A 72,089-nucleotide genomic window follows, 5' to 3' on the forward strand; every position below is an offset into this window, starting at 1 on the left:
CCTGGGCTACTGAACCAAGTACGATACCTTAATTAGCTGTGAATCAAGACTTCCTATTTAGCTTCTCTTATGCTGTTTCTGATGCTTCAAATGGATGTCTTGCATGCAGTGGCGATGTGTGTGCAAAGCTGTTGCCACACTAAAATCAGTAGGGGAGATTGTACAAACATTCCGCCACACCACAACTTCCCTCCATATAGGAAGCTGGCTAGAAGCTAGTTGCATGATGTATAAATTTTAAATTTTGCACATGCTGCGAGAAGTTGGTGTGGGGGAATCAGAGGGAAACCTGAATTGCTTCCCTGTGCATTTAAGGTGCCATTTGTCCTGTTGAATACGTGAGCCACTGCTTTGGGAGGATCTGGATGGTCTTATATTAAAGGTAAAGGGACCCCTGACCATTAGGTCCAGTCGTGGCCGACTCTGTGGTTGCGGCGCTCATCTCGCTTTATTGGCCGAGGGAGCCGGCGTACAGCTTCCGGGTCATGTGGCCAGCATGACTAAGCCGCTTCTGGCGAACCAGAGCAGCGCACGGAAACGCTGTTTACCTTCCCACCGGAGCGGTACCTATTTATCTACTTACACTTTGACGTGCTTTTGAACTGCTAGGTTGGCAGGAGGAGGGACCGAGCAACGGGAGCTCACCCCGTCGCGGGGATTCAAACTGCCGACCTTCTGATTGGCAAGTCCTAGGCTCTGTGGTTTAACCCACAGCGCCACCCGCGTCCCTCGGTCTTATATTACTGCAGTTCCAACTTTATCCTCTGAAGCTAGTAAGATAGTAAAACTACTGTGCTCACACTACCTCTTTCTTTTATTGCCCCTTGATCAGTCATGTTTCAAACCTTGTATTGCTAGCAGAATCGCAGTGAGTGGTACCCAAAGATGGTTGGTTAGAATATGCTTCTCCAGCCCCAGTAACAACAGTAGCATATTCAGGCAGAAACTTTTAATGGTTGCAAAGAACAGACCAACCAGAATGGGGAAAAATGACTTGAATTCAACTATTTCAGGATTGCAGATTCAGTGATGTACCAACTAAAGGTAACAAACCTAACAAAGACTGATTGCACGCAACCTCGCAAAAGACAACTTGTACATAAATAAATATGAATGTATGAACTGCTTATATAACAATACAAGCATAAAATAGCAAATCACGCACATATTGAAAGACTCTAAGGGTGTCTTTCTATGAAACAGCAGAGCATGGAGGCATAAATATATGAATACCAAGTAACAGATGTAATAGTGGGATTTAATGGATCTTTTCAAAAGGTTTTCATATAGTTTATTTACTCAGATATATCATCTCCTTAGTAATTTGGCATTTCAACTAACTGGACTTTGAGGCTCAGCTAAGCTAGTACTACCTTGATTAATGAAATAGTTTGTCTAAGCAAATAAACTTATGACAGTCATTTTAACTTTAGTGTAGTACCAAAAGGAATGATTTATGATTTTCTTCTCTTGGCAACTTATGAAAAATAAAACAGATGCATAGCGGTACGATAATAAAGCCCTTGCACTTTGCACAACATAGTTTGATGCTAACAAAAAGCAATTTAATTTTTTCCATAAATACTGTACGATATCTTGGCTTTATGGTTTTAAAAATGTTCTCATGAAGCAAAACCTCATGTTGGTTGTCATGTCTGATGCTGTTCCAAATTCTACAAGGCCTAATTTAAATGAGACACCAGGCATTTTAAAGAAAAAAGTTAACATGCAGCATTTCATAAAGACTTCACAATGAAACTGAGACACCAGCTACACCAAGGACAGACCGCCCCCAAACAAAGCTCAACAACTTTGAAGAAGCCTCCGCAAAAAACTCAACAACTCTGGTCAATTCAATGGGTAGATCCCTGCCAATTTATTTATAGTAGGAGTAGATCGCAGTCTCTTGGAAGCTGGACGTGCCTGCTCTAGATGTTGCTGGACTACATCTGCCAAACCACTGCCCATGTCAGCTAGGGCTGATGGAGTGCAAATACATTTGAAGGGCAACTCCCCTGGCTGTCCCTGTGCTACATCAACCTGCCTATTCCATATGCCCAGATGATATTTGGAGGACCTCCTCTTGACCCCGCCCACCTCACACATGTTCAGAGGTTAAGTGTGGGGCAGAGGTAGTTATGGGGTAGCGTGACTGGTGCGGTTGCCATGCCGCAGCGGTCAGCAAAACAATGATGTAGAACGGAGCACAAGAGGTGAGGGGGGTGCCAAAATTCAGCATCACACAGTGCACGGGTGACATTTGAGAGCCCCAAGTCCACAACTGCTTGTGGCTACTGGCGGGGCTGCTTCTAGCTAGTGGGGACTTGTCTTTGGAACGACTGGAGTTGAGTGTCATTGTTTCTCCTGCATGAACTGAAAAGGTCCTTCGTTTTAACCAACCAACCAACTGAGCTTGCCCAAGATTAAAACCTCATTGAAACTGGTTTTGTTTTGCTGGTGCAATTTTATGTTGTTGGCTTTTGTTTTTCTTCTTTTCTGCTATTTGTAGTTCATTACCTGGTTTTATTCCCATGGGGCATGGGTGGTGCCGTGGTCTAAACCACTGAGCCTAGGGCTTGCCAATCAGAAGGTTGGCGGTTCAAATCCCCGTGACGGGATGAGCTCCCGTTGCTCGGTCCCTGCTCCTGCCAACCTAGCAGTTCGAAAGCATGTCAAAGTGCAAGTAGATAAATAGGTACTGATCCGGCAGGAAGGTAAATGGCGTTTCCGTGTGCTGCTCTGGTTCACCAGAAAGTGGCTTAGTCCTGCTGGCCACATGACCCAGAAGCTGTACGCCAGCTCCCTCGGCCAATAAAGCGAGATGAGCGCCGCAACCCCAGAGTCATTTGTGACTGGACCTAATGGTCAGGGGGCGCTTTGCCTTTACCTTTACTTGGTTTGTTTGTTTGTTTGTTTGTTTGTTTATAAATAAATAATATACCTTGTTAACTACATTGGGAGTGGAAATGCCAGAAATAACTATGCATGAAGCATTGACATTCAAGCATGGGGACTGCCTGGGCTCACTTATGTCCCTGCTGTTTCCTGCCCTACCCCCACTTTCTCTCAAGGAAGTGCCCCCTTCCTGTTATGCTGCCTTGCAAATGTGCAAAGATGGTACAGAATATAAATAATGTGCACTTAATGAACCATGGAATGCAGAAGAGTCTTGTGTCTCGATGCTGTTGCATTTGATTTTACTTAGTTGACATTCATTTAATAGATGTACTTTGCTGTACTCTTCCAGTTTTCAAAGCAGGAAATCTATACAATTATACTTAATAGTACATACACACATATAATGGGTCATTGTGCCCTTTCTTCCCAAGAAAACACACTGTCCAGAAACTTAAATAGTCCCCACTTTCTAGGCGCACAAACCCTCTTCATATTGAGTTCAGAAATAAGATGAATGGAGAAATAGTCCAGAATTGGAAAATAGCTCTGCTTATTTCTGTGCATACCCAAATTTTGGGTATCCCCTTCCATTTCACAGAGCCCCTGCCTTGCAACAGCCCCAGCTTCCACCTCACCCATCCCAAAACATCAGTACGCAGATGTCATGCAGCTCTATTTCTCCATAGCATCAGAAAAAGCTATGCAAGCCACAGACCAGTGCCTGAAAACAGGCCCATACAGCTGGGAACCTGAGAAGAGATGGCTTCTGAAGAAAAGAAGTATGAAGATCCATCATCACTGCATCTGCTTCTGCTGTTGGTATCTTCTATGTGTCACAACTGTCACGGCAAAAAAAGAAATATGCAGCAGGTGAGAGAGGGGTTGTTTTCTTTGCTTAATGCTCCTCCATTACCGTAAATGCTGTATACTACATTTTCTACACATGAGTAGGCACAAGTGTCAGCTTATCCATGCTGGCGATTTCCCCCCCTCATTCTTCCTTCTCTGAACGTTCAATGCAGATTCTCAGTCTACAGACATAGCTTTATGCCCTTTACAAAGTACAGCTGCATTCATAAATGCTTCTCACATTTGATGGTAGTTCTAACTGCAAAAGAAAGAAAGAACAAAGTCTGAGCAGGTAAAAGGGAGATCAATTTTCATAAGATAATTAAGAGAGTCAGATTACACAGGGGGTAGTATTTTCTTTCAACAGCTAGAACAGAAACCGGGAATCATTCTCTCTGTTTTAATTAAAATGTAAAATTAAGCATTTCCCCACTGCTAAACAATTCTGAGAATGAAGCAAAGATGACAGACAAATAGAGAGAGCTTGCTAAGTCGAAGCTTGGGCTGTAAACCATGAAGACACCTAACAGACTGAATGTAGTAAAATGTTTTTGAACCTAAATTGGTAGTTTGCAAAGCTCTGATTTCAAGACACATAGAGAGACTGAGTGTAAAAATCACCGTTTTCAACATGAATAAAGCAAAACCTTCATGGTGTTTATTATTTCGAGAGGCTAATTCAATAATTAATTAATAGATGTTCATAGATGACAACATTCCTTCAGCAACAGCCTCTTAAGATCAGTGGTTCTCTTTGAAAAGACTCTGATTACCCAGCATAGTTTCAAGTGAAATATCATTTGACCTAATATTTCAGGCATCATCAAGGCCACTTATAGAATAGTACTATATAGAACAGTATTATAAGTATGAGCCTTGATCATATAGAGCAGTGGCTCCCAATTAGCTAAGTACTGCAGACCCCCTGTTATTGAAAAGCCAAGCCATGCCCCCCTACTTTTGATATATATATATCAAAAGTGGGGTCCACACACCACCAACTTGAAACCACTGATATAGAGTATCTTTCATATTTCCTTTCTTCACAGCCTGGCTTTGGACAGTGGACAGAGGAGTCTTAGTTCATGACCTTTGATGTCTACTGAGTACTCCAACACTGTGGAATTTGTGTCACATATCTTCTACTTGGGTGTCAACTGGAAGAAATAACCTCCCCCCCAAGGAGCACAAGGAGCTGAAAATACAGCTGCTATTCTTCATTAAACCCTTCATTATCTCCCCTGTTTACACAAAAGCTTAAAGCTGTTCTGTTTTTGGTAGGGTACAATGTTTAGTGAGACAACTTCCTGCCATAGGAATCTCTCCCCATCCCAGCACCATTTGAATTGGTACATCCCAGACAGTAGTTGGTTTTTTACTGCCTCATCAGCTTATTGTGACATCTTTTCCAAGACACCCACTAGTCCAGCCTCAGAGATCAAAAGGAATGGTCACCTCATGGTCTCATATTAAAAAACCAAGATAGATTTAGTGATGCCTTTTTAAAATATCTGTCAGGGAATTATTCATCTCTTTTTACAGCATGCAGAGAATAACCTAATTAGTCAACAAACTAAGTTGAATTCTTTGGCAAATATCTCCATTGACTCAGCTAAATAAACAGAATGTGTCTGAATTATGGTACCAGTGGCCATTACTTTATAAACCACTGACACCAATAAAAATAATTCATCTTTTTTGTTTTATTGTTGGCAGGCAGGAATTGAAAATATGTGTGTGTGTACACACACACACACAAACACAAACGCTAGAAAGCCTGAAGATGAAATTCAAGCAAAAAACCAAAATACTGACTCAAAGAATGAGTATAGGGAGTCAGTTGAGAATAAAACACAAGAAAGATAGTTGCCACAATCAATAGGTATCTACACAACCATTAAAATCAGGAAAGAAGCATAGAAATTCTTAAGAAACGTTCTCAGAATGTGGAAGCTAACATTAAAAAAGGTCAGTCTGACACCAGACCATACCAAGAATACTAAGCGCATAGAAACCTGAAATGAATATATGATTCTTCAAGGCCTTAATTAGTTGAGAGAGGCAGAGAGAGAGAGAGAATTGGGCATCGACATTGCTATCTGTGAGGAGGAAGAAAGAGAACTGGCACCTGTGAAAAAGAAATCAGGTGGGTGTGGCAAATCAGGCAGCATCTGACATATTTATATTACATACTTGTAAGCTTCCAACCTGTTTATGAGAAACGAAAAGACCATTTGGAAGAGTCTATCAGGTGCAGCTGACTGATTAAAATACAAATGAGGAGGTAAAAAGATTTTTGTGTGTGTACCTAATCCATCATGCTGACAATACCACAACCTCCAACTCTTATCCAATTAGCACATAAAAGCACAGACGATTCTGACTGATTGAGGCTTACTACAGCTCTGAATTGTGGTGATAGGTGCTCATGTTGAACTCTTCCTTCCTTAATCACAAATGCATTTTTATCATGGTAGACTTCCTGGGTTTAGGGTTTTGAACAAAAGCTATATGGGGGGGGTACGGAAATGATAACAGAGTCCATTGCAAACGTACAAGTTCCATTTAAGTCCTGAACCCTCTAAATTGTCATATAAGTAGAAACTATAATCATCACCATGCACTTCTTAGGATTAAAAGACATCAACCTGTTGTCTTATATTGATACAGTGGTACCTCGGGTTAAGTACTTAATTCGTTCCAGACCTTAATTCGTTCTTAACCTGAAACTGTTCTTAACCTGCAGCACCACTTTAGCTAATGGGGCCTCCTGCTGCCGCCGCACCGCCGGAGCACGATTTCTGTTCTCATCCTGAAGCAAAGTTCTTAACCCGAGGTACTATTTCTGGGTTAGTGGAGTCTGTAACCTGAATTGTATGTAACCCGAGGTACAGTGATATTATTAATTGCCTGCATGGAACAGATACATTTTCAGCAGGATGTTTGAAACAGTTGAAACAGAAGGTACCTGCTGAATCTATACTGGCAGAGTATTCCACAAGACTGGGCTGGTGATACTGAAAGTTTTATTCCATGTTATGATGATAGGAAGGTCTACAGTTACCACTGTAGTTGTTGAGCTTTTTTTTTTCTTTTTCTTTCCCAAATGGACTGCCATCGGGGCGAACGAAGGCGTCGTGACACCCGGGATGGCACATGCACTGTACCTAGTGGTCTGCTGGCGGCGGCGCTCGTGCCAGGATCCTCTGCTCATGGCTGCAGCCATGAACGGAGGATCTTCCGTTTGCAGCTGTAGAGGCAACGGAGGGATCCCACCGCTGTCTGTACGGCACTCAAGCGGCGCCAGCGGCAAACCACTACGTAGAGCTCATGTGCAGCAGTATTACGTACAGTGCATGTGTGCGACACTGCACATGTGCTGTACATAGCGGTTTGCCACCAGCGCTGGGATCCTCTGCTCGCGACTGCAGACGTGAACAGAGGATCCTCCACATGCAGCTGCAGCGGTGCGGTGGCTGCTCACACCACTGTGAGCCCCCGCGGGGTGCCTTCTTGTCACACCCCCCCCCCAGAAATGGCACCCGGGGTGCACCGCCTCTTCCCCCAGTTGCGACGCCACTGACTGGCATATGTCCAGACATTTTAGAGATTTCCACCAGGACACTGTTTTTGATGGCCGATTCCCGGCTATGCCCAGGCAACTGTATCTTACAACAACCCTGTAAGGCCAGCTATTATTAATAAGATAAGGACGACAGTAACCATTTGCTTGAGATAACTCATCAACTCTGAGTTTAATGCGGACCTCCTTAATAATCTATTTAATAGTTTTGTGGAACTGCCTGTGGAACTGGGGAGTGGGCTATTTTTGATTGAAAGCACCTTCATTCCAAACCAGTTGGGAAAAGAGTAGTCTTCAGGCAACCTCCTTTTGATATATATCATGTAAGTAAAATACTAAGGCATCAAGCTTGAGCAAGCATGTTATTCGCAGGGTGAATGCCGCAACACTGCCTATTCCTTATCTAGACATGTTAAATGCATGGCACTATTGAGAAACTGCTACATTCTAATTGGATGACAGGAAGAGACTGCCAAGGTCTAATTGGGGAGGGGAGATAACTGTCAGTAATGACATTTCCAGATGATTACAAAGCTCAGGGACTTAATCCTAAGTGTAGCTGTGCCAGAGTTTGAGTCATGTAATCATATTAACCAGTCAAGAGTCTCTCTCCCCCCCCCCTCTCCTATTATTTAATTTTCCAGTCAAACTCTCTGTGGTAATAAATTCCAAGAACAGTGTCAATACTCTACAAGATGATAGAAGGCCATGTCGATACAGCTGCCCGCGTAATATAGCTGTCAGTTATGAAAATGGCCGAGAGTGTACTCTGCCTGTATTGTTAGTTATGGATCTGCAATTTTAAAACTTTGTGCTGCTCCCTGTGCAAGTCAAATTTGTTGGTTTTGAGAAGCTGTACAGAGCAGCTCTGGGGTGGTTGGGCAGCAGGAAAGCAGCAGCAACAAGATGTTTCCTGTTACTGCAGCCCAGAAAAGAATCCAAAATGGTGGCAGAGTCAACGCTATCATTAGGGAGAAGATGCTGCCTCAGCTGGTAGGTGCTGGGGTGTGTATTGGGGGCAGCAGTGGCAGGACCCCTGAGATTGCTCCTGAACTCCACCCCTGCCCCAAATTCCAGTGCTGTGTGCCCTGCAGCAGCCTGCCCTAAGTTTGTTGCTGCCCTCAGGTGCAATTGTGAATGTTGCTGTACCACTACTGCTGAAGCAAAATTCAACTCTTGTGTGGTGGACTCGTCTGTGTGGAATGACGAGGCAGCATCGATGTGTCAGGATGAAGCTGATTATCAAGACCCTGTGTCACTCTGTTTACGTTTATTGTGAAGGAGAGGGCTTTTACATACCATTGACTATAGTAACCTCCTGGAACGCTCTGTGGATTGGGAGCATTACAGTGTTTCCTTTCTTAACTGCAGAACCTGCTTCTACTCGGTGCCTTGCTGTGGGGTTCCACAGGGTTCCATTTTGTCTCCAGTGCTTTTTACATATATATGAAGCCATTGGGAGCTGTGAAGTGGGGGTGTGGAGTATGGGGTCATCAAAAGTTGTTGGACTACAACTGCTATCATTCCTAGTTACAGGTAGGTAGCCATGTTGGTCTGCCGTGGTTGAAACAAAATAAAAAAAAATTCCTTCCAGTAGCACCTTAGAGACCAACTAAGTTTGTTATTGGTATGAGCTTGCATGCACACGGAAGCTCATACCAATAACAAACTTAGTTGGTCTCTAAGGTGCTACTGGAAGGAATTTTTTTATTTTGCTATCCCTGACCACTAGCTGGCTAGGACAGATAGGAATAAACGCCCCTGATTTAGATCTTTCCCTGATAATAACATGAATAAGCTATTTTTTGAACTAAAGCTTTCAACTACATTTCAGAATACCCTTCTGCCTCACTGTGTCAATCTTTGGCATGTAGACTTCCCTCTGAGGGTGGAAAAAATGGCAGTTTTAAAAAATGATAATATTAGTAATTATAATTAAACAGATTATTGTGAATGTCTGAGATGTTTTCCATTGCAATTGACAGATGGAAAAATGCACTACACTTTGGAATGGATCCAGAATACAGGCCTCGAAACAGCTAGGTTGGCAAAAAGAAGAATTTTGGTGGTGGTTTTTTATATTAAAAAGTCATTATAAGTTTATAAGAGAGAATGTTTTAACAGAGATATTCCTGAGGTCCACTGTAAGCCTCAAACTTCCATTAAAAGGAAAAAGCAGCAACTTTCAATGAAAAACCCAGCCTGAGTGGGGAAAAACCCTGCTAGTTTAAGATCAGAATTAAGGCTATCTCATTTTGGCTCAAACTCCACAAAGCCAGGAAATTGGCAGCTAAGGCCGATGCCTTAACAGAAGTGCCCTGTGACCAGCAATTATATTGTGCAATGTCAGAAACTGAGCTCGCTTACATCTTACCCTCCATGTAGTCACACCTTTTTCTCATTCTCTGGCAATACAGTAAGGCTCAGATGGATCATAAGGCAATAGAGTGCATTTGAAACATATGACATGCCTGTATAAAATTTGCAAAGGCAATATGTATAGATCTTCAGCACTTTAAAAAAAAAAAATGTTGCACATGTGGCAATGTTATTGACATTTATTGCCTTTGTAGACCTCATCAAATAGATCATGTGTGCTGCGTTTCAAGTTATGAGCTCAACAGGGCTTATTTTTAAACAGAAATAGACTTTTGAGGCTTATAATGTTGGTGGAAGCTTTCCCCATCCCCACCATGCACTTGTTTTAACTAAGGGTATGGTTTGAGTATTATAACTCTAGGTGTTACAGCATAATGCTTAGAAAAATGTTACATTCTCTAGTGTGTAGATCTAAACCTGCTAGGATAAAATGCATCATTTGTAGAGTAAAACAAAAGGCCCACTGGCATGGCCTTAAGCTAAGGTGACATGTAATGAGGGTTTACTGAAAAAAGAATACCTCTGAATTAGCTGGGGTGGAATCTACAAACATATTAAAAAATGCTGTGAAAATGCTTTTTAAAAAGTTTTTAAAAATACACCAAATTTGGCATAGCTCACTGTCGCCATCTAGTGTCACATTTGTATATTGCACTTTACAACACATTTAAAACGTTTCATTTGTAGCTGTATAGCTGATTTACTTCCTAGTATGAGTGAATAGTAGGGACGCGGGTGGCGCTGTGGGTTAAACCACAGAGCCTAGGACTTGCCGATCAGAAGGTCGCGGTTCGAATCCCCGCGACGGGGTGAGCTCCCATTGCTTGGTCCCTGCTCCTGCCAACCTAGCAGTTCGAAAGCACATCAAAGTGCAAGTAGATAAATAGGTACTGCTCCGGCAGGAAGGTAAACGGCGTTTCCGTGCGCTGTTCTGGTCCGCCAGAAGTGGCTTAGTCATGCTGGCCACATGACCCGGAAGCTGTACACCGGTTCCCTCAGCCAGTAAAGTTAGATGAGCACCGCAGCCCCAGAGTCATCCACAACTGGACCTAATGGTCAGGGGTGCCTTTACTTTTATGAGTGAATAGTGTATCAGAAGTTATTTTCAAAAAGAGGTAGTTTGCATCTAGGTTTACACAGGCAGTGGAGCAAGGTGGTGGAATAATGAGGGGCTATTAGAGGACCGTGCTACTCTAGATAACAGCCCGGCGGAGGGGGGGGCGCACAATTTTTGAATGCGTTCCCATGCAAATAAGGAACAAGTCCATCAGAGACAAAGGTTCTAGCCCATCCCTGTTGTTGTTTTATTTCCAATAGCTTTTTAACATATAGGACTGTTCTTTAAAAAATGCCCCACTAAACTGCAGGTCCAGCATTTATCCAGTACACCCAGACCTCAGGTTGTCCAGAAATTAAATCTCTTTCCCTAATCAAGAAGCTGCTTACTGTGGAAAGGGGCACTAAGTTCTGGGGGTTGTTTTGTTGACAGAGAAAGGAGTGTGTTATGTGGGAAATGTATGCACTTCATACCTCAGAGTGTTAGGACAAATGTCGGTTTCTGGTGACATTAATTCTGATACTGAGAATGTTTTCTTTGTACTTGAGGCTTCCTCCTCCAGAATACGCTACTCTTCAAATAGAATCATGACTCTGTCAAGGTCTGGTATTTGCTCCCAGTGTGCAGATGTTACTGCAGGCTAGAATGCATAAGTCAGTGCTGAGAGTTAAGGATCAGTCAGAGATATCAGATCTATTTATTTTCAAGAAACCCCAGGATATCACAACACAGGTATCAGGTACAAAAGTGTATTCCCATAAAGCAATATAAATAAACATAAAGCACTGGTCCCCTTATTAAAACAGAATGTACACTTGCTTCTTTCCTCCAGAGAGAGTTCTTCTAATATCCTCCTGAGGGAGATCTCACAGCCAGCATTCAGACAGAATGTACTAAAAGCTGTTCACAATGCACTCTTATATATATTGAACTGGAGACTAGCCCATAGAAATCTCACAACATAAGCAGATTTCATTTGGAATAATGATAACATAGGTAAAGGTAAAGGTACCCCTGCCCGTACGGGCCAGTCTTGACAGACTCTGGGGTTGTGCGCCCATCTCACTTAAGAGGCCAGGGGCCAGCGCTGTCCGGAGACACTTCCGGGTCACGTGGCCAGCGTGACATCGCTGCTCTGGGATTCTTTCTGCCATCACTGTATTTATCCTGTTTTCTGTAATATAGGTAAAGGACCCCTGACCGTTAGGTCCAGTCATGGCCGACTCTGGGGTTGCAGCGCTCATCTCGCTTTATTGGCCGAGGGAGCCAGCGTACAGCTTCCGGGTCATGTGGCCAGCATGACTAAGCCGCTTCTGGCGAACCAGAGCAGGGCACGGAAATGCTGTTTACCTTCCCGCCAGAGCGGTACCTATTTATCTACTTGCACTTTGACGTGCTTTCGAACTGCTAGGTTGGCAGGATCAGGGACCGAGCAACGGGAGCTCACCCCGTCGCGGGGATTCAAACTGGCCACCTTCTGATCATCAAGTCCTAGACTTGCACAAAAGAGCAGGTTCAAAAACAAAAGCAAAAGCTTATGTAGACAAAAGACCAGGTTGTCAAAGTAACAACAAAAAATCCCAGTGCCACTTCTGTAAAGATGATATGAGCACACTAGTTTCCAGTTTCTTCCTATCATCAATAAAAAGGCCCCGCTGGCTAAAATCTATTGTCAATTCTGTTAGAGGAATCCAGTTATAAACTTTCCCCCTTCCTTGATGTCATCTGGGCCACCCATGCGTTTATTCAATGGCTCTGCAAAATAAATAAATGAATGAAAGAGCCTCTCCTCATGAGAAGTGAGTAATTCCACAGCCACTGTACAGAGCAGAAACACACTTCCAACCCCTTGAACCTCTAATTCCCATTCATTAAATGAGTCTGTTACCATATGGATGGTTCTCCCAGCATTCATTACTACAATTTTCTAAGAAGAGAAACCATCTTCCTCTTATTAACTCCATTTTCTCAACCTCTTCTGATGGGGAGAATCTATTTCAGCAATGCTAGACTTGGGCTATTTTTCACTTATAATTGTTTCTAAATGTTAGATTAGCTAAATGTTAGATTAGCTTCCAGCAGCCCTGGAATTAATATATTAAATATATTTAAGTCTTGACATCCCAGTGGAATTATCAGTGAAGGATGGCACTGAAAAGAATGCTAGAGCCATATCTCATTTCAAGCAGGGGCTAATTGAGGCATTAACATAATGGTGCCCTGGACTGGATTCTCAGTCACGAGCCATGTGTTGTGGCTTGTCAGGTCACTATTTGTGGCTCCCTCCTTTCTACATTTGCAAGCAGAAAATAAAATGCTTATCAAGTCCTTGGGATAGGTTCTGCCAGCCTAGCAGTCTGAAAGCATACCAGTGTGAGTAGATAAATAGGTACTGCTGTGGCGGGAAGGTAAACAGCGTTTCTGTGCGCTCTGGCACTCGTCACAGTGTCCTATTGCACCAGAAGCGGTTTAATCATGCTGGCCACATAACCCGGAAAGCTGTCTGTGGACAAACATCAGCTCCCTTGGCCTGAAAAGTGAAATAAGTACCACACTCCATAGTTGACTTTGACTGGACTTAACTGTCCAGGGGTCCTTTACCTTTACCCTTGGAATAGAGGGTGTGACATGTTAAGCTTGATGGGTCACAAGTTGTGCCAGTCCCACTATAGTAGGCATAGGCAAACTCGGCCCTCCAGATGTTTTGGGACTACAACTCCCATCATCCCTAGCTAACAGGACCAGTGGTCAGGGATGATGGGAATTGTAGTCCCCAAACATCTGGAGGGCCAAGTTTGCCTATGCCTACACTATAGCTTAGCTGGTGCTGCATTATGACAATTTAATAGCATAGCAATGCAAAAACATTGTTTGACTCCTCTGAATCTGGCTTAGATCGTCACTCCTGCCATTGCTCATTTTCCATATTGCCCCTCCCCCATATTTTATTTTCAATAATTTAATAATTTAATATCCAAATTAATTACTTATTCATCCCTTCTAGAATTCCCCACCCCCACCCCAGCCCCTGCTCATTGCTCATTTTCTTCAGTCTGCAGATCCATGTCAAATGAGCTCTTTCCCAGGACACCATTTGCAGGGGCTCAGCACCCAGAAGAGAAAACAGGATCAGGTCTAATGCTGAATTGCACCCAAAGCAAAGGTGATAATGGATCAGGAAGGCAGACAGGTCATCAAAGCCTGGGAACCAGAATTCAAAGATGTCAGGATTTGGTCTCATCTCCAAGGAAAAATTCACAGAGTATGGAAGACAGCCTTTTATGAACATTCAGATAATTTTCTGATAAACAGTTCCAGCCTTTGTTCTCAGGGTGAGAAAGAAGTTGCTAATATTTGATGAGCTTCAGTGGTTTACTTTGTTTAGCGTGTATGGTATGAATGATAAATACTTTGAATAGGCTAGGTCACTGGTTTTGAAGACCTGCTATCTAGGATGAATAAATAACAGCTGTAGGGCAAAAGTCCAAAAACAGATCTGTAAAAGCAGGCTGAGAAAGTCAGAGCTCACTGTGAGTTTGATTGTTTGTTTAATTTCTATCCACCCTTCCTCCCAAAGGAGTCTGAACTGGAAAACAACAAAACAGCAAAACAATTAAATTAAACATAAAATACCAACCTATTTAAGACATTTTTTTAAAAAATAAAAATAAGTAGCCACCTTCTGCTTTGAGTTTTAAATGCCTGCTGAAACCATGTATATTCCCTCAAGCTTATGCAGGCAATTAAGACTCTATCTTTCCATAAAAGTGAGCTAATTTCTGATTTTTACATAGTTTTTATTGGAAGGGTTTTATGTAAAACAGTTGTAAATCACTTGATGTTTTTGATAAATAGCCGTATATAAACATTTTGTATAAATGAATGAATGAATGAATGAATAGCACTCCTAAAAACTTAAGTCACACACTCTTCCTTTCATAAAGTTTTCTCTCTGATATTTACGATTCGATAATCATATCAATATATAATTGCGTTCCATTGTTGTTGAGATCTGCCTTGAGTGCTAGGTAAGAAAAGGCAGGATAGCCATTTGAAGAATTAAGAAATGATAGTGATATGGCACTTGAGCCACAGAGGCCTGCGTCAAAGGCTGTACAAACTCTCGCCTCAAAAGCTGCTCACATCAAAGTGTGAGGTTACCTTCTTAGACCAGGAGGAGCCAACATCTCCTCCAGATGTTGCTGGAATACAACCCCGATCGTCCCTGGCCACTGGCCAGGTTGGCTGGGGCTGATGGGAGTTGGAGTCCAACAGCATGTGGAGGGCACTACATGTCTACCTCAGGGCCATAGAACATTGCTGTGAAAAATGTGAGCTCCTTTTTGAGCCATTTCCACTCACATCAAATTTCTTTGTGTCCTCATTTGGCCTCATAATGGAGGCACTAGCCTGAACTGCTTGATTTGAGTGTGATTTCTGCCAGTTTGGGTCTCTCCTTTGTGGTTTTCATAAAATATTATGTGTTTTCCCCATGTGAACCAGTTTTTCCCCTGCACCTTATGCAAACATGTGTTGTATTGTATACACACCTTTTTTTTTAATCTGTGTGATCTTTGGGCATTGAGCATTTGTTCTTGACAGCAATGAAATTTAAGATTCATTGTTCCTAAGTTGTATTACTTATCAATGTAAACTTTTTATTGAGTAAAAAAAGAGCCTATCAAGTTCAGCTGGAAGCAGAAATCAATTAAAACGAAATGGCATTATAGAAGCAAAAGGCAACAAAAGAAAACAAGGGAATAAGTGTGAAAGTTTTTAGCACAAAGTACTAATACATAGGGTCAGCTTGTACTTTGGAGAAGAAAAGCTTCAATTAGTTAATCAAAGGATATCAAGGAAAGGAGAAAATTAAAGGGGTGACAAGGAAGAGAGGTGGTGTTAATAAAATAGACTTATGTGAGCTGATGTAAAATTGAGTGGAGCAGTGCAAGTGAAACAAAATTGGAGAAATGAAGGAAATCAGTCTTCTTTACCATGTATGTACATGCTTTAATTTGCCCTATTCAGTGTCCTTAATTATCATAATCAATGCTCTTAAGTCCCAGTACCAAATACAGTATACGTACCCAACAAATAATCAACAGTAATCCAAATGTTTCTATCTTCCAATATACTACAAATTTTCTATTACTATCTCTGTGTGAGAAAGTGAGAGAGAGAGATCTCACTCTACAAAGTGCACATACTCAATAATTCAATGAATTTCATCATGAACCCGAAATTCTGGAGGAAACCTATTCACTGAAAAATCAAATGAAGTGAAAATTATGGGTTTCTCAGCAGGGATTTGAAGCAGCAGTAATCAAAGGTATAGTTCCTGGCAAGCTTTCTTCATGTGTCACACACACACACAATCTTTTAACAGCTTTGCTTCTCTTTTCTGAATTATCTGTGATGAAAAGTGGTATATCTGTATTCCTAAAATGTAGCCACTCAGAAGTGGACACAATAATCTGGGCTGAGAACAGTTGCGCTGTTACTACCTCCTATGTGCAGCACACAATGCTTCTCATAATGTAGCCTCAAATGGCATATCATCTGCAGCTTCCAGTATACTTTTATGAAATATACATGAGCCTGAAATCTCCCTGCCTTTCCAAATGCCTAAAGGCAAAAAGGGGAAAAAGGGGGAAAAAATCTCCCTCCTTCCAAAATGTCGTTGGATGAATTGATGGTGATTCAGAGTGATTGTCATAAAATGGTAAGACAAAATATCCAGAAACAGATGGCAGGTAAAATACTTTAGCCACTTTATTAGTACTGTATGTCCTCAGTGTTTTGTAACAGAAAGAAATACATGAAGCTCAACTGCCTATAGCAAGGTAAGCTTGTCCAGGTTATTGTAACCTTTTCACAGGTTGTCTCAATGTTATAGGATGAGACTATGTCAACCACTAAGTTTAAAAGTGTCGTTGATCATTATCTGATGCCTCAGCTGCATATTACCTTGGACTACAATAAAAAAGTAGGATTTATGTAATTTACATAGATCAGTATACTGGGCACTGAAAGCAGTCCAAAATGAAAATGTCCACATATTTATGGAACATGGAAGATTATGACATTTAAAGTCACTTCCATGTGACATTTTAAAGGATCATTTGTCCTGGTTTGTTTATGGGGATATCAGATGACATCAACTCTTTATTGAGCATTATTCTCATTCATTTGCAGGATAGACAATGCTGCAGGATAGACAATGTTGCATTACATAAATGTTAATCAACACTGTCCAGTGTATTTTGCTGTTGCTTTCCGTATAGCAAGAAATTCCAATTTGGCGGGGAATTTGCTGATTTAGACTTGCGAATGAATTTCTTTCCAGAAATGATAGCCATCAGCTCTTGCAACTAAAATCACTTAATATTTGTCTTCCTATGTAACCTGCACAACTCCCAGTACAAAAGTGTTACAGCTGCAAACAGTAGACAGTTGCAGTGTAAGTAAGTATAATGTCTGCTTGCAGATCAGCTTGGAACATGCAGGGAATGAAAAACTGCCCATTTAGACTTTTGGAAAAGATGTTGATCGATGAAATTGATCCTTGTTTTGAGTGATTGTCCCACCCAGGGAGATACTTTGAATTAAAACTGGCGCAAGAGGTTCAGATGAAAACCCTATATGTTGTGAAACATATACTTTCCCAAGCATTAAACTTTCTGGCATACTTTTTTTCTGTACTGCTGATAAACTAACATTAGTTCATCTAGGGCATTGTTCCAAAAGGAGAAAACCACTCCCCATGTCTACATGCAGTTTGTATTACCCAGGTGCAAATGAATAAGCCCTAGCCATGATTTCTGTATTTCTGCCCCTTTTCTTTAAAGATACTGATTGCACACTTGAGGTTTCTGCTGAACATGATGACAGTTGTCCCATGGTTGGAGAATCTGTGTGATTGTGTTAAAATGTTTGTTTTTAAGAAGTGTGTTGAGAATGTATGTCAGGCTGGCTTTTGGTTACTTAGGCTGCAATCCAATATCTATTCCCCTGCGAGAAAGCCCCATTGAACTCCACAGAATTTATCTCTGAGTAGAAGTGGGTAGAAGTGCACTCTCGGTGGATCTCAGATAAGGGTCATTTGAAGGGCAACAATTCCTCTCTTTTCATTGTTATTGAAATTTAATCTACGTTGATAAAGGCGTGACTGGAGATTTCTGTAGGGCTGCGCCAAGATATTTTGTTGCTTGCAGCAAACGACAAAGTGTCACCAACATCCCTTCATTTCACCTCCAGAAGACAACCAGATGGGAAGTGCAATCTTTTTTTAAAAAAAACAAAAACAAAAACAAAAACTGGTGATGGGACAGTGTCGTTCAATACACCTGAAGGCAGTAGGCTAGCTTAGGAGGTGTGGCGTATTGTCTTCTTTATGCAGTTCCAGATTTCCCTGCCATGTAAAAAACTTCATCCTTATTATCTTTTGAAGAATAATTTATCTTATGTAGAAAAATGGAAGGGACATCTGCAGACTGATGCAAAAAGGCATGGAACAAAATATGGCTGTAAACTTCTCACATCTTCATCCTTGAATATTAGAGCACTTACTTTAAAATTAGAATCAAGGTGTTGTCTAACATCCAATCAAATTTCACTTATCAGCAAGCCATTCATGAAGCTAGAAAATATGTGGCAAAACAGGCACATATATGCAGTGCTGGTAGGCTGTCCAAAGATACAGAAGTAAATTTGGCTAGTTTTTGCTTTGGGTTGAACTGTAAACTGTAATGTATTGCTTATTTATTATGTATACTTTGGAGTTGGTTGATGTGCTTGCAAGTACCCTGAAATTTCCTCCTCTTCAGCAAGGAAATGGTTTGTCTGCACTGATATTACTTCTACTTGGATGATGGACTCAAGGGCATCCTGATCAAATTTGCAGATGACACCAAACTGGGAGGGGTGGCTAACACCCCAGAGGACAGGATCACACTTCAAAACGACCCTAACAGATTAGAGAACTGGGCCAAAACAAACAAGATGAATTTTAACAGGGAGAAATGTAAAGTATTGCACTTGGGCAAAAAAAATGAGAGGCACAAATACAAGATGGGTGACACCTGGCTTGAGAGCAGTACATGTGAAAAGGATCTAGGAGTCTTGGTTGACCACAAACTTGACATGAGCCAACAGTGTGACGCGGCAGCTAAAAAAGCCAATGCAATTCTGGGCTGCATCAATAGGAGTATAGCATCTAGATCAAGGGAAGTAATAGTGCCACTGTATTCTGCTCTGGTCAGACCTCACCTAGAGTACTGTGTCCAGTTCTGGGCACCACAGTTCAAGAAGTACACTGACAAACTGGAACGTGTCCAGAGGAAGGCAACCAAAATGGTCAAAGGCCTGGAAACGATGCCTTATGAGGAACGGCTAAGGGAGCTGGGCATGTTTAGTCTGGAGAAGAGGAGGTTAAGGGGTGATATGATAGCCATGTTCATATATATAAAAGGATGTCACATAGAGGAGGGAGAAAGGTTGTTTTCTGCTGCTCCAGAGAAGCGGACACGGAGCAATGGTTCCAAACTACAAGAAAGAAGATTCCACCTAATCATTAGGAAGAACTTCCTGACAGTAAGAGCTGTTCGACAGTGGAATTTGCTGCCAAGGAGTGTGGTGGAGTCTCCTTCTTTGGAGGTCTTTAAGCAGAGGCTTGACAACCATATGTCAGGAGTGCTCTGATGGTGTTTTCTGCTTGGCAGGGGGTTGGACTCGATGGCCCTTGTGGTCTCTTCCAACTCTATGATTCTATGATTCTATGATTCCAGTGCTCCACGGATGAGCAGAAACAAAGTGCATTTATATTTCAGCATGGCCATGTCAGGTTTGATAAAAGAAAGTGGAAGAGCTTATTCCAGTGATGGACAAACTTGGCCCTCCATGTGTTTGGGGACTACAGTTTCTATCATCCCTGACCACTGGTCCTGTTAGCTAGGGATGATGGGAGTTGTAGTCCCAAAACAGCTGGAGGGCCAAATTTGGCCATCACTGGGTTATTTCAAAAGTGCTGTGAGGAAGTCTTTGATCAGGTTTGCTGCGTGGCACAATTGTCATTGACCTGTTGCATGTAACTAGTGCATGTCGACTTCATTCACTGATTGGTTCTTAGTCCCTATACAGTTGAGTCATAACTCAAAGGCATATCAGATGATACACAGTTAGTTACCTAAGCTGCACTTTGATTAGTTTAATCAGTAGATAGCAACCACGTACTCAGGATATAGGATATGGGAGATACGCACCCATCCACACCAGTGTGGTGTATTGGTTAGTGTGCTGGACTAGGACCTGGAAGACCATGGTTGAAATCTCACTCAGCCATGAAGCTGACTAGGTGATTTTGGGCCAATCACTCACTCTCAGACTAACTTAACTCACAGGGTCGTAGTTGTGAGGATAAAATGGGGAGAAGGAGATGTATGTACATCACCTTGAGTTTTTCAGAGAAAAGGTGGGATAGAAATGTAGTCATAAATGTAAATCAATCACACACACACAACTTGTACTCTTTTTTTAAAAAAATGTTTTTATTAAAGGATTTTCCTAGTTAACAAGGGCACATACCACATCTCTGTTTTCAATTCATAGAGTCCTTTCTGCAGTTCAGTTACATTTGGTGTGAGACATTGCTATGAGGTTGCGGGGTGGGGGGGAATCAGGGAGACAGATGGGGGAGAAAGAAGGTGGTTAATGATCTTTCATCCTTTTGATTTTAGTATACATGCAGAGTTTTCGTGCCAGAATTGTGAGGACAGGTTCTTCATTTGTCTTTCTGTTTGTTTTCGTTGGCACGCAACTTGTGCTGTCAGTAAAGGTAAAGGTAAAGGTACCCCTGCCCGTACGGGCCAGTCTTGCCAGACTCTAGGGTTTTGCGCTCATCTCACTCTATAGGCCGGGAGCCAGCGCTGTCCACAGACACTTCCGGGTCACGTGGCCAGCGTGACAAGCTGCATCTGGCGAGCCAGCGCAGCACATGGAATGCCGTTTACCTTCCCGCTGGTAAGCGGTCCCTATTTATCTACTTGCACCCAGGGGTGCTTTTGAACTGCTAGGTTGGCAGGCGCTGGGACCGAACAACGGGAGTGCACCCCGCCGCGCAGGGATTCGAACCACCGACCATGCGATCGGCAAGTCCTAGGTACTGAGGTTTTACCCACAGCGCCATCCGCATCCCTTGTGCTGCCAGTACTACATTACAATTTACTGCCCCAAATAGGTGCTCAAGGAGGGCAAACATTAAATCAGACACAGCTATGCTTCTGTCTTCCTTGCACACAATGAAAGGAGGAAAAACCCTTTAGTTTGGCTTTTCCTTTTGAGTTCCTATCCGGACTAGGAGGTAGTTTCTTTTGGGGTTTGTAAAACATCCTTGCTCAGTGCCATCTAGTGGTTTCATGCTTACAGAGGTAAAAGCACAGAAACTGTAGCAACGAGAAGCACTAACAAGCAAAGCTGACACAGCTCAAGTTGAAACTGGAAACACATCTGTTCAATCTTCAGTAAACATAAGTAAATAGTAAGAGTAATCTGGCTCTTGCACAATGAGTTTTGAACTTTCTTACCATTTCTAGATTTCTAAACTGATGAAAAATATGATGCATACAGTAGGCTTAAATATTATGTAAGGATCCTAAGTTGTGAGGCATAGCCCATTAAGTGTTCATGGGAAAAGTACAGTATTTGGCTAAATAAAAGCAATAGATTACAACTAGCTATGATCTGGTAAGGGGAAAATATTTAGCAGCTATCCAGAGCTAGTATATAGTCTAGCTCTGGGGCAATCTTGCAAAGTAAAATATAAAATTCAAACCACTTTGATTATATCATATTTAAAATTGGATTTACCCACTTGGATGTGGTCAAGGAGAACATGTCTTTTTGTCAAAATGATCCCATATTTAAAGGATTATGTTTAGCATCTGTTGGGGTTTGGAGGGGGTATTCATTTCAGCAGTGTGTTAAGAGTGTCTGATGAACAGCTTTAATGATGATACCTAACCTCATCCATGAATGCACTATGTGTTCTCAGGATTGTCACTTTGCAGCTGTATTAGGGTCTCTTTGCCTCTGCATTTCCCTGCAGCACTGGTTAAATTATGGTTAGAGCTCTGCTTTTTCTTTTTTTTTTTTAGTTAAGTGCACTGATTACTTTAAGCTGGCGATACAAAAAACAATTGAATCATGATATTGCAGTTAGTGAACCTAGAGCATTTCCAGGAATATAACTTCTAAGATGTGGCCCTGTTATATATGAATGAATGGATATGGTCACAGTGGGTATACCACATTAAGTCATACGTAAAGGTAAAGGGACCCGTGACGATTAGTTCCAGTCGTGACCGACTCTGGGGTTGCGGCGCTCATCTCGCTTTATTGGCCGAGGGAGCCGGCATACAGCTTTCAGGTCATGTGGCCAGCATGACTAAGCTGCTTCTGGTGAACCCGAGCAGCGCACGGAAACACCATTTACCTTCCTGCCAGAGTGGTACCTATTTATCTACTTGCAATTTGACATGCTTTCAAACTGCTAGGTTGGGAGGAGCAGCGACCGAGCAATGGGAGCTCACCCCGTCGTGGGGATTCGAACCGCCAGCCTTCTGATCGGCAAGCCCTAGGCTCTGTGGTTTAACCCACAGTGCCACCCGCGTCCCTCAATAAGTCATAGCCCTCCCTAAATATCATGGGCTTGGTAGTTTGCTGTGGTTGCTAGGAATTGTATCATAGTGGGGCTATCTAATAACTCGGCACCCATAACAAACTGCAGTTCCCAGGGTTCTTTGGAAGACTGTCAATGCTGTACAAGCAGTGGAGGTTCACATCTTAGGACTACTTCATCATATGAAGTTTAAAGCTGGGGGTGGGGATAAAAGTTTTCCCCAAAATAATAAAAGCACACGATTTCTGATCCTTGCATGCTCCCTAGCAGTACATTTGAAGTGCTTCAGACATTTATGCCTATCTCCCATTCTCTGGCCAATCACTTCTTTCCACTGCTCAGCCATTCCCAAGGCAAAACTATTGCTATGGCCTGGAGTCCTTCCCACCCATCTCCAGGAAGAAAAACACATCCATGTAGCAACGGTTAGGGCAATCCTATTTACTTCTGCTGTTTTTAAAACCTTAATTTGCATCCATATAGGCAATCCAACCTATGAGAGCACAGGAGCTATCAAGCAGCCACCTAAACCTGCTCCCCAAATGCCTGAGCTTTTGACCCCAACACCCTGGCAATTTGGCAAGCCAATTGCAATCATTCTTCCATTCTGAGCATGCTCATAAATATTTCTTTGCAGAGCAGCCTACTAAGTTGGACTGCAACTCCCATCATCCCTGATCATTGGCTGGGGCTAAAGAGAGCTGAATATTTGGAGGTTTGGGGAGGCGGCTTAGAGGATGATGAAAGTTCTGGGTAGTCTGTAATTCTAGGTTGCTAGTTATTTTGCCCTGCTCCCCCAGCTCATACTACTTTTTCTTCTTCTAATTCAGAGTACAGTAGCTTGAACTTAATTCCTCCCCTTTTTCCTACTCTTCCAGCGAATGACTGGTACTAAGTGTTCTGCCACAATTGTTGCTTTTCTCTCTGCTGCCCACAGAAGACTTCGCTGTTTTTCAAAGGGATTTCTCAGCATAAAATATCATTAACTGCTGGGTATTTTACTTTTCTGTTATCCCTGGTATATGAAACTATGCATCTTTCCTTGAATTGGATGCCTTTAAGTTTTCACTTTTTAATCCCCGGGGGTTCTTTGTATTTGCTATATCACTCAAAAAGAGTGTGCTGCTGGTGGTGGAGAGAATATTATTTTTTCACAGATTGCTCCTTGAGATTGGATTTACACATTTTAGCTATTTATAAAGCTGGCCAAGCAGGATCAGCAGCCTTAGAAGTAGCCTCCATAAAGATCTTGTTCAGGCTCAGCTTTTTGGAGACACGCATTACCTCCTAGAACAGTGGTGACCACCTAAGTTCTTGTTTTACACTGGCCGTCCTGATCCTGCAAATGTGGTTTTGATGCTATTGGGGGGGGGGGGCGCGTTATGAAAACACAAGTATCAGATGTTCTGGTATCTGACTTATCCACACACACCCCTTTAGTTGCATCAGAGTAAGGGCAGGAGCTCCTACCCTCACCTAATTTGGCTTGATGAGGTTGGCAAGTAATCAAATCTGATTGGTTATGTGTTGTCACCAAAACGCCAGATCAGACTGAGGGCAATGTTTCCCACTGCTGGTAAGGAGCGAGAACACTCCAGCCATACTTGCAACCCCCTGGTCCTTCCCCCCTAAAAAAACCAAATGGCAAGGGAGAGTTCTTTAAATTCCACTATTTGGGCTCTCTATTGAGAATTACTAATATTTTCTGATATTCATTAGGAGGTCCTAATGAAAATGTCTATTCTTTTCTGAATGCAGTTGTAGCAGACTTTGTGAGTGTGCACCCTAGGAGATGCAGACAAAGATGGGACCTGCAACAAAGTGTACTGTGCACTGTTTCAGCCAGCCATGCCCTCCTCCAGGACATAGGCGTGTGCATGAGGTTTGACGGGTGTGCCTAGGCACACTCTAATGTTGTTATTGTTGTTGTTTTAAAAAAACAGTGGTCATGGTGAGGAGGAAAGAATATGGAGCAGCAACCCAACTCCTTTAGCTGCCATGACTGACAAGGAAGCAGCAGTGAGGGGGAGACAACAGTGGAAGGGAAGAGGAGGGAAGCCAACAGAGGGAGATGTGGGCAGAAGAAAAATACTGGAAAGGACCAGCAGTTTCTGCCGGCATCTGTTTCTGGAAGTGTCTGTGGGTTGATTGGTTCCAGTGGCAGCGCTGGAGCCACTCAACCCACAGCTGCTTCCAGAAACTGATGCCAGCAGAAACTGTGGGTCCATTGCAGCCTTTTTCTTCTGCCTCTGTCTGTCTCAATCTCAGACCACAATCTCAGAGTTTTATTACTGCAAGGACTCAAAATCATTCAGCCTGAGCGTAAGTTTTCAGTGCTAGGGTTCAACTATGTGTAACTTCTCCAACTACTCTTTAGTATATTTAAATGCATCAAAGGTTGCTGTTTCTCAATCAGAGTAAGGTGCTTCAAGAAATATTTGTTGCCCGGGTATCTCTTTTTGTAGAAATTAGGTACTGACCAAGCTCAATAAAGTGCTTGCAATTGCTTTCTGCTGGTCAGCAGATTAGCATTACAGTGGTACCTCTAGTTAGGAACTTAATTCGTTCCGGAGGTCCATTCTTAACCTGAAACTGTTCTTCACTAGAGACATGCTTTCGCTAATAAGGCCTCTTGCTGCCGCTGCACCGCCGGCACACGATTTCCATTCTCATCCTGGGGCAAAGTTCTCCACTTAGGGTAACTCTTCCAGGGTAGCAGAGTTTGTAACCTGAAGTGTTTGTAACCTGAGGCATTTGTAACTCGGTGTACCACTGTATTACTAACCTGTTGATCAGGGGCCCTATCCCTACCAACAGCCACCAACAATGAGCTAAGCCAGACAGCAAGCTCTGACCTGGAGTCCATCACATTTTGTTGAACCTTCTGGTGATGATGCCAAATTAGCTGCCTTCAACACAATGGTTTCCACATACCTTTGGACATCAGTCTTCTGGAAAACAAGTCATTCACCAATCACCATCCCTTTAGCAGCCTTTGCCTAATAACCAGTGCCTCCAATTGGTTACAACTGCTGTGTTTCTTTTAAAGTAGAAGCCACACTGTCAGCTTGTCATGCACAGGGGTGTCTAGAGTGACATTGCCAGAGGGAGTCCAATTATCAAATTTGAACATCATGGTTTCTGACAAACTAAGCAGTGCATTACAGTATCCTGGTAGTATAATCGAACAACAATGGTAATAGCCAAATGGCAAAAAGGGAAAGAAACCTAGTTTGGAACTCTTTAAGACAAAGTTGCATTATCAACATTGTTGTGTTATGATCCTGTGATAATAATAATAAAAATTGATTCATAGACATTATTGCACAAAGTTTAGCATTTTATTTTATGAAAAGTTTATAATTTCAATATTTCTAGGAAGCATATACCTTTTGGGTATCACACCTCTAGCATTCAAAGCACCAACAGAAGTGCTAATTGTGAGTAAATTTTGCCCACCCCTGGTGCAATAAGTGTTGGAAAAATGTAATGTTTCTGTGACAAAAACACCACAATAACCAAAAAGTTTCTGCATTCCTGTACAGTGGTACCTCAGGTTAAGAACTTAATTCATTCTGGAGGTCCGTTCTTAACCTGAAACTGTTCTTAACCTGAAGCACCACTTTAGCTAATGGGTCCTCCTGCTGCCGCCCCGCTGCTGGAACACGATTTCTGTTCTCATCCTGAAGCAAAATTCTTAACCCAAGGTACTATTTCTGGATTAGCGGATTCTGTAACCTGAAGCGTCTGTAACCCAAGGTACCACTGTACTCAGAAATGGAAAATTCCAAAGCATTTTAGTACAGGAGTCCCAAGAGTAGCTAAAAACAAGAGACAACTCAAAGTCATTGATCTTTCTATACACAAACTTTCTTTTTCGGTGCGTCTAGATGGCAACATCAGGCAAAACTTTGTAGTTTTGATGATTTGCTGGCCTTCTGCAGTATTCTCAGAACCTGCGATGAATATAGATTCCCAAAGATAGGCTGACTGTCATTATCTGATAATGTCATAGCCATGGGAACTTTATAGAGTACTTCATGCTAGATAAATTATCCATGTTACTAAATTGGCCTGCTCTTTTAAAGACTGGGGGAAAGGGAATCGTGAAGCTGTCCACCTCAAGGACAGTGCAGAGAAAGAGTTTGTGTGACATGAATATATGGACAAGGAAGTTCTTCCCCACCTTTCATTCACTTCAAAAGGAACACTGTAGTGCAGACAACCTGAGGGCAACAAGCTCTACTTTCTGCTTGGATTGGCTGCCCTTCATAGTGAACTGCAGTTCAGCCAATCCCAGCTGGCTTGCTCTCACTGCTAATCTGCTGATTGGTTGTGAAAGCAAGCCTCCCTTTCAAACACACAATGCTGGGATTCAAGAGCTTTTTAGAGACTCCTCTGTTCCAACAAATAGACTGCCCTCGCCATTTTTTTCCAACCTAGAAAGAGCAGTCTGATTCCAAACTCCCTTTCTCTCTCTCTCCATTCCATTCCTCTCTCACACACAGTTCCAGTTTGATGTTAAATTTCATATTATTAATCCAGTTTCTTCCACCTTCACTTTTTATATTATATTTTAACCTTGCATTCTGGGGAGGGTTACCAAATCAGAAATGTAGAAGAAAAACTTTGAAAAACAGCCATAGGCTCCCCTCCCCCCACCATCTATGGCACCAAATGAAACCTTATTTCAATTCCAACCTTTAAATCCTTGTAGCAGAGATGTTCTGCAGTTTGTTGTCTCATCACTTCTAGCACGTGCCTGTAAATTACTCCAATTAAAGCCCAATTAGCAGGATATCCTCTGCTTCCAGGAACGGATTGGGTGTGTGTGTTTCACATCAGTCGGAGTGCTGCATGAACCCAGTGCCTTTGCCTGCCCTCGCATTCCATAGGGAAGTGAGTGCCAGACCACAGGGCAATCCATGGGTGAAAGCCTGTTCCTCTCCCACCCAGAGAGGAATTCAAAGAAAGAGTTTTTCCCATCATTCTTTGTTTATCTCCATCTTCCTCTCCCTGTGGTGATGAGAGAGACCTCCATTCCTGGTGCAGGCAGAAATAGAAAGTCTCTTGTGCCTTTTCTTCAAGACCGAGCACAGTGCCACGAAACTGAGATGGCCATACCATACCTATAGATAGTCTCTTTATTTCTTTGATGTAGCCCCTTGAAGATGGGCTGTATAGTCGCAAATGCATTGAAAATTTGGTTATTTTTCATTCAACAATCTTCTGTTCACTTGTACTAGTCTGCCCCCTTCATTAGCAATGGAAGAAACAAAGTTGTCAACTGTTCCCGTGAAAACTTGGGGTGTGTACTGGTGTGGGAAGCCTGCAATAGCAGTTGTAGCAACAGTTCCCACCCTGCTCATGCAAAAGTGGAACAGGCCTTAGCAGCATGTTCAGCCCTCAGATAGCATGCACAGACAATCATTTCTGCCCATATTATATTATTGTAGATGTTGCATTGTCTCTGCATACTAATAGCAGGGCCAATAGCTCTCAGGCTAGACATTTACTGGTTTTCTAATGAAAGCCTAAGCATTCTTTGTTTTGAAGGATATTAACATCCTTCATGAGACCAGGTTGCTTAGGTTGCACTCCTATATATCAGGGGTGAGAAACTTGTGGTCCTTCAGATGTAGCTGGGCTGTAGCTTCCATCATCCCAGACCTTTGGCCATATTGGTTGGAGCTCATAGGAGTTGAAGTCCAAAAACATATTGAGGACCGCAAGTTCCCCATCCTTGCTATATACATACCGGTATATCATTGAACTCAGTAGGGCTTACTTTTGTCTCATTCAGCCTTTAACTCCTGTAAACTTTAAAGGACAGACTCACAAACTAAGTGATAGTAGGTGCTCCACAAAAACCAGTTTTTGGACTTTCTTTGTCACGTGTTTGGAGTAGGTAAGCTCAATGGACATTAAAACAGTCCCACACAGAATTCACTTAGCTTGCTATTGCTTCCATTTGCTTTCTAAAACAACAACAACTACTTATTTTTGACATTAGCTCTTCCCTTCTGCTCAGAAGCACTTTGTGACACTTTGGTAAATGTGAACCATCAAATTTTAGTTCACAGAATTGTTTGTAACAAGTGGTTCAAGAAAATAGAGAGTGTTTGTATCATTCTATTCAATTAAATCAACATAAAAAGAGTGATTTAGTATTCTGTTGTTGTTCTTTGAAGACATGCAGATGGCAGCAATACTTGGAAAAGCAAAAATTGTTTCAAAGCTGCCACCAACTGTTACACTTGCAAACTGCAATCCAAAGAACTGACTTTGCACTGAAATCCACACTGATACATTGTGTAACACGGTGAATTTCTCCTCTTTCATTATTTCTAACTCACAGGACACACACATGCACACAGCTCTTTTTTTAGTAAGTCGCACAGAGAAACAAAGAGAATGCTCTGCTTTCTGATAACTAGAGTGCAATGAAGAAGAGCCTGCTAGATCAGACCAGTGCCCCATCTAGGCCAGTGCTCTGTTCTCACAGTGGCCAGCCAAAAGTCTGTGGGAAGCCTGACTAAAAGTGCTTGCAGCTTTTAAATGTGACTATGCAAATAACTTTACATGAATCTTTTTGAGGCTCTCTGGGATCAATTTTCCCAAGCTTCAAAACTGTGTTATATACAAACCACATACCAGCACTCTATTTTGGTTTATTTTCCCTCTAACAAACCATGTAACTTCCTGCATTTCCGCCAACTATACTAAAAGTCATGTCACCCCATGGACTGACAGCACTGCAGTGTCTTTTCCGAAAGCTCATTCAAGCTTGGTTCATGCAACCAGAAGATAATGTGGCAATTCTTCTTGGACTTTTCCTATTCAGGTTGGAAGTCCAGACTTCACCATTTTGCGCAGGCCAGCTTCTGTAGATGATGCAGCCAGTCCTCTGGATATCGCAGCTGTGGTTGACCCACTGTGTATAGGTGGATGAGCTGCTGACCTATGTTTTTTTTAAAAAAAAACTTCTGCAAAGCACATCCTGTCTGTTAGATACTCTTATTATTCAGGGTGATGGCAGTGGGGAATTCTGAACGCTACTTCACTGCCTCTGCCGGAACAACTTTGTACGTAAGGCTGCTCCCATGACTTTTGGTTCAAAAGAAGAAGTCAGTGAAGGTAGGCTGTTTTCAGAGATGGTGCTAATGCACCATGTCCTTCTGCAGATGTTGTGTTCATTTCCTGTCTGAATGACACTGTGTGGGAAAGGCTGATCTATACTGACTGACATTGAGCAAGGGAGGTTTTCACCGACAGCAGAAGAAATACTTATTAGAATAAGGATCACCTCCTTTATTGCTATCATAAACAGAGGAAAATTATCATAATCAAGGCTTGTTATGCTGCCACATGCTTCACTGTCCCTGGTAAGGACCTCCAGGAAACAGCAGCTATTTACAGCTGTTATTGGCTTGGAAATAATTCATCTAAGTCAATGACTGTTTCCAAGCTTCAGCAATATAAAGGTTAAAAGCTTTTGGATAAGATAGCGGGAGCACAATATTTCCATCTGCATCCAGTAGCTTGTTCCTTTGTATCTTATAAACCATTAGATTAAGGGGTCAGCAAGTGAACTGCATCCCAGGAGCTTTCTGGGTCTCTGGGTCATACCGCCAACCTTTTTGCCAACCTAGAGATAAGGGAAGTGTATGGAAAGAGTGGTAGCTGTGAAAACAGGACCTACTGCGATCCCAATTCAGGAACAAGTGCAGGTCTCTTAGACACACCACTGCCCTGCTATCATTTCTTCCAAGTGTCCCTCTTGGAAAGCAAGTTGGTGGCCAGGTCATCATTTGACATTTATAGAGGAGTCTTTCATCATGCACTCACCGAAGGGCCTTGCACAAAGCATAGCCTTTGGTTTTCCACTCCTTCCCCATATCTGCGGTATTGTTACCACCCTTTCACAGGCCACTTTTTCTCTAAACACAGCTGCAGAACACTTTTCCATGTTCAAATGATAAGTCCTTCCAGAGCATGAATGGGAACTTTGCTCAATGATGTGTTCTAAGAGGCAGGCTGCTGCTGTCTGAGTGGTAGGGCTGGCCCTCAAAGCTGTCACTCGAAACAAAACTCAAAAAGAGCCAGCATCAAATAAATTCAGACAGTTTTGTCAAGGCAGCAGAGTACTCAGGGTAGTAACGATGGGCTCGCCTAAATTTCCCTTTGTCTTGCGTGTCTTCCCTTTGTTCCATGACTACTAGGCATGGGCCCAATAGGATTTTCTTTTGTCCCACCATTTTCCCCAAGAAATTCCACTCTTTACCGCTGAACCAGAATAAACGTCAACTTGTGGGAAACCTGATTGGTATACACGGTGGGTACTGATGGAAGTCACAGACTTGGATGGGCCCAAAGATGAGAAAAAGATCAGAACTTTTCAAGGAACTGAGTTTAATAAGAAAGCATGACAAAATAGTAGTTTAATAGTCCCAGAGGCAGAAAGGGAAAAGCGAGAGGGAGATGAGGGATGGGGGGGGGCTGTTCTTCCATTACGAATTTCCTGGAAAGGAGTCCAAAGGTACAAGGGTGGGCACCTTGCCTGGAGCTGCAACAAATTAGTTAGCAGCAAAGTTAACACACGAGGCTTGTGTGAGAGGCTTGTGGAAACTCGAGGCTCACTGAGCTTCTGATACTCCCATAAGGTGGGATGCTAAAAGGCTTAAAAAAGAATTGAGAGGCAAGATCAAAAGAGAAAATGTTGCCTTGCTCCTGTTTAACAATGGCAGCAACAAAATAAGGTGTTTATGTCCCAGTGGGTTTGAAAGTGCTTCGTAAATATTACAAAGTAGGACAGGTATGGTTTCAGATTGGATAGTGTTGAGATTTTAGCTGAAAGGCATAACCTGCACTGTTCCATTTATCGATGGGGCAGCTTATATAGGCAGCTTATTGGTATAGTAGCTTATTTTTGAGAATATCATTGGCTCCAGATTGATCTGGTATAATGAGCCCAACTTGCGGTCTGAATTTCACAATTGCTTTTCCTTTAGTCTAGTTACCTGAAAATCTTTGTCGGTGTTGCTGAAAGATTGATTTCCGAGAAGCACAAGAGACAAGGCAGCAAGTCAGTGGCTCCAAAGGCAGTAACAGGTCAAAAAACAGCGTGGTCTGTAATAAAAGGCAAGTCTCTCCTAGGGTACTTACATTAAAGCCAACTGAAAGATCAGAGCATACGCAGCAAAGAGGATGGTTGAGAGGGGAAGGTGGCATTCAGAAGTCTGGAGACAACTTTCACTGGAACAGCATCTGAGAAAAGATTAAGGAAGCATACAGATGATTAGATAAGCAGCAACACTCAACCTGAGGAAAGTGCAGGGATTAGGAAACTGTGGCCCTCCAGATATTGTTGGATTCAAACCCCTGTCAGCTCAAGCAAACGACCTAGGATGGCCTTAGTGGTGTCAAGCAGGGTGGGGGTGGGGGGGTTGGTAGAGAATGAAAAGCCAACAAGGAAATCCCCAAGGGTAAATAGGTGAAAGCTTTGGCTTGTTTGCGTACAGTATATGCTAACTGGGAGGAAGAATGAGCAAATGTTGCTGTGTTTAGTTAAAATGCTTATACTCTGCTTTCCAGACAGTACAAAACATGTAATGAATTGAAACAACCAGAATTAAAAACTCTGGGACAATTAAAAAAAACAAAACCTTATAGGGTGGAATTGCCATCCCATAAACATATAGGGTGGGATTCTGATCCCATCAGCACAAACTTTGCATGAGGGCTTCCACTTGCACAAATGGGGCTTTCTCCCTCTCCTGGCACCCCCAAAACTGGCTTGGGGGGTCATGAGAACCCCAAGAAGAGCATGTGGGGGGAGCAGAAGGGAGATTGTTCTGTTTGGCAAGCTAGAATGCTAGCACTGACAGGATGTTCCCCATAGCACAATGTTGAATTCCATGTGTAATTTTATTTTTATCAGATCAAAAAATCATGGTCTAGATTAAAATCGCAAGTGAAAAAGGAAGCAGAAACACTAAGTACAATTTCAACAAAAATACAGGAGTATCAAATAACACTGCAGGCACCAGATTGACTTCTTCTGGACTGGTGTTTCCGGGACACAGCACCAACACAGAAAAGGCCCTGTCTCCAGGCTGTTAACTGCCTGGCCTCTGGTGATGATCTGAGTAAATGGGCAGGACTGTATGAGAGGTTTTTATTGCTCCCATTTCCCTGGGCAGCCAGAAGCTCAAGGCATTAATTGATAAATCAGGGTTTGGTTTTCCATATATTTGCAGGGCGGAAGCAGAAACCATAGAAGACTTACATGATGTGGCATCAAGAAAAAGCAGTGCTACTGGCCTGAAGGCAAGATCAGTATTTGCCCCACAGCCCAACAAACCCAGAACAAACCTGACTGCATTTCCAAGGGTTCTTTCTGATCAAGTTAAACTCAGTGTGGAGCCACTTAAATTAATGAACTTTACTTTGAGTGGGTCTATTCTGCCTAGCACTAACACTGGAAGCAACCCCAAACCTCCACTTTCAGCATTAAACAAATCCAGCACAAGGGGCGGGGGGAGAGAACACCCTCTCCTTTTAGCTGTGTGTGTGATTTCCAGGAAAATGTAATGCATTCCATCAGTAACAAAACAAAAGGAAGGACACCTTACTTCAGTGAAAATGGGCACTGTAACATCTTGTATCGATCCTTTTAATTGGCAAGTCCTACCCTCGAAGCACTCAAGGAAGAAGGTGGCACTGCAATGTGATTTGCCTCATCATTGTTACTGAAGTACCCCAAATTGCAGAGGGCGAGAAAACTGACATTGCTTTTAAAAAATGCAAAGCAAATATAAGCCTCTAGATCCAGTTACAGATAGGTAGCCGTGTTGGTCTGCCATAGTCAAAACAAAATAAAAGAAAAAAATTCCTTCCAGTAGCACCTTAAAGACCAACTAAGTTAGTTCTAGGTATGAGCTTTCGTGTGCATGCACACTTCTTCAGATACCTCTAGAGTCGTTTCCTTTTCTTTTGTCCCCATATGTTTCTGTACTGGTTGAATCATTGCCACATTGTTTTTAACTTCACCAAAAACCAGTAAGAAACAACCAAGTCACTTTGGCAGAAGTTCTGGAGAGAATATTTATCATCCAGAAAGATATTTACTCCGCCGTGTGACTCAGTGCCATTGAGAGAGGCTACACTTCATAGAAATTCGGCATTTCATTATATCCCATAGATATGCTATTGAGTTTTCAGAGCATGAAGGGCAGATGTAGTGCTGGTACTTGAAAACAACTACCCTGAACTAAGTATGTGTGCTAATGAGCCCAGCTTAGGAGGGTTATCTCACTTCCAATAGCCCTTGTTTTAATCTGGAAAACAGATCCCCACGTGTTGAGCAGGGCACACATGAGCAGCATAGAAAGATGAGGTTGCAAGCTGGATCAGCCCCACAATAAACCTGTCTTCAGAAAGTATGGTGGAACTAGAAAGGCGAAACTCATACAGACTGAGTTATTTCTGTTCATGTAATATATCCATTCACAAAGGTGTGAAGCAGCAATTGTATCAAAAGCTTCCATCAGATTGAAACAACTTCTGCACCTTTTCTACATAAATGTAAGGCAAAGCTTTGCACTAAAGGTCACTCCTTATCGATTAGAAGATTTTCTGAGTCCTTTGGATTAGTTATTTGGACCAGCCTGAAGCACAGACATGCAATGCAGGATACATAATGAGGCTGTAGACAAGATCTTTGCAGTGGTGGAACTGAGTACATGCCTTCTCAATCCCTGTCTATCCCTTGGCTAAAAACATCTAGTAGGAGGGAATTGACTGCATGGGTCCAGTGGACTCCAAGGGGACTTTATAGGAAGAATTTGGCTAGTTCAGATAAAGGTTAGGATAAATGAGTACCAGTGCCCTGCTGGAGTCCCAGATTAGCATCCATCATGTTGGGGATGTTTCCATCCCTGCACTGAGCCTCCCACTGCTTCTATTCTATTACTCACTGCACACCAAATCTCTTGGAAGCTTGGTTTTCCATATATTTTATAGAGTAGAATTTTCCCATGGACTGCTAATTGCAGGGGGTCGTGCATCCCATCTAGTCTATATTTAAAAATTTATTATTTATTTGGTCAGGGCGCAGCCTGACTCCCTCCTTTGGCAATCTTTACAAAACTTTAGTTTATGGTTGCCATCAATTTTGATTTTAATTAATTTTTATAATGTTTTTATAATGTTGCACTATTTCAGTGTTGTTAGCCGCCCTGAGCCCGGTTTCGGCTGGGGAGGGCGGGATATAAATAAAATTTTTTATTATTATTATTATTAGTCCAGACTTTCCAATCTTGTTTGGATATCCATTTGGCCATAATGACTGTCTTTATTAATTTATAGTGCTAAATCATGATTGAAGGAATCTTTTTGATGGCTAATGTCACTTGGCAATGTTCCTCTCCCCTTACGTTTGCACACAGGCGATTAGAGCAAGTGGTACAATATAGGTGCCACATGTTCTGACTGCCTAGTAACCTCCAGTAGCCAGACTGCTGCATTTTGCACCAGTTTAAATTTCTGAAGTATCTCTAAAGGTAGCCCCAGGTAGACTTCATTACAGTAGTTTAACCTGGATATCATTAGTACACAGATCACCGAGTAGAACAATGAAGCTATTCTCACAAAGTGGTGTGTGTGTGTGTGTGTGTGTGTGTGTGTATCCGCACGATGGGGTGAGCTCCTGTTGCTTTGTTCCAGCTCCTGCCAATCTAGCAGTTTGAAAACATACCAGCATGAGTAGATAAATAGATACTGCTGTGGCAGGAAAGTAAACGACATTTCTGTGCGCTCAGACACTTATCATAGTGTTCCATGCACCAGAAACGGTTTAGTCATGCTGGCCACATGACCCGGAAAAGCTATCTGTGGACAAATGCCGGCTCCCTAAACCTGAAAGTGGAGATGAGTGCCGCACCCCAAAGTCGAATTTAACTGGACTTAACCATCCAGGGGTCCTTTACTATATATATATATATATATCAACCCAGTTTAAATAGGATAAAAGTATAGCTTCATAAAAGCAAGGGTAAGAATATCCAGCTAAATACCTTATAAAAGGAAGATGTCTTCACCTGCCTTCACAAAGAGACCAGAGAAAAATAAAATAAGCTTTTTTATATATGACAGAAGCATGCAGCCAATAAATCATTAAAGGTGACTTATAACCTAACAAAGAGGAATAATGGAGTGTGTTAGGTGCTATATGAAAGCTAATAGATTAAAATGAAATCTTCAGTTTCCTTTTGTCTGCCTTGCTCAGCAGAAACCTTAAGCTGAAAATCTAAAATCATTTATGTCTTAACTAGAATTTGGGCAGAGAGCAAGTGAAACGATTCTGCTGCTGCTGTCATTTTTACAAAACAACAACCCCATAATCCCTTTCCTTTGATAAAATTATTTCTTAATTCGAGCACTAAAATTATATTCTTACAATTGGGCATCTCCTTTGTTAATATGTCTACAGCTTGAGCAAACATTGATACTATAAACAACTAGGGAAAGGAAAGGATAATAACTGTTGTGAAAATAACTGAGAATCTTGCAGGATGGCCAGTATTCAACCACATAGTTAAAAGGCTATGAAAGTAATGCATTTTTTTTATACTCTGGGGTGAAGTATCTCTAAAGATCTCAACTGAAAGGGCAACTGCTTTGTCCTTCCTAATATCTGTTTTGCAAAATTTTGTTTGCCTATTCAATTGTCTACAAAAATAGCTGTTGCTTTGTGATACTTGCTGCTAGCTACAGCTGAACAGTGCACATGGAGACAGAGTGAAATCCATGAAGCTATTCTATAATATTGATGCTTGATAGTATTGATCCTCGAGGGCTGTATGAAGCCTTGGCCCGAGTTCTTGTGGATGGCAAGGATAGAAAAAAATGGGCAAAGCGGTGGTGGCGGCAGAAAGAAGAGAGAGTCCTGTGGCCACATGTACTGTTGGCTGCCAGGATGTGCTGCCCATCAGATTTCCCATAACAGAATATGGACTTTAACAGGGGGGGAAACATTTTCCACCTCTGCCCTTTACTTTGCTTCTCTGACTTACTGCGCCATTCCATGACTGCTTTGGAAACCACAGGAGCACAACAGCAGCAAGCTTGCTCCTATATGTAAACTGTAGTGGCTTTATGTCAGTACTGCAAGCAGGCATAGCAGTGTACCGTATTTTTCGCTCTATAAGACTCACCAGACCACAAGAACCACCCAGCTTTTGGAGGAGGAAAACAAGAAAAAGAATATTCTGAATCTCAGAAGCCAGAACAACAAGAGGGATCGCTGCGCAGTGAAAGCAGCAATCCCTCTTGCTGTTCTGGCTTCTGGGATAGCTGCGCAGCCTGCATTCACTCCATAAGATGCACACACATTTCCCCTTACTTTTTAGAAGGGAACAAGTGAGTCTTATAGAGCAAAAAATACGGTAAATGTTTAGAGTCAGTAAGTGAGTGATGTTCATTACAATCCAACAAAAGAGATCTGAGCACACACAAACACTAACACACACACAGGCAGTAGGTGCAAATAATAAATACACATCTCTATCAAAGATCAGGGTATTGGCATCTCCTTTTTCCCAAGTAATTATTAAGCATGTCGTGAACTTGGAATCTGAATGCATTTAAGAACTAAAGAGATGAAAAGTGGGCAAGGAACTGAATCTTTTCACCAGAACATATAAAGGCCTGAGTGCTTGCTCCATAAAGAGATTGCTCAACTTCTGCTTATTCCAGCTAGCTTAGAAATAGCCCCCAAACTGGAAATCACAGTGTGGCTTTTCTAGTCAAGCCTTGATCAACTGGATATGGAAAACGAGTGTTGATGTTTAACACATCACAGCAGGTTGCCATGAGGGAACACCAAATGTAGCAGTTCCTTGGAAATTTGGTATCCATTTTTCCAGTACTGTACACAGATACAGAGGAGAGGAGAATATCTCAAACCACTAGGGATACCTATGTTCCTTTCAAAAAGTCTTGCTTTATTATATAAAGCTTGTATAAATTTGTGCCTTGCAATCTTGTAAGGAAGTTTGTTCGTATATTACTTGTTTATGGTTGCATATGTTATATTATGCATAATAAAATAATAAAAATACAGTGATACCTCGGGTTAAGTACTTAATTCGTTCCGGAGGTCCATTCTTAACCTGAAACTGTTCTTAACCTGAAGCACCACTTTAGCTAATGGGGTCTCCTGCTGCTGCACCACTGGAGCACAATTTCTGTTCTCATCCTGAAGCAAAGTTCTTAACCCAAGGTAATATTTCTGGGTTAGCGGAGTCTGTAACCTGAAGCGTCTGTAACCTGAAGCGTCTGTAACCCGAGGTACCACTGTATTTTTACAAATGAATACCTTCTTCACCATTCTCAGCTGAAAGTCTGACTGTGTGACAGAGAAGAGACGGAATTTCTTTTTATGGATCCTCAGAGTTAAAAATCAAAACCAGCCCCAGCTGTCCCTAATAATTAAATTTCAGTAACCCAGACTGGGAATTTTTATGTTGACTGGTGACTTAAAATGCTGACATTTAAACAGCTTCAGCTTTATTTCAAAATGAGCACAAGGGAACTTCACACATGCACTGGAGTTTTCCTGCTGGAAAACCCAACAAAATACCAGTGCATTGATTTACATAGTGAAGGTTATTCATGAGGACTTGGAATTTCATTACCAAGAACGTAAAAGTGAAAGTCACCCCCATACAAAGATGCACGTGACTCTTAAAACTAAGTTGGAACTTAATAAACTTTATATAATGATGATGGTTTGTTCTATCAAAAATAAAATTCACTGTCTAGTTGCAGCTGAAAGATTAACAAATTCATCATGACATAAACTTTCATAGGCAAGAGTCATAATAATAGGATGGTTCCTAAAAGCACACTTCTCACATATCAAAGGCCAGCATAAAACAGAAACTACATGATGAAGATGCCAAACACACCACTGCAAGGAGGAAATTCTACAACTTAGAGGCTGCCACAGACTTCCAAACTTCTGAGAGGGATGTCCTCCTATGCTAATCCTAGAAGGTCAGTACAGAAGTGGGAAGTCTTTCAGATATTTGGAGCCTAAGTCACGAACAGCTTTAAACACTAATGTGAGCTTGAAATGAACTGGCAACCAGTGCTGCTGTTTTAACTCAGGGTTTTGCGTATTTTAAATGGAGCCCCAGCCAGTAACCTGCTACATTTTGGACCGGTTGACGTTTCTGAGTTCTCTTCCAGGGCAGCTCCATGGATGGTGCTCTCTACCCCATCAACATACAAAACCAAAAGAAAACAATCCTCCTTATGGGGATTCTAAGTGCAAAATGTCTGTCTAAACATTTAAAGCTTTCCATTGCTTTCTGGACACTGAAAGAGTTAGGTACCAATTAGTCTTATTGTGCGGTTAAACTCAGGGCAACAAAGGAACCTCTCCAGAAGGCTATAATGGGAAATTGGGCTTAAGGTGTGCACAGCTCTGCCATTTAGAGCTTTATAGGTCAGCTAGCAGGCTGGTGTGCAGTTTCAACAAGATCAGCATGTCTTCCATTTCCTCTTTCTACACTAGATGACGCTCCCAAGCTATTTACTAGGACAGTCCTGGACACACGTCAAGGACAGCCCCAAGCAAAGCACTCAACAGTAATCAGTCCTGGAGATGACAAAGGCATAAATTATAGGTGCATTTTTTGAGGATGATGCTACTCTCCAGTAACTCTTTACTGGAGTTAAGAAGAAAATCCAGGTGCTGAATGAATAGCTGGTACTTTTCAAGCATATCTGTTTCTGTGAAACTCAAGTAAAATAGCTATCATACAATGGTTGCTGGAAGAACCAGTCAGTTAATTGGTATGCATTGCTTTTTGCCAGTGAATATATTACATTCATTTATATCAGTGGGAGCTATATGTGGGTTATCCAGCCTCATATAACCAACATGCTTAACTCTAATTAATGCATGAAGGGGTTAAGACCATACCGTAAGCTGTCCTGCCAGGTCTAGCTAGGTCACTCCCCCTCGCCTTGGGAGGAAGGATTATCAAGCCTTTGTTCCCCCATTCCCCCATATGAACCCTACCAGTAAGGAGGTCGAAGCTGGATGCTCCAAGCTTAAACCAAGTGGCTTCAGCAAGCCATCTCTGTGTTGCTATACAAATAATTTAGAAACTTTTGCCAATTTGGATCCTAAGTTATACTGCCTGTCTTTACTTGCTGCTGTATGGAAAAGCACATGAATCTGACCTTTGAAGAGTTTGAAATAAACCATTTTTAATCTATGCTCTATGCTAAGGGAAGTGGGGAACTTTGGAAACAACTTTGGAAACAAGGTCTAACAATCTATAATTCCAGGCTTTACTTTGCTGCATGTTTTGTGATTTTATAGCTCATCCATGCAGTGTTACTATTTATATTTTTATCATATATTTATTTTTATCCTCCACAGAGTTCAGAGTTCCATACATGGTGCCTCTCACCTTTACTGCTCACATCAGCCCTGTGAGGTAGGTTTAGATGAAGGGGAGTGACAGAACCTGTCACCCAGTCAGTTTCACGAGTGAGTAGGGATTTGAACAAAGGTCTTTCCAACACTTCGTCCACTATACCACACTTGATGCACAATACAGATGGTGCAATAATAATTTGGATACAAGCTCTCTTCTTAATTCCCAGGAGAAGTACAAACAGTTGTGTTTCCTTAGAATGCTTCAGTGATACTCATTCACAGAGACTATATTTCTCAAACTGCATGGATGCTGGCTCAAAAACATCTTTGCTGGAGTTAGAAAGTTGTAGTCCAGAAAGTTTTACACCAAAGATCCTTATATTTCTAGTTTGACAGTATTTTCAATTAAGGCTTGATGGAATAACTGCTAAGACCCAAATAAATCCCTCACATTGCACTGTGGAATTAGTGCAGATGAATCAGGTACACTGGCCCATCATATACCCTTTCTGGTGGTTAGATTCAGTATGTTATAATACAAAGAGAAAATAAGGAAGGATAAATTATTCTCTATAGAGCTAGAGCAGAGAGCAGGTGAAACACTTTTCAGAGAGCAAAAGTGAATGCATGACAGAAGCAACTTTTTAGATGTTGCAGGACTACAGCAGCAGAATTGCTATGCAAAAGAATTTCCAATGCAGGGAATTGCTTACATTATTGCTGCTGCATGATATATGGCATAGTTTTGTTGCAAGAAAATGAACACAATGCATAGGTATCTTTTAATAACCCAAAACAAAACTATTATGCCTTTTCGAGACAACGGTATAAAAAACCCCAGAATTTGTTGCATTTGTCATCTACACCAACCTTATCCCATTTTATCCTCAAAGTGACTCTGAGCAAGCTTAGGTTGGAGAGACAGTGACTCAGTGCTGGATTTACGTATAAGCTAAACAAGCTATAGTTTAGGGCCCTACTCTCTTGGGGGCCCCAAATTTTTTTAAAGAAACAAAAATGTGGATGTACATTTCCAAAATATAAGATAAAAAACAAATAAAATAAAACCTACATACAGTTAGAGCTTAATAATTATTTCACTATTAATATACTTTTTAATTGTATTTCAGTTCAACAATTACTTTGATAAAATACATATGTGCAAATGGCTTTAGATACCTATATAAATTACTATATAGCATATATCCAACACAAAAAACAGAGACAATTTGTTATTGACAAAGGACAGCTGGACATATAAAGCTCCATTACCTTCAGTAGCTTAGGGCCTCATCAAACCTAAATCCGGCCCTGCAGTGTCTATTCTTTCTTAGAATGGATGGAGGAAAGTTTTCTGCAATGGCTATAGCCAGGGGCCTAAAATTCCTTTCCTCCACATATGTTCTAAATTGAACAGAGGAGATATGCACTGCAGTACTGGAGAGGAGGAAGGGTGCAAGATTCAAACAACTACATTTTTTTAAGTAGTGGGAGGTAAAACGTCAGGAAGTGGTGGGCCATTGCTGCAAGGGGAAGAACAGCAGCAGCCCTGCAGAGGTTTACCATCTGCCACTTAGGAACATAGGAAGCTGCCTTGTACAGAATAATTTCAATGGTTTATGTAGCTCAGTATCAGGGCCAGCCCAATACATCGTGGTGCCTTAGGTGAACAACTAAATGCTGCCCTGCCCTGCCTGGTAAGAAGATGTGAGTGAAGATCTACATCAGGAGCATAGGAAGAACAAAGATCTACATCAGGATCTGCTGGCTCTGTGGATCCTGCTGGCTGAGACAGTAACTTCACCTTGCCTCATGGGTGGTGCAGCCCTGCTTAGTATTGTGTACACCAGGGTATCCCAAAGTTGGGTCTCCAGCTATTTTTGTACCACTACTCCCATCATCCCCAGCTAGCAGGACCAGTAGTCAGGGATGATGGGAACTGTAGTCCAAAAACTGCTAGAGACCCAAGTTTGGGAAACACTGGTGTATACCGATGGACAGTGGCTCTCCAGGATTCCAGGAAGAGGTATTTCCCAGCCCTACCCTGAAATGCTGAGAATTGAACCTTGAAGCTTTTACATGCAAAGCAGATGCTCTCCTACTGAACTATGGCCATATCTCTTTAATTTTTAAAATGCAGAATGTGTACTCCTGCATTTAAATGCTACAATAGAGGAGTAATCAGTTACTACAGAATATATGTGTCTATTTCCACCTACCTGTGTTAGATATAGATATTTTTAAACCCACCACCACCACCAAAGGCACAAATATGAAGGAGTATCAACCATTTGGTTCACTGACACTGATGAGACACATTCCCCCACATTGAACTCACTATATCATCTGATAACACTAGCTAGAAAAGGACATGACATTTCCCCATTGAAAACATAATAAATATTGATCCCTGGATGCAGATGTTTTCCACAGCAGGTGTGATTGTTAGAGATTTTTAGATCCTCTGAAACAACTGAGTTGTAGCTGTGCATTCATTTTACAATAAAGCATTTGTCTAGAAAAGCCCCAAGGCAGGTCAGGGTAATGGAAAGGGAAATCTACCATATTAAGATTAAGGCACTTTTCTTACTGAGACCCCTGTGATTAAAAACTCATTGACAAAAAGCAAAGCTGTCTGTTTCTGCCTTCTTTACTGCAGCTACTGTTTACTTCAAGTGAGCATGACACCAAGATGGTCAGATTCAGGTTTCTTCCTGATCACCTTTTTATTTATTCTTTACAGGGAATTTATATGAAGTTGTGTCAAGCAAGTGCTGTCCCACACTTTCCGGTGACACACACACCAAACCCCTAACCACTTTTTAGGTAAAATATCTCTCAGAGTATTTGTACAACAAAATCAACAATAAAATCATACATACATATTAAAATTCACCAAGAAATTAATAACCTCAAAATCCAAAACAAAATACCAAATGAAACCAATGAAGTGCTGTTGAGTACAATAAACTCAGATTCAGGGTGGAAGTTTTAGTAGCCATCAAAGATTATCTAGTTTTGAGCCTTACAAAAACCTTGCAGAGAAGGTTACTACAATATGAAGGTTACGATCTTCATATTGCAGATTTGGAACAGACTGAAGATATTAATTTGGCTAAGGCCCACATAATGGTTTCATGTAAGAGATGAGATTTTGACTGGGAAACTGCAGGTTTCAGCCTCCTAGCCACTACACTTTAGTAGAGATCTCCACATGTTTCTTACCTGTTCCACAACAAAATCACTGCGTCAGCCTTGCCCAGCCAAACACTCATTGAGAAATCACAATAGGTTCTGTAATATGTTACACTGAACACAGGTACAATCTGTCTTTACACACGTACAAGGATTTGTGTGCAGGAGTGTACACTTGTTGGTTTGTACAGCTCAAGTATTGTGTATAAAGGATTGTACAGTGAGCTATAATCTCAGCTTCAATTTATTTTCTGTAAAAGAGGAACAAAAGTGGCTGACCTGATGGGGCTGACTGGAGGATAAACAAAATGAAGAAAACATGTTCTCAGTACATTTTTTAAAAAGCTATGTAGAACTATTAACAAGAATGGAATGCTATGGAAAATGTTTGCCCTTGACAGATGTACTTTATGTTCTTCCTAGCCTCTTAGTGGTGTACCAAGCACACCCAATATCCCGTCTCTAGTCAGATTGATGAAATAATGGAGGAAAGTGGTGTGTTGGGAAGATTAAGTGGCCAAATAGGATACAGCTTCTTGACTTCAACCATAGAAGAAGAAGAAGAAGAAGAAGAAGAAGAAGAAGAAGAAGAAGAAGAAGAAGAAGAGTTCTGTAGGAGAGATGCACAGGAAATAGCAGCCAGGATTCACTTAACAAGTCCTTTGTCTGCATGAGAGTTTCTACTTGCACAATAGGGCTTTCCCCCCACCCCAAAATCAGTTGCTGGGGTAGTCAAGAGAACCTGCAGAACAGCATATAAGGGGAGGGAGGGCAGAGGGGATTATTCCACCTGTCAAGTTGCAATGCTTGCTCTGACAGGACTTCACCATAGCATGATGTCGAATTCTACCCAGTGTTTTCAATATGAATTGACTATGGTCACTGGCATTTTTGTACCTACTACAGCTGTCTAACTCATATCCCTTCCTAGGATCAAACACCTGCCAACAAACAACTCTATGAGAATTGGGATATTCCCAAAGCCTTCAGGAATCAATTTTGACCCCATGGATCACCACTGAACTCTTTGAATTCTCAACCCACTCATCACCCTGTTTTCATTCTCCAAACCCCCCTCCCCCATTTTGCAGTGCTTCTGAACATGATAATGCCTTTTGTGTTTTACCAAATGCTAGCAATGTTGGAGCAAGCGGAAAAGATACCCATCTGCACCAACACATGATGCCCAGTGCTGAGTTTATGCTTTGAACATAGCATGGAGCTGACTTTCTAACCTACCCCTCCCATACACACCTTCAGAGTTTGCTCCCCTCTCCCTTGCTATTTATAGAGTGCAATCAAACATTTTTTTCTACTTCTTCATTATTAGGCTAATGAGGCCTAGGTCTCTTAACTTCTTCCTATGATTACTCCAGCTGGTTATATATACAATCTCATGTATACTGGATTATATTTATAACAATTGCAAGACTCCACAGAAAATCTGAAGGCAGCCCTGTTTAGGGAAGTTTTTAATATTTAATGCTGTATTGTTTTTAATACTCGACTGGAAGCCGCCCAGCGTGGCTGGGGAAACTCAGCCATATGGGCGGGGTATAAATAATAAATTATTATTATTATTAAATCTCTAAGTTCAGACATACTGCTAAAATGTGGTTTTTTTTACTGAATGGCATGAGGATGAAGTTAGGTGTTTTAAATGATGCTCGTGCTCAATAGCCTCTTAAGTTAAGCCACAATTAGTTTATGTAGAGCAGAAACTGAATTTAGTTCCAAGTCGAGGTGCTAAAGATGGAAATTTATGTGCAATCATTATGTGCAAAAAAAACATTCAAAATGGAAACTTCTCTTTAATTGAGGGAATTCTTAGTTCACAGTTAATATTGATCAGTTTTCCTTGCTCATGGCTGTGCAAGTTGGTCCTGTTGTGCTTGGGGGTTTTTTAACTATGCAAACAGCAGCTGCAATATTTAGTCAAATACACATTTGGTCCTGCAATCTACAACAACATCAGAATTTCTTTGGTCCATGAGAGATATGAATATGTCCCCCTCTACCTTGTTTTAACTATATTGGAAGATGCTTATTATAGATTAATAAATCACCACCTCTGAAATCTTTCTTCCTACGAAAGATTTAGTAACAAATTAGCCCTCTGCCAGAACGTCTTACTGTCAAGGTAAAATATGGCCTGAAGCAACAATGGATGAGATTTCAACACTGCCTATTGATGAATAAACTTTGAAACATGCAGTCTCCATCTGGAGACTCAGATATAATATGAGTTTTGAGTTCTAGGGAAACATATTATTTTAATTAAAACATGATTGGGTCCATGAATAAGATGCGTTTATAGACCTCTGCAATACATCATACCTGGCTCTTTTTTAAATGAAAACAAACTCAGGTGTTCTGATTTTTTTTTAAAAAAAACCTATCTTTTCCATTTTCCCAGAGCTTGGGTTTTTTTTTCAATTTTGCTTGTATCTTATTTAATATTTATGCCACAGCCAGATCAAGACTATGTCTGGATTGAAAATTGTCCTGGGCACGAATCTTCAATCCTTGAGAAAACTATTTCCATGTAGCATGCACATTCCCCCACCCATCTAGGTATTACAACACACTGGCTCTCTACTGAATTATGCCATGTTCCAAATTCACCTAATTGCTTACGTAAATCAACAACCACAAGCTATATTATGTCCAAATTTTAATTAATAAAATTTCTTCATAAATCACTTACTGGGAATGTGGGTTCATTTTCCTTGTGTGTGCTTTCACTCTTTATTTTTTCCTTTGATTTAATTCAGTTATGTTTAACACATCTTTCTTGATTACCATTGTTAGCATGCTGTAGGGCAGATTTTGGCTACAGTTTAAGAATGTAATAATGTCACTGCAAATTTACCTTCAAACTTAGTTCTCCATTAGTAATCCCAGTACCTGGAGTGATCTAAGTTTGTAAAGCTGATACTAATGGTGCCATATCATATGTGAGAAAAACACTGTGTGGGTCACAAGGCATTATCCACACAAATGGGACTCTAAATTATTGTATCAGCTGCATTTTAAAATGACAATCTCCATGTGGCACAAGATGAATCATGGCCCAAGTTTGAGAGGACACTAAGCAACCCTGCATAACCTCAAAGATGTCTATTATCTTTGTACTGGGGATGTATCACATGTTAGATGTTGATTCACAGAGGTAGAGAGAGAATACGCTTGCTGCCCTCAAGCACAAACATACCCCAGTTAACCCAAACAGAAGCTCTGAGAAGCTGAATGTTGTAGAAGTCCCATAGCATTCCTAACCTGATGAAGATGGATTGATGCTTTCACAGACAAGTATTTGAAGCTTAAGCTGAGGTGTTTAAGCATCTCTGAAGCTCTGCCTTCTTCCTAGGAGGAGACTGAAGTCTGTATCGTCAGCCCCAGCCCTCCAGAAACACACTGGGTGTGCTGACATTTCAGGAGCTCTGTTTGCTGGACAGCTCCCTTACCAGCTGCTGCAAAGCCACAGAGACATGGAGCAAACCTCTCCTATTTTTGGTCTGTGATCCATGTGTGTGCGTGTGTGTTTTAAAGGAAACCTTGTTGGGATCTAGATCAGCAGCACAGTGGGGCCTTCAGGACAAATAAGGGAGCAGAAGTTCAGGGCCCCAGAATAAGCAGGAAGAGACCCAAACACAGCAGGACTGCGTTATCACATTTTGAAATAATACACATTATCATATAAAGGTAATTTGGGTGGGGTGGGGTGGAGGGGGTGTCAAAAATTAGCTAACTGCACCATTTCAGGGAGATGCCTTTTAACCTGCCCAGCTGCTTTTCTGAAGTGCATCCTCCTCCTGTCTCTGCCATCAATGGTGTTAACTTTTTGATGAAAAGGAAAAGCTAAGATCATTTTTACTTGTGACTTAATAGATAATCCCCACCTCAGCTCTGATCAACCCAGTACCAGATGTGACCCAGTCCAGAAAAATCACATCAGCTGCAACTTTCAGATCAGTTTACATTACGGTTGGAGATCATAAGAGTACAATTCTGTAGGTTTGCTTGGAAGTAAGCTGCACTGTGTTTGATGGTTCTTACTCCCTGGTCCAGCTTAAGTACACCTTTATCAGGTAGATGTAAGTGCCACTATAACCAGTGGGACTAACTTCCTAATGATTTCCATCTGGGCATTCTGAATGGGAATTAAGTTTCGCTGAAACCAGAGTGCCAGGGTATGATACTTAAATCTTTCACTCCAGAAGCAGTGCCACTGGCTTACATCAAAACGAAGACTTCTGTTTGTGAATTGCACCCTAAGCCCATTTAAGGGCACATGCACGGATTTAAGTGGCTCGTGGATTTTCCTTAGAAATGTGATGAGACAAGGGAGAGAACTTTGGACGTTTTACTGTGTTGAGGCAATCAAGGCTCAACCAGTTCTAACTATATTATGGCTTACGGTCCACAAAAGTCCTACAGAATTTTGGAAAAGAAGAAAAAAGCAGCTGCAGCAATAAACAAGAGGGTGAGCAAGAAAAAGAGGAAGGGCAAAGTTAAACTGCTTTCCTTTGGTGCTGAGCTTTAGCAGGTAGGAAACCATACTTTACACTGAAAGAACGACGAGGGCTTGCTAGAGTTTCTTTCTGAGCACGAGTAAAAGGGCCCCTTCACAATGCTGTCCGGACCAAAGCTGTTAACCTGCCCTGGATGGAAAGTGCAACAAAGGGTGAGCCTGGAAGGTGGGGTGACACTGAGGATACTCTGGGGCTCCCAGGCAAAATGAGCAACCAGCTGAAGGTGCGATAGGATGGCCACAGACAAGGCCATGGTATAATATGGTCTGCGGCTGCCCTCAGGAACAGAAGCATCAGGGAGAGAGCTGGTTCTCTGGGGTGCCTTAAGGAAACCCGAGGGCAGTTTTGTAACCTAAAACACAGCTCCTGGCAGCAGTTAACCGCTGATGGCGAGAGGGAACACATTTCTACCGAACTAAGGGCCGCTTCACGGATTACTTTCAAGTGCACCTAGAAAGCATAACATGTGAAAGCAAGAAAGGGAGGTTTGTTCGCAAGGGGAGCTGTGATTGCCTACAGTTCACTGCTGAGTGCACACACTCCATGCCCACGGCCAACTTTAGTGCAAGAATTCAGTTGGGCTCGGAATCGGATCTCACCTCTCTGCTGCATCATGGATCACTTGCCTTGTAAAGTTGATGACGGTAGATCAGGGATGTGCGTGCGCCACGCATGCAATACGGAAATCCGGGAGGAGAACCTTCCCTCTCCACCCTGTTTGCTCGCGTCATTCAGGCAATCTGTCGCCCACCAATGCAAGCGCCCACCCAAGCCTGTGGGAACGAGCTGGCACGTGGCTGCCGCGAACCTCCAACTCGCCACTTCTACCAGGATCCGTCCCTTCTTCGCTTGTAGGGTGGAGCTCGGGACTTGTGCGATCGCATTCAACCCCCTGCAACTCGGTAGGAGTTAGTTACTCCTGAGCAAACGCGTTGAGGGGGCAGGCTTTTTTCCGAGACGCAGCGCAATAATGTTTTAACGATCGCATTTCGGACTGTAAAAAACCCACATCGTAAACGCGTAACAGCACCGCCTGAGTAGTCCACAAAAGCTCGCGGCTCTGCAGTCAGCACGTCGAGCTGTTCCCCTCCCTGCCAAGATCGGGCGGTAGGAAAAGATAAAGGCTTCCATAGTCACCGATTTTGTTGCTCTTCCGGCGTTTACTGACCGGATCACAGAATTGTAGAGAGGCTCATCTAGTCGAACCCGCTTCAAGCCAGGAATGTGCAGCTGTCCCAAACAGGGATCAAACCTGCAACCTTGGCGTTATCAGCACTATGCTCTAACCCAGGCCCTCCAGATGTTTTGAGACTACAATTCCCATCATCCCTGACCGCTGGTCCTGTTAGCTAGGGATGATGGCAGTTGTAGTCCCAAAACATCTGGAGGGGCGAGTTTGGGGGTGCCTGCTTTAACCAACTGGGCTCGAAAGATTGCTACACACACACACACACACACACACACACACAGGTTGAGCACTTTGTAGGCGGCGATAAATATTGCTTTCCTACTTCTGCCAAAGGCAGCCTAGTTGAGGATATCCCGGGGGCCCAGAGCCCTCTCTCCAGTCAGGTTCCATGGCGTTTTTGGACCCCCCCCCCCCCGCAGTCCAAGAAAGAAACCCTCCTGCCTTTCTCAGCCTGTTGATTTCCGCCAGACGTGCACTGTTGCTGCGTGTGAACAGAGCTCAGGAGGAATGTCTGGTTCTGCAAGTGCGTTGCAATCACCCTCGATGGGAGGTTGCGACCCGCGCACAGCTGCTGAAAAGCCCCTGGTTTCCGAGTAAACGCGCGTAAAAAGCGGCGGCGCGCACGCCGGCTTCATTCGGCCATGCAATTGTGTCTAACGGCCAACTGCTGTTATATATATGTTTCCATTGCAAACCGCCTTGGGCTCCAAAAGCAGCCCAAAATGAGAGGAAGTAGAAATAAAAACGCAGAGAGCTTAGAGCTTGGACCTTCTAGCCAACTTGTGAGGCGCGCGGCGCCCGAGTAGGTTGCGAGCGAAAAGAGAGAGGCATCCCAAACGTGCTTACTCAAAAGTAATTCTCCCTAGACTCTCATATAATGGGGATCGGGTGTTGAGAACGAGGAGTATTATTAAGCTTCTGTCCTGGGTACATGCTCTCTGGTTCTGCCAGTCCCCATAAATGCCTGTCATCAGACTGCAGATTTCAAAGCGCGGGTGGGTGGGCAGAGGAAGGCGGAATGCTTACGTTTGCACTCGGCGTGAGTGCAAACCCTCCGCGGCTGGAGATAAAAGCAGTTCCCATTCAGCCGATGCTCTTCGGGGAAGACTTTCAGAGAATTCCCCCTTCCAAAAAACAGCAAGAGCAGCCGCCCGATTCGCGACGCTGCCCAATTAAAAGCCGAAGGGCTTGGAGTCGAGCCAGCGGAGCCAACGGGGTAAAGTTGGTTTACATCAAAGCGCAAAGGACATAATTGGACTGTGGATCAGGCAGGAGCACACAAAAAAGAAAAGAGCGATCCAGACACGACAGCAGTAGCCCGGCTGGATCAGAGAAAGGACCCATCTGGGTCCAGCGTCCTGCAACCCACAAACCACACGCGAGGGCAACAGACCTCTCCCGCGCGCGACTCTGCTCCTGACACTGGAGGTTGCATTTAGCCACGATGGGCTACGGCTAGGAGCTGTGGATAGACCTACCCTGCACCAAGGAGCCCTCAAGGCCAGGGGCCATTTCGCCCCATCTAACGGCAGCGACCTCTTCGTGGTTGGACACCATCCTCATCATTTTGCCCCACCTTGGATGTCGCTGGTGCCCCATGCTGTTGGCAGCCCGTCAGGCGTCCGCGTCCAAAGAAGGCGCGAGCAAAGCCACAAGGCAAACTAGCGATCACAAGCAAGTCCGCTTCGGTTCGAGGGGAAAGCTGAACCTCCAGTGGTAGGTGCGGTGGTAGGGCGCTAGGACCCGGCGGGATCCTCTCGGGGCCGAGAGGGGCGGGGCGGGGCCGAGAGGCCGGCCGCCGGAGCTGGGCGAGAGCGGCCACGAGTTGCCGAGGTGGGCTCGCGCCGAGCGGAGCGGAGCTGCGGCGGGCGGCGTATATATAGCCGAGGCTGGCGCTGCGCTCGCTCACTGAGGCGCCGGCTGCGTCTGCCGGGAGGACCCTCGCTCTGCTGGGCTGGGAGAGAAAGAGAGAGGCGGACCCGGGGAACAGTTCCCAACACAGGGGGCGCCTCGCCGCCTACTTTCCTTCCGTCCGCCGCCTGGGAAAAGTTGTTGGGCGAGGCGCGGAGAAGAAGAGAAGAGGCTTCTGGCCGCCCGTGGCGCCGTTTCCCGCCCTCCGAGAAGCCCGCGTGTGGGTTCCTACTCCCACCGCCACCGCCGCTCCCAACTTCTCCGTCCGCCGGCTTCGCTGCTGCCGTCGCGAAAGTGGGAAGATGCTGCCTCGCCTCGACCAGGGCACGGACTGCCGCCGCCGCCGCCACCACCACCACCACCCGAGATGGCCTCGCTTGGAAGCCCGCACGTGCTGAGGAGGCGGCGGCGGCGACTTGGCGCCGGCAGGAAGGTAAGCGGACGGGCGAGCGCGTGATGGCGGCGGCGCGAGACCCTGTCCGCCCGGGCGCGGGAGGCGTCCCCATTGGGTGAGCCCCGCGCGCATGCCCTCCCCCGCACATCCGCCCAGACTCCCGTCTGCCAGCTCACATTTGGCGCGCGGGCTTCTCTGGAGATGTAGCCAGGGCACCTCCTCCTCCTTCCTCCTCCTCCTCCTCTCGGCAGCCCCGTCGGTCCAGAGCCTCTGTGTGGAGGCATGGAGCAGCCCAGACCTTGCCCAGCCTCCGTGGATGTGTTCCACACGAATGACTCCTTCCACCACGCCAGGAACTGCAGTGGCAGCGGCGGTGCAGAAGAAAGTGCCACCTACCAAGATGGCACCCCGCTCTCCTGGAAGGTGGTGCTGACCATCATCTTGGCCCTCATCACCTTGGCCACCATGCTGTCCAACGCTTTTGTCATTGCCACCGTCTACCAGAGCCGCAAGCTCCACACGCCGGCCAACTATCTCATCGCTTCCTTGGCTGTCACGGACCTCCTGGTGTCCATCCTTGTCATGCCCATCAGCACCATGTACACTGTGACTGGGAAATGGACCCTGGGCCAGATCGTCTGCGACATCTGGCTCTCTTCGGATATCACTTGTTGCACTGCTTCCATTCTCCATCTGTGTGTGATTGCCCTGGACAGGTACTGGGCCATTACGGATGCGGTGGAGTACTCTACTAAAAGGACTCCCAAGAGGGCGGCTGTCATGATTGCCCTGGTGTGGGTCTTCTCCATCTCCATCTCGATGCCCCCTTTGTTCTGGCGCCAGTCGAAAGCTGAAGAAGAGGTGGCAGATTGCGTGGTGAACACGGATCACATCTTGTACACCGTCTACTCCACGGTGGGGGCCTTCTACTTCCCCACCTTGCTTCTGATCATCCTCTATGGAAGGATCTACGTGGAAGCCAGGTCTCGGATTTTGAAACAGACACCAAAGAACACAGGCAAAAGGTTAACCCGAGCCCACCTAATAACAGATTCCCCGGGCTCAACGTCATCAGTCACGTCCGTAAACTGCAAAGCTTCGGAGGCTTCTAGTGAAACGGGGTCTCCTGTGTACATGAACCAAGTCAAAGTGAAGGTGTCTGATGCACTGCTGGAAAAAAAGAAGCTGACTGCCGCCAGAGAGCGGAAAGCTACCAAGACTTTAGGGGTTATTCTAGGAGCCTTCATTGTGTGCTGGCTGCCCTTCTTCATCATCACCTTGGTGTTGCCTATTTGTAAAGATGCTTGCTGGTTTCACATGGCCATCTTTGACTTCTTCACATGGTTGGGATATCTTAACTCCTTAATCAACCCCATCATCTACACCATGTCCAATGAAGACTTCAAACAGGCATTTCATAAATTGGTACGGTTTCGGTGCACAAGCTGAGTATTGAATGCAGTTAAGTTTAATTCTCCAGGGCAGGAGGGCTTGAATGCATTTTGTATGTCTGGTTCTGCAGGTAGGTAGATCATTATTAGCATGTTACTTCGTCTCTGGAAAAATGGTACTTTGGATGGCAGAGTTTGGTGCAGAGGAGAACCATGCAAGCCTAGTGTAGCTTCCCTTTCAGAGTGAAAGTAGCTTCTTTCTGAGCCTTGGTTTAAAAATGCTGCTGCATCTTATTATACTCCTATTAACAATTGCTGAAGGAAAGTAGTTTTGGCCTTAAAAAAATGATTGTTTCTCCTGGATTATGCCTTGTAGACCCACTGTGGTAGGAATTGGATTGCTTTGGGACAACCTCTTTGGAGACGCCTCCATCCAGCGTGACTGCACTTGAACTAAAAGTTTGTCATCCGGTCTCCTCTGCTAGGAGACCTTTGCCTCTCAGCCATCTGTGTTTGAAAGCCTTTCGCCAATGTTTCACTCCTCTTTTTCCCTGCTAGCTTGCTAATTTTAAAGACTATGCAGAGTGGACTGCAAATGAATTGCGCATGCTGCTCAAAACCTTACTTGTCCTACAGAGCCAAGACCTTGAAAGAATAGGCATTGACAGTCTGGCGAGAACTGTCCCTGACTTGTTGATAGTAAATGGGTTTGAGGAACATTGGGGAAGCAAATCAAGTATAGGAGGAGACAGGGGGATCAAATAAGAAGTCAGTGTGAGAAAAGCAACTCATTCTTGTTTGTGTCTTTTCTGTTTAACAACTTGTCAGATTGTAACCCACAAATCAAACAGTGAGTGTGAGTGTGTGTTTTCACATGCATGTCTGCCTGCACAGTTGAGTGCCAAAGCTTGCAAGCTGCTTCCATTTTTCATTTTAGTGCTATATGTTCCTGACATTTTGCATATTTGAATAAGTGACTCACACACAAATCTCTTGATAATATGTGCGTTAACACATACAGGCCGTTTAAACCTAAATCTGCTTTTGCTCACTAACCCAGTTTTGCTGGTGTTTTAATCCTTACATTGATGCTGATTATGAAGCCATCATAGCTAAAATGACACATTAAATCAACCATCTTAGTTATTTTCTGAAAAGGACTTTTGTCCACCAAATAAATGCACAGCAACTTTCCTTTGCACTGATTTCACATGCATATTCCTCCCATTTCAGCTCTCCAGGTTACCAGTACATTAGGTCCATTAAGTAGGGTACTGTCTTCCCCCTCTAAAAAGAATAATACTTGGAACATTCTCTAGTAAGAAATCTTATGTACAGTTTTCTTTTTCTTCATCATTTCACTCCATTCCCTCCTCTGTGCTCCCTTTCATAAAAAACTCTGATAAGCAGTTAGGAATTAATTTAACTACAGCAACTTCTTATTATTAACACTGTCTGCAGTAAGACTCTATCTTCAGCTTCAGTATCTGGAGAACTGTAAAGTTCCCCAATTGTCTACCTAATATCTGGGTGCAAAAAGGTCAGGTTTTATATAGTATTCCCTGCTTTGAATAAGCATAGTGCTTAGAAAATCCAGTTACATCTTCCTGTATTATATAATACATGCAAGAAAGTCTTCTGGTTTTACATGTCCCCACTTTTAAAAATAGTAAAACCTGTTTTAATAAGAACTTCACCAGGTGGGAGTGTCCTGATCCCAAACCCCTTCAGAATAAAGCTTTTTCCTTCTCCTCCCCAGTAGGCTTTTGTTCAGATGTCAAATGAAGAATGGCAGTAACTGTCTTTTGCAGATATATTTGTGCATCCAGAAATGTTCATTCTTAGAACTTCCAAAATGTAAATTGTTAGCTTTCAGTAAGGGTAAAGCAAGAGGATAAATATAAAGATGTATGTAGCCTAAAGGAGGCTTGCTATACATGGAAAATCTGTACTTTACAGACTTGTACACTGTCTGTAATACAGATTATACAGATACACATGCTAGTGCTATTTCTTATGAAAGAAATGTTCTTATGAAATATCTTATGAAAAGACCTGTTCTGTGCATCTCTTTCCCCATTTATCTGTAGAATCAAGTTGCTATTACAAAGACACAACAGTTCTGTTGTCTAAAGTCCTTGATGCTGCAGAAATACCAGCACATGTGTGTGTAAGTTACTAAGTTCAGCCCAAATTCAGTTTAATGACTTTGGAAGAGAAGCTGTTCCAGTATTTGCTAATATTGGGTGCAAAAAGAGAAGTTTAAGCTATGAACCTTCTGGTTTTTCACAAAAAGTCTTCAGAAGTTGCTGGAGTTTTTTTTACCATTATGGGGAGAGTAGCCAGAAAAGCCAGGTAGTGTGTGTTCCTTATACAGGGTGAGCCCTTTAAAAGAGGCCCCATGGGTACAGAGTACACATGTTCCATGGGGCCTCTTTTAAAAGACTCACCCTGTATATATCACAAAAAATAGCTGAATGCTACCCACCTTTTAAAGGGACGCAGGTGGCGCTGTGGGTTAAAGCCTCAGCGCCTAGGACTTGCCGATCGAAAGGTCGGCGGTTCGAATCCCTGCGGCGGGGTACGCTCCCGCTGCTCGGTCCCAGCGCCTGCCAACCTAGCAGTTCGAAAGCACCTCCGGGTGCAAGTAGATAAATAGGGACCGCTTACCAGCGGGAAGGTAAACGGCGTTTCCGTGTGCGGCTCTGGCTCTGGCTCTGGCCAGAGCAGCGATGTCACGCTGGCCATGTGACCCGGAAGTGGCTCCGGACAGCGCTGGCCCCTGGCCTCTTAAGTGAGATGGGCGCACAACCCCAGAGTCTGTCAAGACTGGCCCGTACGGGCAGGGGTACCTTTACCTTTACCTTTTAGCCACCTTTTAAGCCTGCCAATCAAATATAAAACTATTGCATGAATCACCAATACAGCACCTGTGGGTGCCCACGGGGCCTTTCCTTGTGCCCTCAGGTTTCTCTTTCCTCTGCCCCACCCTGCTGAAATTGGACTTGAGAGAAACATCTTTTGGAGAAGAAGTATAGCTCAGTGGTAGAGCATCTTGCTTTGCATGCAAAAAGTCCTTAGGCATCTCCAGGCAGGGCCAGGAGTAACCCCTGCCTGAAACCCTGCGTAGATGGACCAGAGTCAGCTTCCTGTTTTCCTATTGTAGCCAATATAAAGCTTTTCTCAAGCTCTACTGCACCATGTGTAGCAGGGGGATCTTTCTCCAGGTGTGACCCTAGCACGCCAAAAATGTCCCCTGAGTCACAATTAGGCTGGAAAGAAAATTATTATATTGACTAAAAGAGAAGGCTTCTCACAAGCCTAATTAGAATGGAAGAGGGATTATTTTGAGGGGTGGGTTGCAGCTGCAGAAGAAAGGATCGCCAAATTCCCCAACAGTTGCTCCCTCATTACAGTTAGGCTTGGAAAATGCCTTCTATTGGCTTCAATAGAATACTTTCCCCAGGTATAAATGTTGGGTATGGGGTATCTTCTTGGATAGTGCAGCTCAGGAAGGAAGTTTAACTCTCCAGGAAGATATCCTGCCCCCAAGCTCTAGCCTAAAAAGAAGCAAGGCAATTTTTTCATGCCCAATTGCTAGCAGTGGGAAAGTGAGTGTATGTCTCTCTGTGTGTGATTGTCATCAATGTGGTTGCAGTGTGTGCATGGTTGTGGAGCATACCAAGTTGCAGTGCATTCATGGTGGCAGCAACACTTCCTCTTTTTTCAAATATGCTCATGGGTTTGGAAAAAAAAATGGTGACTCTTCCTGTGATGGGAGGACCAGCCTGGTGTGGAACTTGGATATAGGGAGAAAAATCTCTTTTCCATTTATCTCTTGATCTACATGTGTCTTCTCACAAAGTTCAGATATTTGGGTCTTGTTTCTTTTTTTTTTAATCATGTTTGGAGTTATTTTCCCACTTGTCCCCCTTTTTCTTAATTTGAAACAGTTGCTATTCTCATTCTGAAGGGCCAGAAATGCACTTAAATGAACCATATGCTTAGTGGTATAAGTTCTTCAAGTTTGTAGTTTGTGAAAAGAAGAGGGGCGTTCAAGAATATGTAGCAAATGCAAATATAATAGCAGAGAGATTTAGAATTTAGCCAACGTACTTCACACACGTGACTGGAACTGAAGCAGGGAATTCAATGGACTTTTCTATCCATTAATGATTGGTATTGTTTGCACTACAGTTTCCTCCATAAGTGAAGCACCTTGTGTTCCTGGCTCTGGCAACACAGGAGAAGAAACATGAAAGTGCTGTCTTCTCCCCTCCCCCAGTCCTCTGAACCAATTGGGAATAAACGTAGCCATTCGATGCTGTGACTATATAGCTTTTTCATATCTGTATCATTACCTCATCAAACACTGAGAACTCTAGAACCATCTGAGAAGCTGACTGCTTGGTCTTCTGATCCTATACAACGCTGAAGGAGGTCCCACCCTCCACCAACACACCTGCTAAATAAATGCTTAATACGAAATCTGAATAAACTGATGCAACTGAAATTTGATCCTACTTCATTATATATTTTTACTCATTATTTTTATAATAATAGATAAGTAATCTTTACATAAGCCCAGCAGGCAAAATAAAATAAAATAAACAGACTATGTTCCATTTGCTTTGATAGGATTGCATTGTGAGTGTTCATCCTAAATGTAACCGAAATTCAAACAATAAAAAAAACTTTACTGTGTTCCTCAAGAGTATAGAAGTTGTGTTACTGATGATACGGGTATTTATCAGATCACTTGACTGTGACATATTGTCTAGGTAAGGCTTATTTGATGATGAGTCACTAGAAAAAAAAAAAATGATTAATCATGACTGACGTTGCCAGCTATGATCAGCAACCAAGTTGTTGAGAAAAAACAGTAAGAATCTTGTGGCACCTTAAAAATGAGCAAATCTTATTATAGCCTAAGTTTTTGTGATTTAGACTCTAGTCCACAAAAGATTATGCTAGAATAAATTTGTTAGTCTTTAAGGCACCACAAGACTCTTCATTTTTGTAGCAAAGCAACAAATGAGCATTGCTACTCCTCTGCAAGTTGCTGATCTCTTCTTTGCTTTTAAAGGGAGAGATGAGTCTTTAGGCACCCTACTTTAAAGCTATAATTCCAATATTTGTTTGAGATGCAGTTACATAACACTAGGACTAGATACTTATGCATATTTTATTACTAAGAATAAAAGGATCTTCTATATAACATAAGTATGCTGAGAACTTGCATTCCACTTGGCTTAAAATACTTGCTATGGGGCTATTAACAATTACGATAATAATTTTCTTCTCCCTTCAAGCGCTGCACTTTTTAAAAACAAGTTTCGCTTAAACATGGAAATAATTTAAACAGTATTGATTTGTTTACTTCACTTGCCAGCCAAATAAAGAACTTAGCCCTCATTTCTTATGCATTCTGGTACTAGAGGTTTCCCCCCTCCCTCTCTCTTCAAATCATGGAGTGTGTTTATTTCTCCCTCCCCCATTTCTATACTGCTGAATCACAAAAGATGGGAGGCCTGTTGATGACGTGACTGCTCTCCTCTGAAGAGATAGCTGGAGTCTTTGAGAATCCTTTATCTTTAAAGATCAGTTCTCACAGTTTTCCTGTTCAGAGGAAACTGATTGGGCTTAAGACTCATGGGACTTAGGGTAAACAGAAGTAAGGGCTTGTCCACATGTCCAGTTGTTCTGTGCCTAAAAAAATGGGTCTGAGAGGTTTTTTCATTTTCCACCATGCTTTCTAGGCATGGGTCTGAGGTTTTCCGTTTGTGCCTCCACTTTCACCTAGAACATCTGCCCTTTCCTGCTGAATCGGGACAAGCAGCAATCTGCAGAAAACCCTGTTGACATTGTGATTTAGCAGTAAACAGCGGGTTTTCCCAGGGGAAAGTGGTGGGACAAGAAGTATGCACAAGCCCTAACTTTCAACCCAGTGGTTTCAAAGTATGACTAAGGCCGTTTTCATGAGTTCCAAATACAGTAGAGCTATATGAAGATAACTTGTATGCACACAGGTACTTCAACTTGCGATCTGGTAACCTGCAAAATGCATTTTTGCCCAGTTGTGTACTCAGCGTACATACAATATGTACGCATAGAGATTCTGTTCACCAAGGAACCATTGGGGTAAGAAGGTGAGCAAGTGAATGGACTTTATTCCTCGGCGCATTGATCATGTGTCTGAAAGAGTCTTAAGTTTCTCTATTGGGCCCTGCAAGTTGAAATTGCTGGAATAATTGCATAAAAAGCCTGAACACGGCAAAGATGACTAGAAATGCTAAGGATCCAGAGTAGTTAAAACACACCTGTGTACTTTTTGCAAGGAAACACAAATATTTAAACACAAGATCTGCCATAGTTAGCCTTGTGATAAGAGAAGTGGCTTTGTAAGAGCTGCTATGGCTTGTATCCCTCAGTTCATGGAAATTCTCTGTGGTCCAACAAGGGGAAAGATGTGATTTTTATAAATTCTCCCTTCCTCTTGCAGCCACCACATCACCTACTGTGTGGTTCCAAAGCCCCTTCTCCCAGTGCTGTGGGGTTGATTTGGGGACTGCAGAGGAAAGCCAGAATTAGTATCACCTCCTCGCTCCTTCAAAGAGCCTTTTGTGGGTGGTGAGACCCAACTGTGTGTAACCAGAGAACCTTAATGCCATTCCTATAGCCCTTGACAAGTGCAACCTGGCTATAAAGGTGTTCTGCTTGTCCAAAGAAGCTGAATGTTCACATTTTGAATGTTTCTCTATACCATTCCTATGAAGCAGTCTCTGCAAACCTAGAAGTCAGAATAAAATATTCATTCAGAGCTAAAATATGGAAAGCCAATTAATAAAGAATGCAAGTTCAAAGTTCCCTTTTTAGTTATTGGAGCCTTACAGAATTGTGTTAGGCTTTTTCATCATTTGTTCTAAAATATGCATTTTTGAGCTTTGTTTCTCCCTCCCCTAAAATATTTTCCTTAAGGCAATGACATGTTCTAGAGTTGGTACGTTGAAAATGTGTTGTTCTGTTTTCAGACTTTTTGTCAGCGCCGGATCAAGTTCTGTGTTAGTTGAAAAAACAAGTAAGGTCGTAATTTAAATGGGTATCTGGTTCTTGTTCACAGTCCAGCTCTTTTCTATTTCTGGGAGGAACATAAAATGATGAATATGGAAACATTAAATATATTCTGTTTACAGTTAGGGAGGGGAAATAAATCTAGCAGTTTTCAGGAAAGTCATAAAATGATGTGTCTTGTCTCAGTTTTTGCAGTTCTCTGTTTTGCTGTGCCACCCTGTTTCCAAAACTGAATGATGACGACTAGGGTAGTCATGATGACCACACAGCAGGAGGAACCGATGGGGCTGTTGTGTAGTCACACAAAGGATTGTTGTAGCTTTACTGCTCACACTTGGAAGAAATGTGAGGTCAGGCTACTTAAATGTTTTTTTTTTTCTGTATGTGGGTCATTTAATGGAAATGCCTAATCCCTTGTTCTCCTCCTTTGTAAGCAAGTGCTTCACAGCAAAGAGCTTTGCCAATTGTTTGCAGCAGTGGTGGCCTAAGGGTGCCTCTAGATGCTCAGTATTTGGCAAGAGGGCTTCAAGTACATTCTAGAGCTTTAAAGGTAAAGGGACCCCTGACAATTAAGTCCAGTCGTGAACAACTCTGGGGTTGTGGCACTCTTCTTGCTTTAAAGGCCGAAGGAGCCGGTGTTTGTCTGCAGACAGTTTTTCTGGGTCATGTGGTCAACATGACTAAGCCGCTTCTGGAGAAACCAGAACAGCACATGGAAATGCCGTTTACCTTCCCACCGGAGCGGTACCTAATTATCTACTTTCACTGTGTGCTTTTGAACTGCAAGGTTGGCAGGAGCAGGGACTGAACAACAGGAGTTCACCCCATCGCAGGGATTCGAACCACTGACCTTTCAATTGGCAAGCCCAAGTGGCACAATGGTTTAATCCACAGAGCCACCCTCATCCATCACTAGAGCTTCAGGTTTGCATATTTAAAGTGGATTAAAGTACTACGTTGCCCTAGGGCAAAAAATCATATTTTTTTAAAAAGAACTACAAAGTTTTTCATGTTTGCAAAGTGTGTTAAAGAGTGTGGGTTGAACAAGTGACTAAACTCCCTGCAAGCAAACCAGGATGAGTTATCATTGTCATATAACTACCCCATAAACAAACTAGATGCTCAATAAAGATTGGATGTAGTCTAACCATCATGTAGGCTTTCTGCAAGGAAATCTGGTCAAATGTGAAATAAACAGGGCATTAAGGGCATTCCTAAGACATTTTGCTGCCTCAGGTTGAAGGGCAAATGTCACTCTTCCCAAGGTGCATAGTACCTAAGACTAGCTAAGTTATTTTGGCCCCTGAGACAAGAAACCTACAAGTACTTCTTCCTGGGAGTGAAAATACAAGAATAATAAATAAGCAATTCTTGACACTCAAAATAAGCTGCTTGAAGCCGCTGACTCACTCTGCCTAATGGTAGGGCCAACCCTGTTTTGTGGGCTAGCTTGTCCAAGAACTTGTGAGACAACCATGTTCAGTTTAGACAATACCATTATACTTACCATCCGTAGAATTTTGGCAGGTGTAGCTTTTTGTTATTATTGTTTAAGTATTACAAAATGATAAATAGCCCCTGCTGAAATGTCTTCATACAAAACTGCAGTGCACTGTTGCATTGGGACACCCCAGCAGTGTCACAACTATATGAAATACTGCATGCACTACTTTTGGGGGCAGTAATAGCATTTGGGAATGCTGCAGAATGTTGTGTCCATCCAAATCCCATACCCAGCTGTAATGGTTCTAAGGGGGTTGCTCGTGCGTAAGTTGACGCCACTCCTGGCTAGGTTGCCTGGTTGAACCCTTTCCCTCTGGGCAGCCTTGCACTCGTGGCTGTCTCAGTTGCTGGCAGAATCCGTTAGTGGGCGTTTCTTAAACTTCTTCCAGCAAAGAGGTTCTTTGACGCCAAGTCTCCTCCTACTCTCCCTGTGCGGAAGTCTTCTGCGCAGGGAGGGTGTGGGCAGCGGAGTACCTGTGCTCTCCCCACTGGTCTCCGGTGAAGAGTCCTGGAGCCTTTTCTCCGATTCCCCCATCTGCCCCCCTTCACCCCTGGTGTTACGCTGATTTCCTTCCCTAGCAGATGGGCTGCCTCTTTCCCTGCTGGGACCCTCTCCGGCATCGCTCTGGAGCCTTCCCTCCGCCTCTGGCTCCGATGGCAGTTCCCTGACACCAGCACTATAAATCGATTCCTGGATCCTCAGCTCTGAGTCTATTGCTTTCCTGGTGTACCTTCTGTTGAATTAGGGCATGCTTCTGCCTTACGTAAGCATTTTTTAAAACTCACTATTCAGAGTTGCAAACAGATCCATAATAGCTTTTGGTGTTGGAAGCAAAAAGGAAAATAAGGATATTCATGAGATGAGATAGTAGAACATACATCATTATTTGCAACAGAGAGTACAGTGGTGCCTCGCAAGACGAAAAGAATCCGTTCCGCGATTCTCTTCGTCTAGCGGTTTTTTCGTCTTGCGAAGCAAGCCCATTGACGGCTTAGCAGATTAGCGCTATTAGCAGTTTAGCGGCTTTTAGCGGTTTATCGGTTTATCGGATAAGCAGATAAGCGGCTTAGCGGCTTAGAAAAAGGGGGGGGGGGAGGAAAAAAACCTGCAGGAACTCGCAATACATTTTCGTCTTGCAAAGCAAGCCCATAGGAAATTCGTTTTGCGAAGCACCTCCAAAACGGAAAACTCTTTCGTCTAGTGAGTTTTCCGTCTTGCGAGGCATTCGTCTTGCGGGGCACCACTGTACTAGGATAGGACAACATTCCCCTCTGAATTCTGAGCCAGATGTTTGGAAGAATTGTTGATTGCAGTAAATATATTCCAATATTTTTGCACACACAAAAAAAGCAATCACTGCTTGAGGGGAACATTTTTGAAAAAGATAACAGGGACCTTAGCAAATTGTGGTAATTAGATATTAAGAAGTGTCATAGAGACAAAGTATAAAGCAGTGTTGTGCCATGAATAAAGTGAGAGCCCCAATATAGTTATTTGCCGAGTTCCCTTGGTCCTAGATGGTAAAGACGTTCCCACCATAGGATGTTGCTTTATACTGAATTAGACCTTTGACATGTCTAGTTCATTATTGCCCAGACTAGTGTTCCCCAACCTGGTGTCCTTCAAATGTTTTAGCCAACATCTCCCAAATGCTGGCTGGGATTAATGGGAGTTGTAATTCAAAACATTTGGAAGGCAGCAGGTTGGGAAATGCTTGTCCATGCCACTCCCCAGGGTTTCAGATGGGACTCTTTCTCAGTACTGCTTGGAGATGCCTGGAACCTGGAATCTTCTGCATTCAGAAGATGGAACCTCTTCCCGGGCTTAGGATGGAGAAAGCAAAAACGTGAGCCTATTTTACTTCTAACCCCCCCCCCCCCACCTTACAATTTCTTGTGAATTGAACAATATCTGTTAGGTGCTGCTACAGAAGTGAGGAAATAAGAAGCCTGAGTAGTTTGTGTGTCTTCTCTTTCCTCTTCGTTTCAAAGTTTTGAACTTAAGCCTAGCCTAATCAGCCTCATGGGAGTTTTGAGGAAGAGTAAATAGAATAAAATGAGAGTGAGGATTCTAAGGCAGCCTTACTCAAGCGTTATTACCACTGAGCTCAGTATGGCTTACTTTTGAACAAACATGTACAGTATTTGCCTCTAAATCCCTCTTGTATGCTGAAAAGTCATATTTAAAACACCCGAAATAATAATCACTTGCCACCGCCTGGCTTCTGTTCATTTCAATGGGATTAGTTCCCCTGTGATCTCCATCAGAATGAATTGAGTTTGCACAGCACTGATGCTTGGTACTTATTGTTAAACATGCCACTTAACTCTGTATTAATTTTATAATTGTCTGACCAAAGCAAGTTGCAACTGACTTGGGTGTAGAGCCTGGAGGCACTCATCCAGCACAAAGGCGGATCTTGCTAAGCTGATTTTTCTGATGTGTAAGGAAGAAAAGAACACAAGAAAATTCCCAAGAAACCCCAAGCTTGAAAACTCTTCAGCAATATTTAGTAATCAGAGTGTTAGTATGAGCTAAATAAGTCCTGGGAAGCTAGTACGTCCTTATGGTGGGAGCATACATTGTAAAGCAAGTCTATTGTTACATTACATCCCTTCACACACACACCCCACTGCCACAAATAGTTTGGCTCACACAATAATAATATCTGTTGCCATGAGCAGAGAACAGCAGTCTAAAATTCTGTGCCTCACAGAAATGCTAGCTGAATAGATGTTTATTTCTTTTTTTTTAAAAAAGACTGCAGTTCTATTAATCATTCACAGTGTATAAAGAAAACATGATAAATAAACATAAAAATCCATATCATCACACCCAAATAGTATTAACCAGCAGTAACTTATTGCATGTCAAGCTGATGTCAGAACTGAGGATAGCTGTGGGGGAAAGCATGCTATAGGGGAAGGCAAAAACATTTGGTAGCTTGGTGGCTCTGCTGAGATGTGCAAGTTCCCTCACAGACCCGTGAGTGATTGTCACTATGTCTCCCCAAAGTCATGGTTGGGTTTTGTGAAGCTTTGTGTGCAGCACTCTGGAAGGCCTGACGGCCACCTGGTCATCGGGTCTTGCGCAGCCCTGTGCACAGCGAGAGCCGTTGGTCATTGGCACCTGTCAATCACTCTGCACAGCAGTTTGTACAGGGTTTTGCAGGCACCACTGATAAGCTGATCCGCAGTGCTTGCAGACCTCCATTCAACTGAGATGCAACTTCACCCACCCTACACTTGACCTGGTGGGCCAAATAAGGAGGCTTGCCAGGCCTGATGAGGCCCATGAGCTGGAAGTTCCCCACCGCCGCTATACCACCCTGCCACGCTATCTCTGTTTGTGGCAGTATCAGTGGAAAAGGAAAAGTGGGGTTGGGTGAATCCCTAAGTTTTCAAGTGGGTGGTGAAAGCAGCAATCTTTAGCACCACTTTATCACTATGGAGGCATAATAATAATAATAATAATAATAATAATAATAATAATAAATTTTATTTATACCCCACCCTCCCCAGCCAAGACCAGGCTCAGGGCGGCTAACAACCAATAATAAAAACAAGTTGATTAAAATACAATTTTAAAAACAAGATTAAAATACAAAATTAAAACATTAGGATGAAACCTGTAAGACACCTTGTCCAGATTTATATTACAATTATGAGATGCTTTCCCTCAAATCTACCCCTCTTTTATTTAGCTATTAACTAATAATTTTAAAAGTCTTGATTTCTCAGTTTTCTGTTTGTCCATGTAATTTTTTGTGTGCATAAAAGTTTTCTTTAACCTAGACAATTTTCACTTTCCCCTGTAGCTATGTATAGATAGCTATCATTGTATAGAAGCTTGGGTGCATAAAATGGTGTGTTTCATAAACTGGCTCCCCTCTTATTAACTGCCTGTGTTGTGGTTAATACAAATTTTCAACACGTTGTAACATGGCCCTTGTGCCATTGTAGCTCTCAGATGAAATGTCACTGTTAATGGGAACTCATTCATGTAATCCATCTATAGGTATTCTGCTAATGTCTGTTGAGATATATTGAGATGACACTCTGTCATTTCGTCTTCTGTAACTAAGCTCAATAGATTTAATAGCTTCTGTCGATATGCCAGACTGAGGGAATACATTAATATATGCACGAATGGTCAAGTTTTTGCATTGGACCAGATGCTCCACTGGACAGCCTTTGAAATCTTGCAATACAGAATAATGTGGTACTTAAAATTAGATTTGACGTGATACAGACACATCTTAAATCTGACCTGTCCATTTAACAGCTTGAATCCTAAACCTGACATTTAGAAAACAAGTCCCCTGAAATGAGCAAGGTTTATTTCCTTTACTTGTAGCTTCTCTGAAAGAATTTAGGAAACTGAATAAAGGAACAATATATTTATTTTCAACAAACGGAGCAGGAAATACACCCTTTTTCTTCGTTGGGCAAATATCTGCATATGATTAAAAAGTCAGCTTTCCATCCAAATTAGTGTTGCTGATGTTGCAGCTACATTGATATACAACAAAGTGCATGTAGCAGATATGGTATACAGCAAGAATGTACTAGGATCAAATGTTGCTAGTATTAAAAGCCAGTAAATGTATATGTATATGCTTAATAGTGTTATAATCTGCTTTGCACGCAGTAGGCCCCACTTCATATATGGCAGCTTTCTAAGTCCTTAAACAATGAGATTTCTGTATCTAGCAACATATTTTAAGCTAATGAAACCTCGGATTAAGGCCTTGTTTGGTCATAATGGAAAGCCATGGTTTCTGTTATATGAAAGAGACATGCAGAACTTTGGGAGGAATTCAACTCAGGAGATTGCTAAGTCAGTGCAAGCATTTTTGCTTGTCTGGTGGAACATCCTCCCCTCTTCTCCCCCAAGTGTACTGCCCTTCTTTTCGGAAAATAAATAAAACAATCCAATGCTGCTGCTGCTGCTACAATGCTGCATTCTGCCATGCAGAGCAGTCATGCTATGCATCACAACTGCAAATTTATCTGAGCCATGTTAATGCTATAGGAATATAATTTGCCTTTCCCCCTATGTCTACAGTAACTTAACAGTAGATGCAGAATCAACAAGCAGGTATGGTTTAAACCAAACATTTTCCACCTCTCCTATTAACAGTATCTGCTGCTGTTTGAAATGATTTCTGAAGCTTCTGATTTCCCTAGTCTTAAACCAGTTTTATGCCACTAGTTCATCCATATTCAGTGGTTTTGATATTAAATTGTTAATTGATCCCTCCCTGTAAATCTTTGGAGGGGTCGGGAGAGACATTTATTCTGCTATATTTTCTACTTGTATTAATCTATTAAAGGTAAACATAATATATAGAGTGGGACACTTTCAAGACTTGCTTCAGAGCTCTGCTGAAACAAAACAATCCCCCCACCGCCGCCCCAAGCTGATAAAGAAATTGTATTAATATGCTGAGATATGTAGATTCACCCTGTCCCCCAAAACAGAGCAAAACTAGCAGGCAGAAGCACCATTCTTCATAGTGGCCGTTGACAGGAAAGAAGAAGGGTTGCTCCGAGCGAAGAGAAAACTTCGCAAATGCAGAGAAGAAGGATGACAGAAGGCTGATCGGCTAGGAAATTGTAGTGCTTCTCCCGGTGACAAAGAGGCAAATAATTAAATCCAGACAGGGGAGCTGCCAGAAACTTATTTGCAATCGTGCTAGATCATATTAAGAGGCATCTCAATATGGGGTTGCCAAAACATCATGACCACCCAAGGATATTTTTCTATGGAAAAGCTATAGATATAATAACAAACAAGGTAAGCCGTAGGAAGGGAGAAGAGTCATTCAGAGATAACCCAGGAGGAGGAAAGTGAAGCAGTGCCAGTGTATTATTGGAGTGGTGGGAGAAGGCTAGTAGAACGCTGCAGAGCGTAGATGGAACGTGAAGGAGGCGGCAGCTTTGCTAATCATGACTAAGGCTGCGATTGCAACCCCACTTACCTGGGAGTAGGGCTGAGGGAGGAATCTGATTCAGTTCACATCTAAAGGCAAACACAACTACCGTATTTTTTGCACCATAACACTCACTTTTTTCCTCCTAGAAAGTAAGGGGAAATGTCTGTGTGTTATGGAGGGAATGCCTACGGGTGGCATGCCTACGGATTTTCCTCCTCTAAAAACTACGTGCGTGTTATGGTCGGGTGCGTGTTATAGAGCGAAAAATACGGTAATTCACACGTTCTGCAGCAGCATGTAAGACAAAACACTATTTGGCTATTGATCAAAATTTACATTTCTCAGTATTTTGTGATGCAGTTCTCCAGTCAAGTAATGTGTCCGAAAGTGTATGTACTAAAGTGTGAATCAAAAATGTATGTGTATGCATTATATTAGGGGAAATTGCTTTGCAGAAATGGGTGTATTAGGGGAAAACAAAAATGTGTATGTCAGGAGAAATTTACACTAAAATATTGATGATTTTATAAAAAAAACAAACTGCAAACTAATATGGAGAACTGAAGACTTGAAAAATGATAAACTGGGAGAAACCAAAATTGATAGATTTGCCCATCTCTGTCTGGGAGTAAGCCAAAAACAGCTATGCTTGTGTTACAGAATCATAGAACTGTAGAGTTGGAAGGCAACACAACAGTCATCTAGTCCAATCCCCTGCAATGCAGAAATCTTCTGCCCAACATGGGACATGAACCCACAACCCATAGTTTAAGAGTCTTATGCTCTACTGTCCTGCACAAGGGTTTCCGCTTATGCAACAGGGATTTCTCTGCTCTCCCTCCAACATTGGCTTGGAAGCTGGATCGGGAAAACCCTCAAAACAGCACATGGATAGAGGGGAGGGAGAATTGTTCTGCCTGGCAAGTTGATATGTTTGTTCAGATTGAACATTGAACATTTCACCCATTAAATAAATTCACACACTTAAACCATCTGTTTTTGTTATTTCAAGACCAGAGGAGGAGGAAGGGGAGATAAAGGAAAGGAGAAAGGATTAACCCTTCCCTTTCTCCCCCCCACCTGGTTGTTCTCCAGATTGGCAGTTGTTTTCCAGTACAGTCATACCTTGGTTGTCGAACCTAATCCTTTCCAGAAGTCCGTTCAACTTCCAAAACGTTTGCAAACCAAGGTGCGACTTCTGATTGGCCCCAGAAACAATGCCAACAGCCGAGACGTTTGGCTTCCAAAAAATGTTTGCAAACCAGAACACTTACTTTCGGGTTTGCGGCGTTCGGGAGTCAAAACGTCCGAGTACCAAGGTGTTCAACAACCAAGGTACAACTGTATTCAGACCCTGGCTCTTGTTGTTGATGTCAGAACTCCAGACTGCAAAAATGTTTTGACACATCCAGCTTGGAGGACTGCAATCCAACACTCTTTCTTGGTCATAAACAGGGCTTACTTCTAAACCATGGGTAGGCAGCCGGATCCAGCCCAATCGTCTTCTAAATCTGGTTGGCGGATGGTCCGGGAATCAGCATGTTTTTACATGAGTAGAATGTGTGCTTTTATTTAAAATGCATCTCTGGGTTATTTGTGGGGCATAGGAATTCGTTCATTTATTGTTATTTTTCAAAATATAGTCCGGCCCTCGGGACAGTGCACCGGCCCCCTGCTGAAAAAGTTTGCTGACCCCTGTTCTAAATAGACATGCACAGGGGGACTCAGTAGTCCTCTTCTGGAGTTACAAAGCAAACCTGTCAACATGTTTACCTATCATGAAGAATAGGGGTTGGATGCGGGTGGCTCATCTGTGCTCAGAACAGCCGGCCTCTCCCAAGTAGGAAGTTGAGGGATGAAAGTTGTGTAGGAGGCTCACACGACAACTCCCCATTCACACTCTCCGGTGGGCTGAGATCTCATTCGGTACATCACATTTTAGGAACAATATAGTCATTTAACAGGGTGGAACAAAAAGAGGGGGAAAGCTTCAGAGTTCGTTTAATGTTAAAAGAGTTTTAAAATAAAAGTTAACAGATTCATTCCTCTTGACATCAGAGCTGCCACCCCCTGACTTGCTCTTCTAAAGACTTAACAATCTATTGGCCTCTTAACAAGAGGCTTCTCAAGTGTTGAAATAAGCACAATTGCCGCATCTGCCCCTTCCAGCTCTGATTGCCCCAGAGTGAATTTGGGGACCCTTGGAAGAGGGAGTGTCAGCAGCAGAAGGGTATGAGCAGAGTAAAAGTGAGGACCCCTTCTTTTGGCAACCTGTATCCGCCTTGATACTGCTTACTAGACTTCAAACAGGGATGTTCTTATATCTGAACACTCCAGTTTCAAATCCTCATGATACCCTTGGTTGTTGCAAGGATGTGCCGGTGATAGACAAATATATAAAAGAAAATAAATGACCATAGATGGTGTGGCATCCTTCTTAGCTCTCTTGATGCTTTGGTAAAGAAAAGAAGAGGATTTTTATCTTCCTCCTCAAAATTTCTATGGATTCTTAATGTTTGGGAACAGGTATTTAATACAGTCCACCCTTGTTATCCTGAAAGATAGTGGTAACTATAGAATTAAGCAAAGAAGTGTGATGGCATTGGAGAGAGAGAGTTATCAAAAGGAGTTGGGCCAACTCTCCCAGGTTTGGGCCTCCCTGCTACCACCAAACAGATACCTTTATTTCCTGGCTGCCTCTATTAAAAAACACAGTGGTACCTCAGGTTAAGTACTTAATTCATTCCGAAGGTCCGTTCTTAACCTGAAACTTTTCTTAACCAGAAGCACCACTTTAGCTAATGGGGCCTCCTGCTGCTGCCGCGCCGCCGGAGCACGATTTTTGTTCTCATCGTGAAGCAAAGTTCTTAACCCGAGGTACTATTTCTAGGTTAGCGGAGTCTGTAACCTGAAGCGTATGTAACCTGAAGCATATGTAACCCGAGGTACCACTGTACTTGCTAGCTCAGCCAACTCTCTGTACTAGTTAGGGTGGTACATGGGAACATAGGGAGCTGTCTTCTATTGTTTCATTGAGCTCAGTATTGTCCACACTACGCTGGCTGGCAGCAGTTCCTTAGGGCTTCTGGGAAGGATATTTCCTAGCCTTCCTGAAGATGCCCAGGTTTGGGCCTGGAAAGCAGGTGCTGTCCCACTGATTTTAATTATGGTAATCAAGTATCAGGTAAATAACAAAGTCCCAGACAAAGGTAAGTTAAAACAAAATGCTTTTACCAAAGCTTAAATGGTTAATGGTGGAAATATTATTAAAAACAAACTTATTTTAAAACAATTTGAATGGTTAATCATAAAAGCAAATGAAAATAACATAGGAGAACACATCTGGCTAATCTTAGTCCAGAATGTTTACCTGCCCAAGGCAATACTTAGCAGTAAAGCCATTTTCAGCCCTCTCAGCATGTAGCTTCTTCTGATCCCAAAGTCTGGCTTCTTTTTTCTGACTTCCTCTTCTTCCTCTTTCTCCAGCTGTGTGACCAACTCACTCTATTTACCAGCATTACTTGCATATATTACTTATCTCCCCAAGCCCAATATTTTAAGCAACCAGAAAGTTGGTATTCCTGCTTGACGTTCTCTTTCTCATAATTCCTTTTCAACAATTATCATGGGGGTTGCCCTGAAGAATGAAAGACTCCCAATTTTTAAAGCCCACAGATACATGGGCACAACAATTTTGCCATAAACCCACCCTAGCAGTAGAGACATGGGATAGGGAAGGGAAGTATACCTTTCCTTAAAGCAAAGCAGAAGTGTGCTGAGTCTTGTAAAGTACTTGGATAAGTTATGTTCTGTTGGAGCTAGAAGAGCTAGCTAACTGTTGGAAAGTCTTGGATTTAAATAATATTCTTAATTAATGCCTCCTAGTAGGGACGGGAGGGGCTTTGAGATCAGTGGCGTAGCGTGGGGGGTGCAGGGGGGGCCCGGCCACACCAGGCGCAAATTCTGGGGGTTAGGGTTAGGGGGCGCAAATCCATGGGTTAGGGGGCGCAAATCCATGGGTTAGGGGGCACAAATTACTTGCCTTGCCCCGGGTGCTGACAACCCACGCTACGCCACTGTTTGAGATGAGCAATTTCTGTCTTTCCCCCAGAATTCCTGCCCATTTTTCATCTTGCCCATTCTAGTGAGAAATGGCTAAAAACTGGCAGTCCTGTTTGCTTCTTGCTCTGTGTGTGTTTTGCTTAACAAAAGGGCGAAAAACTTGTGATAGTGAGGGATTGATTGACTGAGCCTAGCTATCTGTTCGTCTGCCTCCTGTAACACCATAGCTTGAAGGCATCCATTCAATAGTTTGAATAGACTTTGCTAGCAACTGGATTTGCATGTGCTGACCTTTTCAAGGTGTGACATATTTCCAGTGATGAGGCCAGTTTCAAGCTTGTGCCAAGGTCAAGCAAGGTTCAAGATGGAGAATCTCATGGCCTATTTGTTATATCAATCTTATACTCATGCCATGATCTACAGAGGTAAATCATATCAGAAGTTCAGATTCACACTCACCTGTTCACAACACCCTTCAGAACTGTAGCCCAGGAGAGGTAAAGGTAAAGGACCCCTGGACAGTTAAGTCCAGTCAAAGGCAACTATGGGGTGCGGCACTTATCTCACTTTCAGACCGAGGGAGCCAGGGCTTGTCCACAGACAGCTTTCCAATTCATGTAGCCAGCATGTGGCAAGAACAGTGAGCAAGGAATAGTCTGGCGCAACGGAACACGGTGACAGAAGCCAGAGCACATGGAAATGCCATTTACCTTCCTGCCACAGCGGTACCTATTTATCTACTTGCACTGGCATGCTTTCAAACTGCTAGGTTGGCAGGAGCTGGGACACAGCAGCGGAAACTCACCCTGTTGCATGGAGTCAAACTGCCAACCTTCTGATCAGCAAGTCCAAGAGGCTCAGTGGTTTAGACCGCAGTGCCACCCACTATATCCAGTATATAAAGGTGAAGGTAAAGGAACCCCTGACCATTAGGTCCAGTCGTGGCTGACTCTGGGGTTGCGGTGCTCATCTCGCTCTATAGGCCAAGGGAGCCGGCGTAC

General features: G+C 42.8%; 1 protein-coding gene and 1 long non-coding RNA gene across 2 annotated transcripts; one reads left to right on the forward strand and one right to left on the reverse strand.

Annotated features, from left to right (window-relative positions):
• Positions 1-3,230: 3,230 nt before the first annotated feature.
• On the reverse strand, positions 3,231-51,324 carry LOC307212957. The gene is made up of 3 exons (XR_013837289.1): positions 50,296-51,324; positions 31,606-31,707; positions 3,231-4,006 (listed from the first exon to the last, which is right to left on the reverse strand). It is a non-coding gene; the product is annotated as an uncharacterized lncRNA (long non-coding RNA).
• A 31-nt stretch (positions 51,325-51,355) lies between these two features.
• Positions 51,356-54,995, forward strand: HTR1B (5-hydroxytryptamine receptor 1B). Its single transcript, XM_079970533.1, has one exon. The coding sequence runs from the start codon at positions 51,405-51,407 to the stop codon at positions 52,569-52,571; it is 1,167 nt and encodes a 388-aa protein (XP_079826659.1). The 5' UTR covers positions 51,356-51,404; the 3' UTR covers positions 52,572-54,995.
• The last annotated feature ends 17,094 nt before the right edge of the window (positions 54,996-72,089 follow it).

Source organism: Podarcis cretensis (assembly GCF_951804945.1).
Source record: "Podarcis cretensis genome assembly, chromosome: 3".
In the NCBI taxonomy this organism is placed as follows: domain Eukaryota; kingdom Metazoa; phylum Chordata; class Lepidosauria; order Squamata; family Lacertidae; genus Podarcis; species Podarcis cretensis.

What these genes read in the sequence shown, in the direction of transcription:
- HTR1B (XM_079970533.1), top strand. Translation starts at nt 51,405, where the DNA reads ATGGAGCAGCCCAGACCTTGCCCAGCCTCCGTGGATGTGTTCCACACG.